The sequence below is a fragment of the Gymnodraco acuticeps genome, unplaced genomic scaffold (assembly GCF_902827175.1).
Source record: "Gymnodraco acuticeps unplaced genomic scaffold, fGymAcu1.1, whole genome shotgun sequence".
Lineage (NCBI taxonomy): Eukaryota > Metazoa > Chordata > Actinopteri > Perciformes > Bathydraconidae > Gymnodraco > Gymnodraco acuticeps.
In genome coordinates this window covers 567,767-639,855 of record NW_022992001.1, presented here as the reverse complement: position 1 = coordinate 639,855, position 72,089 = coordinate 567,767, and the positions used below count along the sequence as shown (strand labels likewise).

The following is a 72,089-nucleotide window of genomic DNA, read 5'->3' as shown; positions in this document are numbered from 1 at the left end:
ACACAACAGCATCAGAGCACGGTGCATATTCTCTAGATGAGTTTACAGTAGTCCGTCATTCTTTTTAAACATCCATGTTGTAGTCCGCTGTATAGAAAACTGTAGTTTCCCCACAGCAGCAGACGCACATTTATGACGTCCGCTGGCGCATCATAAATACGTCGGATAGTGAAAATGCATTCGGATTATAAGGCCCAATCCCAAACCACTCCCTCGACCCTACCCCTCCGTGACGGAGTGAATTCCGTCTGTAGCCACACTCGCAGCTCAACGAGGCTCCCTCCTGTCAGATGGACGGAGTAAATACAGCAGCAAGCTTTGGGATGGCCTCCCCTCTCTCCGGCAGAAACAGGAAATGCCGTAACTGTATGTAACAACGGTTTCAAATCTCTTAGACAAAAAGTTTAGATGAATAACTCAAATAAAACTCCAAACATCCCCTTACGAAAATGAACTATAGTATTACTACTATAAGAGTTGTGTAGTATCCTATAGTAAGTTTGTAGAGTTCTATAGTATTTTTCACCAGCTATCGTATTACTATAGTCTTTTCTGTAGTGCCATTTTACTAGCTATAGTAGCCCTATAATATTTCCATAGTAATACTATGTATCTAGATCTTTGTAGTATTCCTATATTATTTTAAATATTATAACTATAGTATAATATATAGTGTTTCTGTAGTTGTTTTTTGAACACACTATAGACCACTCCTATAGTAATATGATATTGTCATAATGAATGCATATTATTACCATAGTGTTTGTAAAAGTATTACACTCCTAGATTTGTGTCATTTTTTTTTTTAACACACTGCTGTGTCAAAGGCAATTCAACACATTCAGTGTAATTTCTGAACTATTTTACACACATGTGTGTACGTAGAAAAAATAAAAATGCACATAGTCAACACATTAGTTTTGACTAACACGCTAACATTGGGCACTGTCATTTGGCACTGTCCTGCCCAATCACAGGTGAGTTATTTCAAATGTATCATTTTTCAACTGTCCATCAAATGTCCCAACTGCCATTTCACCTCTGGCTGCTGTGGAGGATGGATGTCAGCGGAGGAGAGTCTAACTCTAGGTAAGTTACAGAAACAAAACGTTTTTAACAAAGAGAGCAGATATATTGTCATAATGTGAGCAAGCTAGGGGTCTAAATACATATTTTTAAACTTAAATAAATATGTTTTGCCAATGTTGAACAGCTAACTATTGTTTTAGTTTAGCTGCCTGGATGACAATTATTTTCCTTTAAGCCGTTCTTCTTTTTTATTATATTTATTTTATCTTAACTTAATGTAGCTTACACTCTTTTCTGTGACCATCATTCTTCAATCGGCATTATATTCATAGCATTAGCAGCTATATGTTTAATGCTATCTAGCTACTTTGGCTAGGTTTCATTGTTCGGCCAGATGTGGCGGGAAAGTGCGAGTGAGAAGACCGACAGAGGCTGCGTTGATATACAGTCTCTTACAGTGCAAATACGTAACTTACTCGCACTAAAGTTATTAGTACTACGTGTACACTACAGTTTACCTGTTTCTGACTAAAACATCAGCCACTACTCTATACTTGCAAATATTATATTGTGTAGAAGGGAGATTTCATATCTGCCTCTTGTCGCTAAGGCAACTTGTGTATGTGAGATGCAGCGTCACGCACGGCACGTTAGGCCTTCCCTTCCGATTATTTGATTGGTCGGAAGGGAATACCCAGCCTCCAGGAGAAAACGCCACTGGAGGCTGAGCAGAATATCCCCTGTGCTTCTCTAGAAGTTGTCTTTATGGGTGAAGTTAATTAACTTAAAATTACCATACTGCTTATAATTTATATAAGGTGTGTATTAATGGGTTTAACTAGAAGATGATAGATGATGGCATTTAATTTAATCTGGCATAATATGATTAGTCAACATCAGGATGAATTTGTCTTTTTCTTATAATTACAGGAAGCGGGAATGAGCTGCAGGAATCTGTTAAAGTCCTAGCAAAAAGGAAATTAAAAGAAGAATCTACAGTGTCCAAAGCACAAACCATCTCCTGGAAGTAACAGGTGCATTTGGATTTGTCCTGGATAGGATTTTAAAATACAACACAGACTTCAAAGAGTTTATAGATGTTGATAGAAGTGAGAACATCAGTAACTTTGACAGATTCCAAGTGCACTTTTCTGAAGCACCGGATCTTCAGCCTGTCCTAAGAGAAGTCTGTCAAACTCAGGTATACATGTATCATGCTTGTTAAATTGTGTTTCAAAAAATCACACAGGCCAGAACTTTACTTTGTGCTGTGCTTGCTCTTATTGTTATGTTCAGCCAAGAACCAGTTCTTCTGAATGGCCTAACTGATCTACTTAAGAAGAAAATTCCAGAAGTATTTGATGAACTGCAAACTAATGCCATTCTTACCGAGAAGACCAGCCTCAAAGTTGTCAAAAGTTTGCATCTCTGACTTGGTGGAGAGGCATGGGTTGTAAGTATATGAATGTGAAATGTGTTTATATATAGGGGTTGGGACACTTTTTCCCTTGATTTCATTGCCCAACCATTTCTGTTTTGGGCCTGAAATTGTTCTTGTACATTTTTTACATTTAAGTTATTCGTATTCATATTCTGTGAACAATGTATTTTATTTTGTTAATAAAGTCCCTATCTTTCAAATTGAAACTGCTCTGCTTGCTAACTTGTATTTGTTGATACCATACTTACTATAGGGATGAATACATCATTATTAAAGCTAATTAACTATAGATTCACTATAAGACACCATAGCCAACTCTATAGTATTACTATAGTAATTTTCTGTAGTGTGTTCCAAAAAACCATAGAAATAATATATAAAGCACTATAGTGATACTACATAAAATTCAATAGTATAGCTATAGTAATTTCCTATAGTGGCCGAAAAACCATAGAAATACTACAGGAAACACTATAGTATAACTGTAACTTCACTATAAGATCACCATAGCCAACTCTATAGTATTACTAAAGTAATTCTCTATAGTGTGTCCCAAAACACCATAGAAATACTATAGCAGTTTTTTGTGGTATTTCTATAGTAATTCTCAATAGTAATACTATAGTGTTTTTTCGTAAGGGTCTTTCATTGTGTTTCAAAGCTCTTTTAGTTTTAAACCTGATGTTTATAAGCTTCTTAGTTTTTGCAACGGTCTGTAAATATACACAACTTTATAATAAAATGCACAATTTTACCTTTTTCTAGACTAAACACAGTATGATCCTAAGTTAAAAACATATGAGGTCATCATGAGGTTGTTAACATCGTAGTTTATCAGTGGATGTTTGCTGGAACTTTTTAACAGCTTGTTTCCCGACGGACACACACAGCGTGACTCCGGTCAGGTAGAGACCGGTCTCAAGTCAGCACCGCTGCAGACTCGCTGTTTGAGGGAGCCCACTCCCCCTCCACACCGCTCCACACTCGTTGCTTTGGAACAGCCCTTAATATGGCGGACCCTCCGCGTGAACGCACAAACGAAGGGGTAGGGTGTAGGGGTAGGGTGTAGGGGGCGGTTTGGGCCACCAAACCACCGTAGGCCAAATAACTGGATACAGCGTGGGAGGCGGGGCCTCATTCATTCCTATGAGAGTTGCTCATTGGCGCATGATGATAAAATGGCCCAACTTTTGAGAGAGTGAAACGTCACAGATTACCCGGCATGCCTGAGAAGTACCCGTATGTGCACTCTTAGAGCATGCGCAACTTTAACCAAAATGCTCGTTCACATCAAGTACGTCAATTTGCGTACACGTAACAGCACCGCACATTCATGACAGCATGGTAATGGCTTGTTATTATGATGAATTTGATATTAACGAGGCGGCAGTTAGCAGCTAGCGGCTAGCTAGTAATTATGCTAATGTGACATCAATCGTTATGACATTCTGTCTTTAGACTTCTCTGTTTCAGTGTGTGTACTCTGTATAAATGCTCTGTAGTTGATCTGACTGAAATTGTGATTTTAAATCTCAAAACCGCTACAGTATCTGTCAGGCAGAAACTTGGGACAAGTAATTTGACTGAAACCTTAAAACTGAACTAACTGACTGCTAGGGTTAACTTTGATTTAAACATTTGTAGAATACTAAGAGCTTTATTGAGTAGGTGTAACTGTATTAAGGGTTAAACTCATAACTTTATAACTTAGGGTTTAATGTAATTGTAAAACCATTGGGCCACTGAAAAGACACAATAGCAACTCAGGAGGGAGCCAGTCTCGATTGAGGCCCATCAGCTCTGATCTGCGGGCACTTCCCCCCCAGAAACTGTATTTAAATCTCATCCTAATCACTGACCTGCCAGTGTGCAACTCGATTTTGACAGGATAACAACTGGTGACTTCTAGAATTGTGTGAGTAACATTCTGTCTTTAGACTTCTGTGTTTCAGTGTGTGTACTCTGTATAAATGCTCTGTAGTTGATCTGACTGAAATTGTGATTTTAAATCTCAAAACCGCTACAGCATCTGTCAGGCAGAAACTTGGGACAAGTAATTTGACTGAAACCTTAAAACTGAACTAACTGACTGCTAGGGTTAACTTTGATTTAAACATTTGTAGAATACTAAGAGCTTTATTGAGTAGGTGTAACTGTATTAAGGGTTAAACTCATAACTTTATAACTTAGGGTTTAATGTAATTGTAAAACAATTGGGCCACTGAAAAGACACAATAGCAACTCAGGAGGGAGCCAGTCTAGATTTCCTTTTGAGGGCCACCAGCTGCAGAGAGTTAACTAATTAAAGGGGCGTGGCCCCACATCTGTGAGAACTCAGCAACCTGTGTCCATTTTTAGGTAGCACTTTCCTGGAGCGTCAGACAGACGAAGACTGACAAAGACAATAGAGTCCTGCTGGAGTCACGAGGGTGGCAAAGAGGAGGTAAATCCTACTTTGATTGAACTAAGTATCGCTGGTGTTTTATTTTATTTGGTTGTTTAGCCCCTCATGCTATAATCATGTGTATTTTTTCCATTCCTGTTCATGTGTCTTCTCGCAATTATCACTGGCCCCGTGTATCTCGTAATCGATATAACCGGCCTGCTCTCGTCTATCCCACATGCTCCACTGACATCCAACATCTAGTTTCAGGCGGCCTGTGGAACTGCCAGTCAGCTGTTCCTAAGGCTGACTTCATCTCTGGCTACGCTTCCCTGCAGTCTCTGGATTTCCTTGCTCTCACTGAGACGTGGATTACTCCATCCAACACATCCACCCCAGCAGCTCTCTCCACAGCATATTCCTTCTCCCATACACCCAGACCCACTGGCAGAGGAGGTGGCACTGGTCTCCTGCTCTCTCCCAAATGGAGCTTTTCCCTCTTCAAGCTACCTAACTTCACTCCTTCCACCTTTGAATTCCATGCCGTCACAGTAACCCATCCTATACAATTAACCATTGATGTTCTCTTCATTTCATTTCATTTCAAACCTTTATTTAACCAGATTGGTCCCATTGAGATCATAGATCTCTTTTTCAAGGGAGACCTGCAGCATATAGGTTCCACATGAAACATAAAACAATAAAGGACATTATACATTATATTTACAGGATACATTTACATAGTTATAGACATTTACAAGTGGCCATAGTATCAACGAGCATTTCATTTAGCCTAGCTTTAAAAACATGCAGAGGAATGAGATTGCTCAGTTTCAATTCTTGCTGAAGACTGTTCCAAGCAAATGGAGCTGCGCACATAAAAGCTGTCTTACCTAAGACAGTCCTTGCTCTTGGCATCTAACAATACTACATCTAACAATACTACATCATGCGATCTCAGACAATAGCTGCTTGCAACTCTCTGTGTTATCAGAGAGCAGATATAATATGGGAGTTTACCCAACAAAGCTTTATAAATAAACGTGTACCAATGACTGAGCCTCTTTACAGTAAGTGATGGCAGACCTGCCTTGGCATACAGGGTACAGTGATGAGTAAGTGCTTTACAATTTGTGACAAATCTCAGTGCACTGTGATAGGTGGCATCTAACTTGTTCAGGCAATAGGCAGGTGCATTCATATACAACAAATCACCATAGTCCAGCACAGGTAAAAAGGTCACAGTGACTAGCCTTTTCCTGGCTTCAAAAGAGAAACAGGACTTGTTTCTGAAAAAGAAACCTAGTCTAACCCTCAGCTTTTTAAGCAGGTTATTGACATGAAGTTTAAAAGTAAGACAATCATCAAGCCAGATACCTAGGTATTTATAACTGGTAACCACTTCAAGTACTTGTCCTTGCATAGTAACAATATCCAAAACAGGCTCTGGTGTCTTTTTAGCTTTTGAAAATAGCATTACCTTGGTTTTATCAACATTTAAAAGAAGCTTTAGTTCAGCAAGCTGAGTCTGAATAATGTTAAAAACAGCCTGTAATTTAACACCAGCCTCCTTAATGGAGGGACCTGCACAGTACATAACGGTATCATCCGCATACAAATGTAAAGTAGCTTCATCCACATTTTCACCTAAACTGTTGATATATATGGAGAATAAAAGTGGTCCTAAAACAGAACCTTGAGGAACACCATTAGCAATGTTTAACCACTCAGAAGACAGCCCATCAAAGTGAACACATTGGGACCTTTCAGAGAGGTAGTTCACAAACCAACCCACTGCATGGCTGGATATGCCAATACCGAGTAGCCTCTGCTTTAAGATGTGATGATCGACGGTATCAAACGCTTTGGAAAGGTCAATAAATAGAGCTGCACAACTCTGCTTATTGTCTAAAATACTCGTAATGTCATTCACCACTTTCATTGTGGCAGTGATGGTGCTATGTTGTTTTCTGAAGCCTGACTGATGTTTAGACAGGATATAATTTTTACATAAAAACTCCTTTACCTGTTCACTCACTAGGCGTTCGAGCACCTTCGCCAGAACTGACAATTTAGAGATTGGCCTATAGTTATTTAAATTAGTTGCCTCCCCTCCTTTTAGTAAAGGCAAGACATAAGCTGACTTCCATACTTTTGGAATTGCATTTGTGCTGAGGGAGAGGTTAAAAAGAGTAGTAAGAGGAAGAGCAATACAATCTGCAGCTATCTTTAAAAAGAAAGGTTCTACGTTGTCCGGGCCAGCCGGTTTCTTAGGATCTAGCTTAGATAAGGCTTCATGAACAACATTGATAGTAAAAGGAGTAAAACTGAAAGGGTTTTCCAGACCGGCACATTGTTCAGAGTCACGGATTGGGGTGTTCACAGAAGCAGAGTTAGTCACAGAATCAAATAGAGAACCGCAGGACACAAAATACTCATTAAAGCAATTTAACATAGTGGCCCTGTCCGATATAGTGCCAGATGCTGTGGTAAGGCACGGAGGTAGCATTACGGATCTCACCGGTGGATATCGATTTTATTGCTTTCCAAAATTTCCTAGGATTATTTAGGTTTTCTGTGGTAACTGACAAATAGTACTTCGACTTTGCACTTTTGACATTCTCTACCGTCCACCAGGCGCCTTGGGGGACTTCTTGGAGGAATTAGATAATCTCCTCTCACACATCCCTGAAACTGGCCCTCCCGCTGTACTTCTCGGAGACTTCAACCTCTAGACAGGGAAGATAGACAAACTAACATCTCTGTTAACCGCCTTTGCTTTCTCACTGTCTCCATCCCCACCAACTCATAAAGCTGGCAATGTCCTTGATCTCATATTCTCAAGGAACTGCACTACTTCTAACCTCTCTGTAAACCCGCTCCACACCTCCGATCACTTCTTAATTTCATTCTCTCTACCCCTTTCCAAACATAACAAACTAATCTCTTCTCATCCTGCACCTGTCTGCCGTAACCTTCGTTCCCTCTCCCCCTCTACCTTTGCCTCATCGGTGCTCTCAGCCCTCCCTTCCTCTGACTCGTTCCAACTCCTACCTCCAAACTCTGCTGCAGAAACTCTCCTCTCTACTCTCTCATCCAAAGCCCCTTCCCCCTCCTCCCTTCTGTCAAGCGACTTTGTTAACCACTTTGAAAAAAAGGTTGATGATATTCGTTCTTCTTTTTCTGACTCACCTTTACTCACCACTGGGTCACCAGACCCTCCTTTCACCCACACACTGACCTCCTTTTCCCCTCTCTCTCCAAGTGAGATTCTGACCCTCATTACCTCTGCCCGCCCTACCACCTGTCCTCTGGACCCTATCCCTTCAAACCTCCTTCAGACTATCGCTCCTGATATTCTACCGTTTCTCTCTCATTTAAAGGGATAGTGGAAATGGAACCTCAAATAGTTTCGTTTTAACTTATATACAAGCATAATTACGTACCAAAACAATCACACCTGATTAAAAAAATATAATAATTGCCTTACGCATGTTAGAAGCACTTTATTGTAGCTTCCCCGAAGTTTTTTAGAAACTAAATGTTCGACTCAGCCAAACCGGAAGTGACGAAAACTCAGGAAGACGATACGATAACAAACCATGGCGTCTATGCAGAATGAACGTGGAAGGGCAAATATACCAGACAAAGAAGAAGGATTGTACGAGGTATCCAGTGATGATAGCGAGTCAGAAACATCCTCTCGTCTTTCCTAAGAAAATGTCGTTTTAGGAACTGAATCTGAATCCGGTTCAGTAAGCGACGATGGTGACAATATTGAGCCAGACGATGGACCATTACGTCCTTATTTGTTCGAGCCCGAGCCCGAGGTGATGGTTCACGGCATGGGCAATGGCGAGGATGACCAGGACCAGGCGCCAGATGATGCACCCCTACGCACAAATAATCTTGACTGGTAGGTCCCTAAGCATAGCTCACGCATCTTAAGATCACCTGTAGCCTTTACAAATATTAATCATTGTTAACCAGTTAAGGCCGAAGGTCCCCCCAGTGGATCCCTCCCACAGTTTTTTTTCTCTCACATGTCTCAGGGCTTCTTAACATTTATGAAACTATTAATGTTTCATACCCTTTTAAAGGTAAGAAACTCCGCTAACTGACAATAAGAACAATTGTTAGCTAGAAAAAACACAAGCGTAATAGCAAGCCTTTGAATTAGCATTGAGCGAAACAATGCTAACTAATGCTAACGCTTTTTTACACACAACACACGGTAGAAATGCCCTTATTACTATCTTAACTGCACAAACAAGATATACGATTTAAAGCTGAGACTCCACAGATTCCACACATGTAATGTCATCACTGTAAGACCTCGAATTCCTATAGCTATCAGCCAGAAAAGAGAAAGTAAACAACATCCGGTTCCAAAAATATTACAATAATTACGTCTTACCTTTTTTGATTTGTGATCAAAAGTTGTGTTCAACGGAATAAAAACGCATCTCAAGGTTAATCCAATGTCGTTGTGTCACGTAGAATTTTTTTACTGATAATCAATCATCATATTTATGGCAATATACTCGGCTATTCACATGCAAATGCTATTGAATGTCCGCCATTGTTTGTGCCCGTCTTCCTATGCTCTCGTCATCACCCGAAGATTCCCGAAGTATTTCGTTTCATTGAGAGGGCGCAGTAAAATTGAAAATAAAATGAAACTAGGCGCATGAAATTAAAAAAAATTGTTTATTATGCTTGTTTTTAATAAAAATACATAAGTTAAACCCAAAATTCGCGGATTTCCACTATCCCTTTAATCAACACTTCTCTAACTTCTGGTCACTTTCCAAACAGTATCAAGGAGGCAAGAGTAAACCCTCTCCTAAAGAAACCCACTCTCAACCTGTCTGATGTTATAAACTACAGGCCTGTCTCTCTCCTCCCGTTCCTGTCTAAAACACTTGAACGCGCTGCGCTGTCTTTAAACAACTCTCCTGTTATCTCCATCAGAACAACCTTCTGGATCCGCACCAGTCTGGTTTCAAGGCAGGTCACTCCACAGAAACTGCCCTCCTTGCTGTCACTGAGGAACTGCACACTGCTAAAGCAGCCTCCCTCTCATCTGTCATCATCCTTTTGGACCTGTCTGCTGCATTCGACACGGTGAATCATCAGATACTCCTTCGCACTCTCCAAGAACTTGGAGTTTCAGGCTCTGCACTTTCCCTCATCACCTCATTCCTCAAAGACCGCACCTACAGGGTTACTTGGAGAGGGTCGTAGTCCGACCCTTGTCAATTAACTACAGGGGTCCCTCAGGACTCTGTTCCTGGTCCCCTCCTCTTCTCCTTGTACACAAACTCGCTCGGATCTGTCATTAGCCCGCATGGTTTTTCATACCACTGCTACGCTGACGACACCCAATTGATTCTGTCCTTTCTCCGCTCAGAGACCCAGGTCGTCGCACGCATCTCTGCTTGTCTAGCTGACATCTCTCAGTGGATGTCTGCTCATCACCTCAAGCTCAACCTTGACAAGACTGAACTGCTTTTCCTTCCGAGAAAAGATTGTCCCACTCTTGACCTAACAATCAACATCAGCACCTCTATTGTTTCCCCGACTCAGACTGCAAGGAATCTGGGTGTGATCCTAGATAACAAACTGTCCTTCACTGCAAACATCGCTGCTACAACCCGTTGCTGCAGATACACGCTTTACAACATCAGGAAGATACGTCCCCAGCTGACCCAGAAAGCGACGCAGGTTCTGGTCCAGGCTCTCGTCATCTCACGCCTAGACTACTGCAACTCCCTCCTGGCTGGTCTACCTGCATGTGCCATCCGACCTCTGCAGCTCATCCAGAATGCAGCGGCTCGTCTGGTCTTCAACCTTCCTAAATTCTCCCACACCACGCCGCTCCTCCGCTCCCTCCACGGGCTTCCGGTAACTGCTAGAATCCACTTCAAGACAATGGTACTTGTGTACCATGCTGCGAATGGATCTGGCCCTTCCTACATCCAGGACATGGTTAAACCGTACACCCCAGCACATGCACTCCACTCTGCATCAACCAAACGGCTCGCTGCACCCTCGCTGCGAAGGGGACCCAAGTTCCCATCAGCAAAAACACGTGGGTTTGCTATCCTGGCTCCAAAATGGTGGAATGAGCTCCCCATTGAAATCAGGACAGCAGAAAGCTTACACACCTTCCGGCGCAGACTGAAAACTCATCTCTTTCGACTCCACTTCGAGCGATAGAACTATTAACAAAGCACTTATATACTAATAAAGGACTGGCTTACCTAAAGCCAGTTGAGTAGCACTTGAAATGTTTTTGCTCTATGAAACCTCATGTGCTTATATGATTCTGTTTTCTTCAAGTTTGTATTTTGTTGGTCGAACGCACTTATTGTAAGTCGCTTTGGATAAAAGCGTCAGCTAAATGCAATGTAATGTAATGGATTTGATATTAACGAGGCGGCAGTTAGCAGCTAGCGGCTAGCTAGTAATTATGCTAATGTAACATAAATTGTTATGTACTTATATTACGCTGTAACAGGATCTAGTGATATCCAAGCAACAGAGCTTCATTTAGCATGAAAGAATGATTGCACTGTGTGTATATATATATACTTATAATAATAAGTCATGTTACCTTTATTTAATGCAACATTTACGGTACAAGATTTAATCATACAGCCCATGTAGTATGATAATGAATTACAGCAAACATGTGCAATATATCCATTATTACAGCTCCGTGGGATGGCAGTAAGACGATATGGGTCCGTTCTTATTGTGCATCCATGGGTAAAGATAAACGCAACTCACATTGGTTTCTCAAACAGCATCTCTGTAAACTACGTGTATTCCAACCCAGTCTCATTTCGTGTTCACCGACACGATTTTTAATCTATTGATTCGTGTTCACCAACACGATTTTCCCCTTTTTTTAGTGTTGCATAGCACGATTTTAAAAGCAATGTATTTCTACTGGTAATGACGCTCATGGAAGCATGGCATCCGTTTGTGTCGGCTGCCCTTAAAGGCAATGTGAGCGTCCATTCTCATTGGATAACGGAGAATTGTACACCCGGAAGTAAGTATTCCCCTTACTGTCGATTGATTTTACAGTGATATCTGCACTAGGGCTGCACGGTATTGAAAAAAACTGACATCGCGATTTCCCCCCCCCCCCCTGCGGTATATATTGCATTTTTTTTAACCTGTTAAACCCCAAAGTCCCGGCGGGTACTTTACTTTTTTTTTTCACGACAGTGTCTCAGGGGATCGTAATATTTAAGAACCTATTAATGTGTTATACCAGATTAACGGAAATAATCTCAGCTAACTGACGATACAAACCATTTTTACCAAAACAAAACACAAGTCTCATAAGAAGCATCTAAATGACCCCTAAGCGAAAAATGCTAACGCACTTTGGCCCAGAACTCAAGATAAAAGTAACCCTTATTATTACTTATCGTAGCTGCATTTACAAGATATCCGATTAAAGCTGAGGTTCCACAGATTATTTAGGTATATAGTATCATCACTGAGTGATCTGAACTCGGACAGGGGAAGCAAACACAGACATCACAACACGTACCTTTACGTAGCTTCTAGGGGAGATGTCTCACCGTAGCTGTCAATCTGATCAAAAGACGTGTTCAATGGCATTAAAACGAGAAAGAAAAAGCGCGGCTGAATCGGTTAATCCATAGGTCTTTAACGTCTCTGTATAAAAAAAATGATTTAATTTATAATCCATAATTCAATTTGTATGTTAATATCGCAGAGCAAAGGTTGGCTGCTAATGGTAGCCACCAGAGTGGCTACTGCTTCCGGTCTTGGCTATGCGGCAGTCCAGCGCAGACACACATTACCAAATAAGGAGTAAGAGTGACGCGTAGCCAAAAGCGGAAGCTGCATACACTCTGGTGGCTACCATTAGCAGCTAACTGTTGTGCTCCGATTTTTACATAAAAATGGAATTATGGATTATAAACAATTGCTTCAAAGCCACAGATACATTATCAACCTATGGATCAACCGATTCAGCCGCGTTTTTTCTTTCTCGTTTTAATGCCATTGAATACGTCTTTTGATCAGATTGACAGCTACGGTGAGACGATCTCCCGTAAAAGCTCCGTAAAATGTACGTGTTGTGATGTCTGTTTGCTTCCCCTGTTGCGAGATCGGATCGCTTAGATACTATACTTAAATAATCTGTGGAGTCTCAGCTTTAATCGGATATATTGTATGTGCAGTTTCGATAAGTAATAAGGGTATCTTTATTTTGAATTCTGTGCTAAAGTGCGTTAGCATTTTTCAAAAAAATTAATAAAACCGCACGTCCCTGCGGTGTGAATAACGCGCATGCACATACCGCGGTTATCGCCATGACACGGTATATCGTTCAGCCCTAATCTGCACTACTCATCGACTAAAAAACACCAGATTATCCTTGTTAATTACACAACATTGATTGGTTTAAATTGTGTGCAATGCTTTTGTATTTTTCCCCTTCGATTCGGAGAAACACATATTTTTTCGGAGTAAAGGATAGCAGAAGACACTACACTACCCAGAATCCCCAGCTATCGTTTGGACTACACCATGTGCTCTATTTGACAAACCCCGTGATAGTCCTCAAGCTCTGTGATTGGAGAGTGTGCTCCGAGGGTTACGCCGAGCCTCGAACAGCACTTGAAATGGGATGGAACCACGGCAGACTGTCCAAAACTGGATTTGAACGGATCCACCGCGTCCCCCCCTACCCCACCCCGTCCCCCCCTACCCCACCCCGTCCCCCCCTCCCCGTCCCCAGAACTACACATGCTGGCTGTTCTGTTTCGCAACATGTTCTCTATCTATGGCACGTCTCTACTGGGAGTTGTAGTTTTAAAAGACGTTTTCGTATTTCCCATAATAAGAAATTGCCAGTATTAAACTGTGTACATCCCTGGAGGTTTAGGGGATAGGAAACACTCAAATTTAAAACATATAATTAATAAATGGGTGAAAATTGCTTGTGCCCATAATGGGCAGCATTAATATATATACACACATGCCAGAAGAGCTTTATATAACAGCTGGTCTTATGTTTGTGACCCCTGTTGTTAATTGATAACATTACATTACATTAATTGATAAGCCTGAAACATGCACTTGTCAAGGTTCAGAGGCACATTTTGCAAATATGGCAGTAGCCATCGATCAGCTTAAGATAAGATATACTTTATTGATCCCAAATTGGAACATTTGCGTTACATCAGCATGTGTAACAGTTGTACATATGCAGTGGTGTTTATTTGTAAATCATTTAGTATAATCACACACATTCTGTGTTTTATATGTAACAATACTGTGTTCTTTATTTATTGATTGTTCAATACCTGACAAGGCCGGAGATGAAATATCTACATACATCTTATAAGAGTATAATACATTATGTATAATATCAGTTAAAATAAGTGCTTCAACATAGTTAAAATTGCTGGAGGTATGCACAAATATTGATAGACGTCTTGTAATGCACTATTGAGGAACCTGCGACCCAAGTTTTTCATTCAATGCATAACTACACCATAGTTGTGTAGGCCTATATGATATGTCAATAACCTTAGAAAATCTTGAAATCTTGAAAGGGATGTGCAAAATAGTCATTATATACAGTCTTTAATTAACTATTAGTAGAGAATAACGAGTAATGAATATACTTTATAGGGATCCTATTAATATCTAATAATAAAAATAATGAAATTAAATAACATGCTTTAACCACTAGGTGTCCCTTTATATCAGCTGTGCACCTTTATGGTGTAAATACAGCCTATCTACCAATTGGATCAAATAAAGTCAGCCAAATTAGTGTTGATACTGCAAGGAGACGTATTGTGTGAAAATAAATGTAAGATGTTGTTTAATGGCTGATATATTTATGATCCACGTCACGTTTTCAGTTCCTCATGTTTGTCTAGAAGTCTTCTCATCAGGGCTCTATAAATACAGAACTATGGCAGATATGTAATATTTAATGCAGCCGAACCGTGTATTACAATGCCGTTATGTGATGACTTTCAAAGAGAAAAGCAAGCACACTCGGAATAAAGTATTATTTTATTTTAAAAAAATGTTTTCGGTCTGTTTCCGGTATTTGTTAATGACGATGTAATGTGAGATGTGAGACTTGAATTGCACAGGGGAAAATAACGTAGGCTATCTTTAGATGCAGATTTTGTTAAACTAATATGTTTGCGCTGTGGACCAACACTATACATTGACGGGGAAGGGGGTAGCAATAAAGATAACACCATTAAACAGTTACACAACATAACATAACTAATATCAATAGCAGCGTCCCTAGCAACCACCTTGGTAACAATGAAAACGTTTTTTGGACGCAATTTCCTGAAGTAATCTTCATAATAACTAGCAAACTAAAGATCATGTACATCCACTGCACACATAATCTGAAATAACAACTCATATTTCTCGCATCAAATGACATCAAAACGCATTTTAATGGCCAAACTAACTTTAAAATAGGCATTTTCCACCGAGAATAAAATGAAGTTCGGCCATGTTTTTTTTTCTGCAGGGAGAAATTTGACATCACATGACATAGACGCCAGCCATTGGAATGAATGGTGAAAAAAATGGGGTTTGTCAAACAGAGCACATGGTGTAGTCCAAACGATAGCTGGGGATTCTGGGTAGTGTAGTGTCTTCTGCCATCCTTTACTCCGAAAAAATATTTTTTCTCCGAATCGAAGGGGAAAAATACAAAAGCATTGCACACAATTTAAACCAATCAATGTTGTGTAATTAACAAGGATAATCTGGTGTTTTTTATTCGATGAGTAGTGCAGATATCACTGTAAAATCAATCGACAGTAAGGGGAATACTTACTTCCGGGTGTACAATTCTCCGTTATCCAATGAGAATGGACGCTCACATTGCCTTTAAGGGCAGCCGACACAAACGAATGCCGTGCTTCCATGAGCGTCATTTCCAGTAGAAATACATTGCTTTTAAAATCGTGCTGTGCAACACGAAAAAAAGGGGGAAATCGTGTTGGTGAACACGAATCAATAGATTAAAAATCGTGTTGGTGAACATGAGACATGAGACTGGTTAAATGCCATGAGACTGGGTTGTGTATTCACTCTCTGCCTTTAACGGCTCGTTGTAGCTCCAATAGCTCCAGCCCCCACCATCCCTGTGAGCACAGTGTGCTCTGATTGGTCGGGACACGTAACATGAACGTGCCGGGCGGCGCGGTCCCGTGGGTTAGATGCGCGTTCATAATGCAGAGGGAAATACATCTCAGAATAACGTTATTAGCACATTATTACAACTTGAGGAACGAATGTTTTTAATAAGGGCTATACAAGTGTTCATACTGGGTAGTTTATTTAGTTTAAAAAAAATTATCCAACGATTTACAGACCACTCTTTCCCCATGTAAGTCACTGGGAAAAAGTGTTTCCGGGCCTGGCAACTAAACGGAAGTGTAGTACCGCCGTTTGGCCAGCACGAATATTTTCATCTGAGTCCGGCGCACTTCCTGGGGGCTTGATTCTCTAAAGTACCGCAGTCTCTTCTCCCAGAGCCCTAGAGAGATCTAGGGCTCTGTCTTCTCCTAAATCCTTTTGAATTCTCCTATCCACTATTCCTTAACCCCGTGACGTTTCACTCAGAGGTCAAGGAATAGACGATAGGGTTAGACGTTAGGAGCTGAATTTTGGATTATCCGACCGCAACCAGAGGCTCAATACCGGCATTCGCGGGCTGCCCAACCCCGGCAGGCTCCATCTCAGCAGAGGGATTCTGGGTGGGGTGTGCCGTCCTCCCGGAGCTGACTGACGTTCGGAGGAAGTATCCCGGCGGAGAGAGTGGCTTTCTCCACCCAGGACGCAAGGGCGAATCCCGCCTCCTCCCTCTTCGATGCAAACATTGTGAAACATTCAAATGTCAATAAAAAATATTGCATGTATCCCAGTCTAAGTGTAATTTCTCTCCACAATTCCACATAATGTTAACCGTACAGATTCCCCACTCGCTGCCCCAGTTGTAACTCAAGTAAAGGAAGCAGCTAGTGGGCATGCACATGTGAGAGTGATAAACCGCAGGAAATGCTATCAAAGCGCCATGCGGGTACAGGGGCATTATGGCCGGCGTGTTATTGTTAGGAGGCTCACCGCGCCTAGCGTAAAGACTCCAATTAATGCATTTTACCGTCTGGGTGAGGGATGCATTATGGCGGAGCGCGCGCGCTCTCTTGCGGTGCGTTCAGGGAACTCAGTACAAAATCTGCCCTTTCTGTGTCGACTCTCCATGGGCAAAACTTCCCTTCACGTGGGGTTTTGCGGTGGGACGGGTCACATAGCTGGGGCCCCACAGCTGAGGGCTTGTCCCCTAACACTATTGGGAATGGAAACTCAGCTGTGTGTTAAGTGGATGGACAGGACGCTGAGACGGGGTTATTCACTCCAGTTTTGCAGCATCCCACCTCCATTCAAAGGCATGCGAGAGGTAAATCTGTCATCCCAGGAGGAGATGAGTTTCCTCTCAGCAGAGATTCAGGCTCTGGTGCAGAAACAGGCGGTGTCTGTTTGTGCACCCTCAGCACAGAGAAAAGAGTCTGTAAAAATGTACTTCCTGGTTCTCAAGAAGACAGGGGAATTCAGACCTATTCTAGATCTCCGCAGCCTGAATCGGCACATTGCCTGCAGAAAATTCTGCATGTTAACTATAAAACAGTTAATGGGGCTAGTGCAACCGGGCGACTGGTTCACCACCATCGACCTGAAAGACGCATACTTTCATGTGGAAATTGTTCCGGAGCACAGAAACTGCTTTTTGCCTTCCAGGGGATAGCCTACGAGTACAACAGATTACCGTTCGGCTACTCCCTATCCCCACGCATGTACAGCAAATGTGTGGCCACTGCACTCCATCCACTGCGCGTCCACGGCATGAGAGTTTTATTTTACCTGGACGACCTCATAGTCATGGCCAGGTCCAGGGAACAGGCCATGCTTTGCACAGCACAATTGATCATACACCTGACCAAGTTGGGCTTTGCGATCAATTGGAAAAAGAGCACCCCCATACCTCAGCCAACAGGCGTTGCATTTGGGAGTGGTGCTCGATGCAGGCGCGCTGCGCACCCTGTCAGGGAGCAGACGTGCGTCCCTGCTCCGGGCGGTTTGCAGGCTGCGACAGGGCGCAACAGTGACAGCTTTAACTGTCATGCAGACTCTGGGTCTCATGGCGGCTGCTCACGTTGTGGTCCCGCTTGGGTTACTGCATATGCGCCGCCTGCAGACGTGGTTCTCCAGCCTGCGTTTGGATCCCAAGAGGCACAAACGACGTCTGGTGACCATCCCCCCATCAGTGGAGGGCAATCTCCGGTTCTGGGGGTCCCCGGATCACCTCCGGAGGGCGTTTCCACTGGGACGGATGACCTCCTACATCACAGTGTTCACGGACGCGTCCAGAACAGGATGGGGAGGGACCTGCCTGAAGAGGGCTATAGATGGGCGCTGGTCTCTAACGGAGACACGGCACAGCAACGTCCTAGAGCTAAGGGCAGTAGTGTTGGTCCTCCAGCATTTCATGCCCCTAATTCACTGGAGACATGCACTGGTCAGGAGCGACAACAGCACCACAGTGGCATACATCAACAGGCAGGGCGGAGTCTGCTCCACCGCCTTGTTGGCCACAGCGGTGAGGCTGTGGTTATGGGCTTCAGAGATGGTGTTATCTCTGAGAGCCCTCCACATCCCGGGACTGGAGAACAGGGGGGCCGACCTCATGGCGAGGGGCGGCCCCCTGCCAGGCGAGTGGGAGCTTCACCCGGAGGTGGTGAAGCAGATCTGGGCCCAGTTCGGGAGAGCGGAAGTGGACCTGTTCGCCAGCCGGTGCAACAGCCACTGTGCCCTGTGGTTCTCCATGGCTCTGAGCGACGACCCGCCCTTAGGGGTGGACGTGTTTGCACACGAGCCATGGCCAAGGAAGCTGCTCTAAGCCTTTCCACCGCTGCATCTCATTCTCCCCCTCCTCCGAGAGTTAGGCAAGAACGTCTGGCAGTCATCCTTGTAGCACCGGATTGCGTCGGGGCACCGTGGTACTCAGAGATGACGCAGATGAAGGTGGGCCAGCCCTGGGTGGGCGATGTCTCAAGAGGCAGGTGCAATCGGGGCGTTACCCACTCTGGGCCAACCTCTCCAGGCTTGGCTCCTGAGAGGGACAGGCTGAGACAGGGTTGATTATCTGACAGTGTTATTCAGTCTATCCAGGCAGCTAGAGTGGGATCCATCACAGCCTGTTACAGGCCGAAGTGGCTGGGATTCCAGCGATGGTGTGAGGAGCGGAGAATAGAGCCCTTATCTTGTGAGTTGGGCTCTATTTTATCCTTCTTACAGTTATTGGTGGACAGAGGGCTTGCTCATTCTACAGTAAAAGTGTATGCAGCAGCAATCTCGTCCTGCCATGAGGGATTTGACAGCAGGTCAGCCTTTTCTCAGCCACTGATGTCGCGGTTTTTACAGGGGGTGAGGAGGCTGCGCCAGTAGTGCACGCCTCTGCCCCGCAGTGGGACCTGCCGTTGGTGCTCGAGGCTCTGGTCACAGAACCATTTGAGCCTCTGGAGCTCTCCTCCCTGAAAGCACTGTCGTGGAAGACAGCATTGCTACTTGCCTTAACGTCAGCCAAAAGAGTGTCCGAGTTAACTGCTCTGTCGATGCACCCGAGTTGCTTGTTGGGGTCGGCAACAGGGGGACCGCGTTCCGGATCCGGACGCCGACCTATACGGACCCGGACCTATAATCAATACATTAATAGGGGATTTCAATTTTGACGGGGCGATTTTTTTATTTTATTTTAACCGCTGCCAACAGGGGGCGAAAGAGACGAGTGATCAATACAGGGAGAGAAACACAGAAGAAGAGACGAGAGCGCGGCAGAGAGAAGCGGAGAGGAAAGTGAGTGAAGAGAATAATTAGCGATACAGGGAGAGAAGCGGAGAGGAGAGTGAACAGGCGTGTTATGAGGCAGACAGGGAGAGACAAATAATTACACATGGCGCTCTCCAAGAAGAGGAAAGTGAGAACAGAGCTTTGAACCCTGAGTGGACGGACCCATTCATGTTCATCCTGCCCACTGGGAGCACAGAACTAGTGTGTCTCATTTGTTTAGAGACCGTGGCGCTCATTAAAAGTGCCAAAACGCCACTATGAGACAAAACACAAAGTGTTTGACCGAAACATTCCCTCTCAAGTCAGAACTGAGGTCACGAAAAATAAATATTGTTCCAGGGCAGGCTAACCGAGGCCAATGAGCACCTGCATGTGTGTATGAGAATGGCCCTGACACCATTTCAGCCCAGATTTAAACTCCTGGCAGGACAAGCTCCAGCTCAATTCTCGCACTGAATAAAGAAAAGTGAGTGAGGGACTGCAATATAAGAGGGAAAGAAAGAGAAACTTTAAAACTGTTCAATTGTTATGATGTGTAAAGACTGATATAGTTCTATAATCGTCTGAAACTGTTAAGTCATGATGTGAAACGGTTAACAAAGAAGAAGAGAAAATCAAGCTGCTGCTACACTTTATTTTATTTATCTAAAATTAAGCACTTTTATGATGCACACATTTTCAAAAGCTATTTTATTTATTTTTAAATGCAGCCCGAGAGGAACATTACACATATCCACAGTATTTTACTGTATATCTGTATATTTCAATGTTTACAATAAATATTGTTGTTTATGAATTGTACTTTCTTTATTTGATTGGCAGTCAGTTGTTGATTACATGCAGACGTTGATAAAGCTACAGGCTACTTCAATATATATCACACTAATTCATAAAGCAAGTTAGACATTTTGATGTTCCGGACCTTTGCATGGGGAGATTTTCATTGGACGTCGTTGAATTTCAGTTGAATACCCCTGGCCTAAGGAGCGTTCAGGTCGAGGGCTATTCAGTTGGGGGGTTTTAGTCTTCCATCCCATAGCGGGGCCAGTGAAGCTAAATTGCACCTCCTCTGACCGGTGCGAGTGCTAGCATGTTATGTGGAGCGCACGGCTGCCCTTAGACGCACTGAACAGCTGTTTGTGTGCTTCGGGGGCGCACTCAAAAAAATAATTTCTTGGACTTACTTAATAAAGTTATGTCAACAAATTCCACGAAACTGAGTTGAGTAGGTTAGAATTAAATAACACTAGTAAGAAGAATATAACTAACTTATGTTCAGCCAACACGACCGTGTTAATTAACTTCAACAATACCCGGTCACCCTGGATTTAATTAATAGCTCTGTGTCCAGCTAACTTAACTGAGCAATATGACGTCAACACAGTGCAGTTTCTTTAGACATACTTGATTTTTTTATTAATGCCAACATAAAGATATTATATAATACTAACTTAACTCACCTGTATTCATTTTACTTAAAAGTAAGATCTGCTATACTCAACTGTATTTAGTAAGATCAACTTAACTTTAATTTGTAGTTCCAACTTAACAAACTTAAATCATTTTGGAAACTACTGCATTCCGTGTTACTTAACTGGTATTCATTGCTATAATGGAAGTCATTTTAAGTTCACTTACTAAACCAGACTATGTCAACAAATTCCACGAAGTGTAGTTAAGTAAATTCAAATTAACTGACTTTTGTTCAGTGAAAAAAATACATTTATTTCACATCAAACGTGATATAACCATAGGCAACCAGGTTTACCAAGTTTAAAATCATGGAAACCCTTAAAGACTTCTTTGTATCATGCCTTATCAACAAACACAAAAGGTTGAAGTTGCACAACATTTAGCTAGCAACAACAATTTTCAAAAGAGCACCATCTTTTAACCACATAGCCCAAACTGCAACTAAACATCGCATGTAAATCGTCACAAAAATAGAAAAGTAAACTACAAAATGTGTAAAATGTTTATAAATGTCTCTTGTCATCAACTGTTGCTATGGAGATAATGAAAACCGGAAACCATAGTTTTCTAGATTATTGCTTTGGTTTTATAGCATATTTTCTGTTTGGTGTTGTCTAATTCTTCACATTAAATCCAAAAAAATTCGGCAAGCCAGCTCTGATAGACTCTCAATTCCCTCCACGTTTATCATTAAGCAGGCGACGAAGCACCTGGCCCCCAACGTTAGCAACAAGCTGGAGAGGAAAACTAAACATCCAGCAGCCGAGGAGCGAGATTAACCTTCAACAGTATTGAGACCAAAACAGAGCTAAAAGATGAGTAAATATTGGAAACACACTTGTCAGAACAGACATGCTAATGTTGCTCTTATAGTCAGGTTCATTATAACTTGATTTTAACTTTCGTGGGATTTTTGTGGGGATTTGCTAAACTATACATTTTTGGAAAGGGTATTGTATAAGGATTCAGAAAATCCATGTTTCCATTTGCCCAGATGTCTATATGGCGGCCATATTGGAATTTCCAAAATGGCCGCCGTAAAATGTAGGTTTTGTAATATCTCGGCTTCTAAATAATCTGGAACATTGATTTTAACTTCTAAACCTACATTTTCAGGGTCAAGGAACCCAATGGTGGTAGTTACAAAGGTATCACATTTTACAACATTAACCCTTTGATGCATGAGTCGGTCGAAAATGACCTGTGCTAAGTTTTTTTAAGTATACAAAAAAAATTGAATTGATTATTTTTCATAAAATACTCTATAATAGACCATTATCTTATATCGATAAATATAAAATATCTATAAATTCAATTCAGGCAAAACAATTAATAATCTTATGCAAGGCCCTGTGCGACCACAGTTTTTCGTCTCCTATGGCAACGGCCCTGTTCTTCAGACTTCTGATATTCTTCTGATATTTGTTGTGGACCACAAATAGCCTACTATATGAGAAGTGTCATCCTTCAAGGTTATTTTACACATCATTTGATACATGTATAGTAAGTATTATCTTCATTTTTACCTCAGAAAAGTTCAACAGGTTTTATGTCCAATTTCATTTAAGCTAGCTAACATTACTATTGTGTAATTCATGATGTCATGATGTTATCATCTTGTATCATCGAATTAAAATACAGTAGTTTGCTAATACTAGTTAGCTAACTAAATATGCTAGCTAACAATACTGTATAGTTTGTGTCATGACTGTTGTTGAGAGATGTGTTATCATCCAATTAGCCTACTTTATAGTTAGCTAACACTAGCTAGCTAGCTAACTAACTAAGCTAGCTAACATTAGGACTACTGTATCTACAGTATAATGTGTGTGTGTGTGTGTGTGTGTGTGTGTTGTATCATGTGATGAATATGTGTTATTGTTCCTCAGACTTCTGATGTTCTCCTGATATTTGTTGTGGACCACATCGGCCCTACAATATCAGAGGTGTCATCCCAAGAAGATTATTGTACACAGCTTCTGATACATGTACAGTAAGTATTATCTTATTTTTTACCTCAGAAAATATGTAATTGGCTAGATTTCAGCAACATACTTGCACATGTAAGTATTGCTACTGTAACTAAGCTAGCTAACATGAATTATAGTGTGTCATTCATGACTATTGTTTGAATGAGTAGCGTATTAATCATGTATCAATTTAGCCTGTCAACTAGCTTGACAATATTTTCTGTCTTTGCAGTTTCTAAGCATGAGTGGAGAGTCACAAGGTAGAGAAGCATCATGTCAAGCCGAGGAGTCCGTTAGCTGGAAGCAGTGCATTATCTGCCAGTCTGATGATGACAAGAAAGGAGTCCTGGTGCAACATCCTAAATTAGAGTCCTATGGACTCGTACTGCAGGCAGTTCAAGAGAGGGCCAGTTTGAATGATGGGGACTACGTCCAAGTCCAAAGGCGACTGCAAAACTGCACACTAGAAACATTGTGCACAGAGCAGGCAGTCTGGCATCGCTCCTGTCACTCAAATGCAACTAACAACGACCAAATACAACGTGCAAGAGACCGCAATGCACACGCTCTAACTAGAGGACACTACACTGCCAAAAAGCGTGGACAGAAAAGAGGAAGCACAGAAATTGATGATCCAGACCTCTCAACATTTAGTTTTTCATCGCCATTCACACGATCCTATACAAGTCCACTGAATAAGGAACAGTGCTTCTTTTGTCAAAAGGACGATGGCCAACAACTGTACCAGGTCAGGACTGAGAATGCTGGTAAACATCTTAAAGAGGCTGTGGAAATGTCCCATAATACTGCACTGAAGACCAGGCTGAACACCTGCATCTCACCAGGTGATGCACATGCGATTGATGTCCAATACCACAACGTTTGCTGGAGAAAAAATGTGTTCCATGCTCTTCGAGAACCTAGCACTAGCACTAGCAAAACTGCCAAAGAACCTTTCCTACAAAAGTCAAGTCTGCTTGAGCTGATTAACCTTATTGATGTAGAAACACAAAACCAAGCATACCTTAGCATGGATGACATTGAAACCACATATATCAATATGCTTGGTTCAGAAGTATTGGAAACTCATCTACCTGCATTCAGTAGAAAGTGGCTGAAAGAAAGAATCCTCACTGCTTTGCCACACCTGAAGTCTGTTCGTCAAAAAGACAGAAGGAAGCCAGCAATCCTCTACTCCCCATATGCATGTGAAGAGGACATGGTTAATACTATGACAACAACTGATAAGAAGAAGGAGGAGAACAGCATGAAGACAATCTACAAAGCAGCACAGGTGATAAGGAAAAGCATTGCAACCTTCACCAAGGAGAGAAATGTCTTACAGGTATCTAGTGACATTACCGATGTTCCAGCTGAACTATACACCATGATCCATTGGATAATGGTTGGGCCTGCTGAAAAGTGAAAAGAGGACCAGAGTTGTTGACCGAGTCATACTGACGGTGAGCCAGAATATCATGTATGGGTTCAAATCCAGTGCACAGGTAAAGTACAAGGCAATCAGTGAATCAGCATCATTTAGGTCACCCCATGCACGAGAGAACCCACAGGTTTTGGGACTGGCACTGACTATCCACCATGACACACGCAACAAGAAGCTGATGAATCTGCTCAATGCTCATGGCTACTCTGTTTCACATGGTCGTGCCCTTCTCATGGAAACTGCTCTGGCCAATGCTGTTGTAGAAAACACCAGAGCGCACCAAGGCCTCTATGTACCACCATTCCTGAGGGAGGGGACCTTTGTATTTTTTGCAGCTAATAACACAGACTTTGCCGAGGACACTCGTGATGGGAAAGGAACCACCCACGGGACGATCACTGCAGTGTACCAGAAGATTGATCCTTCTAAAGAACCTGTTGCAGAGCCTCTCATCATAGGTGATGCACAGAGTCTATCAGTCACTCCCTACCATGTAGACATACTTCACTGTGACAAGCCAACACCGCAGCATGCCAAGAGGTCAGAACAGTTTGCCATCAGCAGGGGGATCTCAGAATCCTATCAGCTGACACATCTAGGATGGGTTGTTGCATCTGCATTATCCAGAATGAAAGCAGGAGAAACTTCCAGCAATATTCCAGGCTGGGCAGGATACAACTCACTGTTGTCTGAAAGCCTTCCCTTGACACAGGTTGGAGCCTTGCCACTATTGCCAGAGGTGGCACACGAGTGGTCAACTCTGTTGACTATAATCATGCAAGCAAATCAGCTGAGGAAGTTGGCAGTTGGGGAAGATCACCCCACAGTCATTACCTTTGACATGGCCCTCTATGAGAAGGTGGTGCAGCTCCTAGATGCCAGACCTGACCTGAAACAGATGGTTGTTCCCAGACTGGGTGAGCTGCATGTCGTCATGGCTGCCCTCAGAGCTCTTGGTGCCTCCATGGAGAACTCGGGTATAGATGATGCCTGGATGGAAGCAGATGTGTATGGTCCTGCCACAACAAGGCAAATCCTGAAATGCACACACTACAAGCGAGCTCTCCATGCCCACATCTACTCGTATGTAGCACTCTATGAAATGGCTCTGGAGGAGTTCTTCAAGGACAACCCACAACTGAAATATGTGTGCCTGAAGGCAACAGAGGGAGTAGAAGCTGCCTGCTCGGAGGGTAAAGACATCAAGGCTGAATCTGTGAAGCAAGTCAACAGGACCCTCCTGGAAGCCACTGCTGAAGTCATCACAGCATTCCAAGAATGGGAGGAACAAAAATCCCAGCATGCAATGTTCAAGGCCATGATGAGCTACCTACATCGGGTGGAAACAATCCTGTTCTTCGTAGCAGCAACTCGGAATGCTGACCTTGAACTCCATCTGCAGGCTGGAGAAGCACTGAGCAAGCTGTTTTTTTCCATGGATCGCATCAAGTACAAAAGACTCTGGCCAAGATACATCGCAGACATGCATGACTTGAGGATCAATCACCCTCAGACCTGGGAGGAACTACACGCAGGTAATATATCCGTCACCAAGAGTGTCATTCCCTTTGTGTCTGTTGGGGCAGACCACGCATGCGAACATCTGAACAAGCTGATGAAGATTCGCTCTGGGATTATTGGCATCTCTAACAATGCCAATGCCAGACAGAGATTTTTCATGGTCACACCAGAACTTTCACGTCTGTCGAAAGAGTTCAAGAGTCAATTTGACATGGAAGCTGACAGAAGCACAGAGCACCATGAGCTTGGGCGAAGTGCAGTCAAGAGGGCACATGGTACAATCGACAAGATCAAGGCAGCCATACTCAGTCATGGAAACCCCTTTACCACTGAAGGTGACAAGCTGTACAATGTAATCACACTTGCCTACATACTAGATGAGTATGTACCACAGATCTTGAATGCTGATGTTACTGGCCAGAAGTTGTATGAAGACTACGTGTCAGATCGGATCAATGGAGATGTCAGCCTCTGGGCCCCTGTGAAGAAAGTGAACAATAAGATGTTCCTGTCTGGGAACAAGAAGATTACAGTGAAACTCAGAGACAATACTGTGGATCTGAAGGAGACCAAGGACCTGTTTGCAAGGCTGATGGTACTTGCCAGGTCAAACCGAGACATAAACCAGAAAGAGGCCATAGGAAACTATGAATTTACTCTAACACCAAGGGCACTGTTTGCTTCTAATGGAACAATCCTGCCATGCCATGACAAGTCCAAGTTAATCAGTCTCCTTGAGAAGCTGACAAGAGAAGATGTGCCCCATGAAGACCATCAGCTGCCTCAAACTGGAAGTACTACCCACCAAGATGCAATGGATACAGGATTCATAGACACCACATCTACTGATCAGCCAAGTCGAAAGATAGCACTGGTGGACGGCATGGTGCTTGTGCAGAGGCTGAGCAAAAAACCAGCCACTGTAGTGACAGTCAAGGATCTGAGTGGCTGCTTCAATGACAGACTGATGTCACTAACAAGAGACTATGATGAAATCATCCTTGTGTTCGACACATACAGGACAGATTCTCTGAAGAGTGCAACCAGAGATAAACGAAGACAAGGAAAAGCTATCCAGTACCAAGTCAGAGATGACACCAACATCAAACACATCCCACTGAGCAGGTTCCTCTTTCATGACCAGACGAAGGCCGATCTGACTGATTATCTTGCAGCCAAAATTCTAGAATACAACAGGGGATCCTCCAAGCTGATCATCACGTCAGCTTCTGGGAACACTAGGAGCAACAAAGACCTGCTCTTTGAAGAAAATAACCACGAAGAAGCAGACACGCTGCTGATCCACCAGGCTGTGCTGGCATCACACCGAAACCCAGCTGATGCACAGTTGATGTTCTTCTCACCAGATACAGACATTCTAGTGCTAGTCACAGCAAACTATGATCTATTGCTGAAGAACACATCGATTTCGATGGCCTCTGGTGTTGTGCAGATTGAACCACTGTGGCGAGCTCTAGGTAAATAAAGAGCAAAGGCATTGCCAGCTTTCCATGCATTCACTGGGGCCGACAACACAGGCAGATTCTCCCGCATAGGCAAGGCAACCTGGCTACAGATCTATTTAAAAGCAGACGAAGATATTATCAATGCTCTGCAGATGCTTTTGGATGAAGCAGAAGTGGCGGAAGGAATGCTGTCCACTCTGGCTTCCTTTGTATGTGCAGCCTACTCACCCAAGGGTATCAACATAAAGACAATCCCTGAACTACGATGGCATCTCTTCTGCAAACACAGGGCAGAGAGTGACAAGCTCCCTCCAACACTTGGAGCGCTGAAGCAGCATATTTTGAGGGTCCATGTCCAAACCAGGGTATGGGCACAGGCAGCCATTGCTCTTCAGGATCCGCAGCTGGACCCCCTGCACAATGGGTACTTCAGAGACTCGGATGGCATGAAACCAACAACCACATAGGTCCTCCCAGCCCCAAAGGCCATCATTGAGATGGTCCAATGCAGATGTAAATCTAATTGTTCTTCTGGAAGATGTTCGTGCAGAGCTAATGACTTAGCCTGTACTGATATGTGTCATTGCAGTAGCCAGTGCCAGAACGACGATGATTCCCATGCCGTGATGGATGAAAGTGTTGATGATGATAGTGATGATGATGCATAGATGTGTATACATTTAGATGTCTAATTAAGAAGGTTGCTTATTTTCTGTGGTCACAAAATGTGCATGTCATGATGATACTGAAGTTCACAATTTTAAACTCAGTTTAATCAGTTATTGTCAATTATCTGTTAAGTCCTCAATAAAAGTTATGTTAACATGCAATTTAGTGAGTTCTACCTCATTATTGTTGGCACCATTGGATTCCTTGATCCTGAAAATGTGGGTTTAGCAGTTAAAATCAATGTTCTAGCTTATTTAGAAGTCAAGATATTACAAAACCTACATTTTACCGCGGCCATTTTTGAAATTCCAAAATGGCCGCCATATAAACACCTGGGCAAATGGAAACATGGATTTTCTGAATCCTTATACAATATCCTTTCCAAAAATGTATAGTATTGCAAATCCCCACAAAAATCCCACGAAAGTATATAGTGAACCTGACTATTAGCTGGATACGGTATATTATTGACTTGGTAAATATACAGAATTAGTTTGCTATCACCTTAATAGAAAAAGTTGCACAACATTTAGCAAGCAACAACAATTTTCAAAAGAGCACCATGTTTTAACCACATAGCCCAAACTGCAACTTGTACTTACAAACTGTCCGACATGTAACATTCCTATTCAGTAACATTCAGTTCCATAGATACAATTCCCTCTGAAATATTTGGATAAAACCCCTGCTCCAAGATTTCCAACGTGACGTTTCAAGGCGTTCCACTTGTAGTGTTCAAATAGTTCATTCAAACAGTTTGTTTTTCAGCACTTGAGCCTTTGTTGACAGGTGGCGAACATCCATTTCCATCAGGATTTTTTGAAGAACCTCAAACGTGCATCTCAGTTTTTTTGGATAGCTCAAGTCCAATGCATATGTGCGTCCAAATAAAATTGCCAGTGCGTTCGCAATGTTTTGAAGATCGTTCAGCACTTCCACACCTTCAATTACAATCCCCACATCTGCGAGGGAATCTGTTGGCTCTGCACCTTCCTTCTTTATGGCGAAGATTCCAAAGACCATCTCATCTACACTCTGGACAGTCTCAACATCCTAAAAGGCAGAAAAAATAGACCATTAGCCAGACTTACACACACAAGGGAAAGAAGCAACACTTTTGCTAAGTAACATATATACAGCTCCCAGATAAGCATACCTACAGGCTACATTGGGTGTAGCTTTTCTAGTTGTTGACAGTATCTGCTAGGGCAGGGGTGGCCAACCCACGGCTCTCGAGCCGCATGCGGCTCTTTGCCTAGTTTCATGCGGCTCTTCAGTTCATATCGAATTGTATATGTGTGAGTTTGGGGGAGAGACATTGACTCCTGACTAGTGTTGCACGGTGTACCGATACTTGAAAGGTACCGCGATACCCTGCCTTTAAAAACGTTACGATTCCGCCGTTTCATTAGTATCGGTACTTTAAGAATGACGGGGAAAAGTACTCCGGTGAGAAAGCGCCGTTTTAATAAGAGCCGTGTGTGTTCAGCGCTCTGCTTCCACTCCCTGCACTGCAGCCTTGCCTGCAGTCCCTCCCTCTCAAGCACGCTCTAAGTCCCTCCCCTCTCAAGCACGCTCTAAGTCCCTCCCCTCTCAAGCACGCTCTAAGTGCCTCCCCTCTCTCGTGCACGCGCTAGCTGCCAGAGCATGTGAGAAAACGAGAAGCATGGCTGCAAGTGGGAGTGCAGCTGCAGCTGCGCCTCGGCTTGTTGACAAAAAAGACGCCAGAAGCGAAATTTTGAAGTATTTGAGCTATATCTCTGACAGTGAGGGCAAGCCTACGGACACCACGAGGCCTGTCTGTGAGACATGTATTAATTTTATTTAATACGAATTCTTGTCATTTATTTTATTTATTGTTCTCATTGTTTCAAAGTGTGTGTTATGGTTATGGTTCTGGTGTGAAATAAAGCACAATAATTACATTTAAGACTGTTTCCCTTTTTTTAAGAAAAGTATCAAAAAAGAATCGGAATCGCAATTCTTGACTTGGTATCGAAACCAAAATGTTGGTACCGTGACAACACTAGCTACTCCTGACAGTTAAACATGATATTTAGTAGGTCTGTTAAGTATTGAATGCTGATAATTCTGACGTAATTTGGCCGGTCAAAGTTGTTTGGGCTCGGATAAAATCGCTCCGTTACTTTCGTCCCGTGTTACTTTCGTCCCGGCTCTCCCTACGTGTGTATGTGTGGTGTCAGGTGTCAGTATGAGAGGATGACAGCGCGTCTAATTTTGATGTGACCCAAGAGCCAATCACAATAATACCTGCGATGCAGTGAACCAATCACCTTTGAGGGGGGGAAAACCTATCGTTGATTAAACACTATCCAGTGTTTCCCCTACCATTGTGTTGGAGGAGCGCTGCGCCCCGCCAACGGAGCCCCGCGCCCCCCCCTGAAATTCAAGGTGTTTCAAAAATATATACAATATATATTTTTTAAATATATATATAGCACCAAATTGCAAATAATCTATAACTACTGTCACTTTTCACATTGAACATGTGCTCTTTTATTAAATAAACTAAACGCTTTCATTTTAAGTTGTGAGTTTAGTGTTTTTGACCCTAAGAAACACTGATGCAATAATCAATAACAATAATCCACAGCTCCTCTCTCTGCTCCAGAGGATTTAAAAAAAATATATCCCAATGCCACAAAGATGCATCAGTGACGTGGTTGAAATCTTGTCTCCAGAAAACAAAAAACTGAAACAAGCGGTATCAGTGACTGTGTGTTTGATGTGGCTCTTTGCAGTAACATAGAAAAAATGTGGCTCTTAACCTCTGACTGGTTGGCCACCCCTGTGCTAGGGGCTTGTGGGTATTTAATTAACCATGGATATGAAAATGGTTTTACAAAACTTCAAAATTTGAGAAACTCAACAGTTTCAAGCAACGGTCAACAAACTGCTGTTGATAGTTTGTTTGAAAAGGGAATTTTACTATGCATGCATATGGGTTATTTTCCGATTGCTCTTTCAAACCTGTGGTGCCATTAGTTTGTTTAAAACCAGCTCAAAAAAGTACGAAATAAATCACTTTTTTTGTTTCCAGAGCAGAGGCACAAATACTTACGAGGTACTCTCTAATCAGGCTTTCGGGGTTAGCACAATTAGTGCTTTTATAACGCAGGTTCTCCTTGTTTCGATGGCGTCATTCTGTAACAAAGGACAAGGGAAATTCCGTAAGTGGAGGAATAGTATTTTTACATTGTGCAGCATTTAACACTAGATGCATTAATGCACAAGCTAACTATTTTTTTTACATGCAACTTCATATCATTTTTTACATTTACAGGCAGTGTCTAAGTGCATTTTATTATGAAGGGCTGAATGTGCATTCAACTGGAGTACAAGTTCTAATACTACAAGAAGCACCTGTAATGCAAGTGTTTGGTTATTACTAGGTAGTGAGTTGTACTTTAAAAGTATTTATGTTATAATCCAAGACACTGTATTTATTTAACTGGGAACTAAGCATTATGATAATCTTAGAAATATGTTTCAGTATAATCATGTTTTCACTACCATCGACAGCACAGTAAATCAAATTATTGCAATTCAAAAAAGCCAAACTTCTGCTTTAAAGACTAACTGATGTGAATTTACATTCATGAAACACTATGTATTACTACATTCCACAGAAAAGGTACACAAATATGCAAATCTATTTAGATGAAAATACAATTAATTTATTCATTTTCATTTTGAAAATGACTTGATCAAGTACATTTTAAACTTTGTGTGAACATGACTTAAAATGTCTTCCATCAGCCACATGTCTCCAATATTTTACTGCATGCTTAAGTAATACAACTGCACAATAAATACAATAAAATGAATTTAAACAAAACAAATATTCTAATAACCAGGCATTTGTGAGATAACACACCTTGTCGTATTCTGCCATGATATTCCTTATTTTCTGCCCAGCGGCACCCCCTTTTTTCTGGAAAATCCTTAACAGCTTGGAGGAGTGGTGATCTAGCTGCTGCATGAACTTAGATCTCAGTGGGACAGTGGTGATGCGAGCAAACTCGGCTTCCACCTACAAACATTTAATAAAGACAAACACATAGATCAAATCATAAAATCAACACATTTTCTCGTTGGCTGCAGCACCACAGTAAAAGTTAATGGAATAATTCAGCCATGACATTTTTTTTTTACTTCCTGATGATTTTTTGTCAAAGCATTGTAAGAATGATAAAATAATGAAAATATAGAATAATTATTCTTCTCAAAGCTATCATTTAACATGAAAGTTAGGTTAATTTCTTAGTATGATTCTGTAGTCAGGTTCCAATGACAAACATAATAAGTGTATGTGGCCAGACTTTGGACGCATTTGCCCTAATGTTTTCTGGCAAACTGCATCACATGTACAAGGAACGTTCAAATTGATTTATAATAAACAATATTCACTATTGGTCAAATGTTTTTTTAAATTGAACCCCCTTGTCAAATATAATAATTAAGTTATTAACAAAATATATGACTGACCTCACGCTCAGAAAAGAGAGCCGGCCACCTTCTTTTGAATTCGGCAATGAATGGCTTGTCTTCAATCACCTCATGACGCCTATAGGCAAGTGTCCTCTCCATTTTATCCTTCACCACCTGTTGGTTATTGTTCTTATGTGCCTCGGACAGTAGTGCCAGCCTCTCTTCCTCTTGGCTCTGTTTGGTTTGTCCTGTTGGATAGTCTGGATAGTAGTTTACCTCCGCTCTTTTAGGTTTCTTCACTTGATTGCGAGATGTGCGTTGATCATCCTGTTGACGCTTTAAAGAATTGACAGTCAGCTCTGAACATCCAATGTTGCGCAGCTTAGTGCGGTAGTTTCCCATCTTGAATTTCAAACTGATCTTCCAACCCCCTCTCTGAAGAACCAGCACCTTACCGTGGTAGAGATGTTTGTGTGCCCTGATGAACCTGGGGGCTGTGTTGTCTGGAACCTTGTGTTCCTGGTAGGGTCTCCCATGGCAAATTGGTCTCAGGCAAGGGGCCAGACTAAGATTGGTTCAAAAGACCTCATGAAAGACGATACAAGAAGTGAGGATACCCGGCCCGGAGGAAGCCCGGGGTCCCCTTCTGGAGCCAGGCCCAGAAGGAGGACTCGTCGGCGAGCGTCTGGTGGCCGGGCCTGCCACGGAGCCCGGCCCGGGCCCAGCCCGAAAAGGCAACGTGGGCAACACCTCCGCTTCTCCGTCCCGCGGGCCCACCACCTACGGAAAACAGCAATGGGGTCGGGTGCGCTGCCAGAAGGGTGGCAGTGAAAGCGGAGGGTCTCGACGGACCAGACCCGGGCGACAGAAGCTGGCTTTGGGGACGTGGAATGTCACCTCTCTGGGGGGGAAGGAGCCGGAGCTTGTGCGGGAGGTGGAGCGTTACCAGTTGGATCTGGTTGGGCTCACCTCTACGCACAGCGTCGGCTCTGGAACCTTACTTCTGGATAGGGGTTGGACTCTATTCTTCTCCGGAGTTGCTCAAGGTGTGAGGCGCCGGGCGGGTGTGGGGATACTCACAAGTCCCCGGTTAGGTGCTTCGTTGTTGGAGTTTACCCCAGTGGACGAGAGGGTCGCCTCCCTACGCCTGCGGGTTATGGGGGGGCAAACTCTGACTGTTGTGTGTGCTTATGCACCCAACAGCAGTTCAGAGTATACAGCCTTCTTGGAGACCCTGGAAAGAGTCCTGTATGGGGCTCCTGAAGGGGACTCTTTAATCTTGCTGGGAGACTTCAACGCACATGTGGGCAATGATGGAGACACTTGGAGGGGCGTGATTGGGAGGAACGGCCCCCCTGATCTGAACCGGAGTGGTGGTTTGTTAATGGACTTCTGAACTAGTCATGGATTGGCCATAACAAACACCATGTTCGAACATAAGGATGCTCATAAGTGTACGTGGTACCAGAGCACCCTAGGCAGAAGGTCCATGATCGATTTCGTTATCGTATCATCGGACCTGAGGCCGTAAGTTTTGGACATTCGGGTAAAGAGAGGGGCGGAGTTGTCAACTGATCACCATCTGGTGGTGAGTTGGGTCGAGTGGCGGGGGAAGCCTCTGGATAGACCTGGTAAGCCCAAACGTGTAGTTCGGGTGAACTGGGAACGTCTGGAGGAGGCCCAAGTTCAGGAGGCCTTCAACTCACACCTCCGGCGGAGCTTTTCGGGCATTCCTGTGGAGGTTGGGGACATTGAACCAGAGTGGTCGGTGTTCAAAGCCTCTATTGCCGAAGCCGCGGCGGGGAGCTGTGGTCTCAAGGTCCTAGGTGCCTCAAGGGGCGGTAACCCTCGAACCTCCTGGTGGACACCGGTGGTCAGGGAAGCCGTCCGACTGAAGAAGGAGGCCTTCAGGGATTTGTTATCCCGGGGGACTCCCGAGGCAGTTGCAAGGTACCGACAGGCCCGAAGGGCAGCAGCCTCATCCGTGGCCGAGGCAAAGCAGCGGGTGTAGGAGAAGTTCGGAGAAGACATGGAGAAGGACTTTCGGGCGGCACCAAAGTTGTTCTGGAAAGCTGTCCGACACCTCAGGAGGGGGAAGCAGGGAACCATCCAAGCTGTGTACAGTAAGGATGGGACGTTGTTGACCTCAACTGATGGAGTGTTAGGGCGTTGGAAGGAACACTTTGAGGAACTCCTGAACCCGACAACTCCGCCCTCTATGTTAGAGGCAGAGCTGGAGTATGACGGGGGATCAACACCAATCTCCCGGGGGGAGGTCACTGAGGTCGTCAAACAACTCCACAGTGGCAAAGCCCCGGGGGTGGATGAGATCCGCCCGGAAATGCTGAAGGCTCTGGGTGTTGAGGGACTCTCATGGTTGACACGTCTCATCAACGTTGCGTGGAAGTCGGAAACAGTACCAAATGAGTGGCAGACCGGGGTGGTGGTTCCCCTTTTTAAAAAGGGGGATCAGAGGGTGTGTGCCAATTACAGAGGCATCACACTACTCAGCCTCCCCGGGAAAGTTTACTCTAAGGTACTCGAAAGGAGGGCCAGGCCGATTGTCGAACCTCAGATTGAGGAGGAACAATGCGGATTCCGTCCTGGTCGTGGAACGACGGATCAGCTTTTTACTCTCGCAAGGATCCTGGAGGGGGCCTGGGAGTACGCTTATCCGGTCTACATGTGTTTTGTAGACTTGGAGAAGGCGTATGACCGAGTTCCCAGGGAGTTACTGTGGGAGGTGCTGCAGGAGTATGGGGTGAGGGGGTCTCTACTCAGGGCCATCCAATCTCTGTACTCCCAAAGCGAGAGCTGTGTCCGGGTCCTCGGCAGTAAGTCGGACCCATTTCCAGTGAGGGTTGGCCTCCGCCAGGGCTGCGCTTTGTCACCAATCCTGTTTGTAATATACATGGATTGGATTTCGAGGCGTAGTCATGGGGGAGGGGGTCTGCAGTTCGGTGGACTAAGGATTGCACCACTGCTTTTTGCAGATGATGTGGTTCTAATGGCTTCATCGGTCTGCGACCTTCAGCACTCACTGGATCGGTTCGCAACCGAGTGTGAAGCGGCTGGGATGAGGATCAGCACCTCCAAATCTGAGGCCATGGTTCTCAGCAGGAAACCGATGGACTGTCCACTCCAAGTAGGGAATGAGTCCTTACTCCAAGTGAAGGAGTTCAAGTATCTCGGGGTCTTGTTCTCGAGTGAGGGAACAATGGAGCGTGAGATGGGCCGGAGAATCAGAGCAGCGGGAGCGGTACTGCAGTCGCTTTACCGCACCGTTGTGACGAAAAGGGAGCTGAGCCAGAAGGCAAAGCTCTCTGTCTACCGGGCCATTTTCGTCTATTTCATCATCTATGGTCATGAAGGATGGGTCATGACCGAAAGAACGAGATCGCGGATACAAGCGGCCGAGATGGGTTTTCTCCGCAGGGTGGCTGGTGTCTCCCTTAGGGATAAGGTGAGAAGTTCGGTCATCAGGGAGGGACTCGGAGTTGAGCCGCTCCTCCTTCGCGTCGTAAGGAGCCAGTTGAGGTGGTTCGGGCACCTAGTTAGGATGCCACCTGGGCGCCTCCCTAGGGAGGTGTTCCAAGCACGTCCAGCTGGGAAGAGACCAAGGGGTAGACCTAGGACCAGGTGGAGGGATTATATCTCTTCGCTGGCCTGGGAGCGCCTTGGGATCCCCCAGTCAGAGCTGGTTGATGTCGCCAGGGAAAAGAAAGTTTGGGGCTCTCTGCTGGAACTACTACCCCCACGACCCGACCATGGATAAGCGGGAGAAGATGGATGGATGGATGGATCTTCCAACCATAAAAGCCAGTAACAGAGCCTTGCTCCCTTAAACATGGGTGCTTTTTCACAAGTGCTTCAGCTACCGAATCAAATTCAGCACTTGAGGGATATGCTTTATATTTCACAATCTGTGATGCCAAAGTTTCAAGAATATCTGACTTCATTCTTAGATTAGGACTGAAGAGGGTACCATTACTTTGAAAGTCACTATTGGCACGCTGGAGTTGGATCTCAACATCATAGACAAACTCCGGCACAGGAAAGGCGTTTGGCCATGGCGCACTTCTGAGGGATGATGTTGACGAAGAATCAGAAGATGAGGGAAGATCAGTGTCCACAGATGAGATTGAATTGATCTCATCCTGGCTGGATGTCCGTGCAGAGAAGCCAGGACTGCTTGTAGATAAGGCACTTGGGGGGTAAATTACTTTGATTTTCCCCTTGTTTTGAATGTCTGAGGTGGAGGTAAGGTTTATAAACTCATCAAAATCAAGGTCCTTGTATTGCAGTCTAAAGTCTCCAAACACCTCACATTGTCTCTTAATCTCACTTTGAAGTTCCTCAACAGAGCTTGGTATTCCCAAAGGCAGGGTTACTTTTGCAGTCATTTTCTCCTAGGATGATGCAAAGCACTGCAGAAGTGGCCATACTTGTCAACAGGTTACTCTAAAGAAAAGACAGAAGAAGATATATATTTTTTAAACAGCAGGTAATACAATTCGAGGCAGATCCAGTCATCATCAGTAGAGGTATCATAGGCATTGAAAGCACTGGGTTAGTGTGATGGAAGTATTCTTTAAACTTTAGTAACATATTTAATGATGTGTTGTGTAAATATTTATATTTTAATGACTCTTGCACGTGTGTAGTAATAAAGCCAAAGTAAACATTAAGGCAGCATTATCATTTTTGGTAGTTCAATTAAACTGCAGACTGATTTGAATTGTCGGCAGTTTCAAATTTATATTGCAAATGTTACAAAATGCAACTTGACTTGATTAACTAGCATGCATAGATTTAGTTAGGGAACACCAGCATCCGTGTAGTTGTGTTTTATTATTTCTGTAAACCTAACCTCACTTGTTTCTGACTCCAAACCCCAGATGTTTTTAATTGATATTCTGTGTCTTATTTTACCCACATTCCCATGAAGACATTCAGTCAAAGTCAAATAAAAATTAAAGGATAATTACCTGACATGTGTATGTATCTTTTAAGGGTGACCATTCGGAGGGTTCCACACTTGTAGTCACTCAGGGGATAGTTGTCAGTCAGTTCACTTAACTCTGCCAACACAATCTCTCTGGCTGAAGATGACTGGAGCTCAAATGCTCCGTAGTGCTCCCTGTACCATGAAGACAATTTTCTGCATATAAAGATCAATGTGTTTTTCAATATACACATTTGAAGTATTTCTGCAAATTCAGGCAGTCCACCTACTGATCCATGCACAAGAAGCATTCCAATTCTATATTCAATGCCATTGCTAGAGACAATGTGTCCTAGCGTGACTGTTGTGAGGTTAGTGTATTTCTGACTTAGTTGAAGTGCTATGTCTTCTTTCATGATATCTAATGGAATTCTTGAGACGTTTGACACGTCAAAGGCTGACCTCTCATTACTCCTTGTGTGCATGTGATAGCCAATCATCAGCTGGTGCTTATTTGCCAGAGACAGTGTAATGTTCTTGAAACACTTTGTGTGTCTTACAACCTGTTTGAAATAACTGTGCTTGGCCTCAAAACGCATAGTCCAAAACATCACAATGGGGCCGAACAGCTTAATCATTTCTGGGTAATGCTCCAAAAAGTGATGTTTTGGCAAGAGTCGCTGATCTGGAAATACTTCTTGGTATCTCTGTCTGTGCTCTGAGATTTTAAACTCTAAACATGCCACAGACTCCTCACAGTGGATAGGTGCAACAACAAGCTCTACAATATGTTTCAAATCTAGAATCACTTTCCAAGCTGGTTCGTCTTCAGGGATCAACTGCCCAATCATAAACGGCAATAACCTCAATAAACACCAATTTCCGTGCGCGTTACCACCAATTATTTTGTTTCGGACAAAATTAACTGGGACCAAATGAGGTCGGTTTTTTTTGTCCCCCCACTTGTATGGAAAGTTTGTGATGCTCTTGTTGAGGTTTTCAAGCGGAAAAAACTTTTTGGAAATAAGCACACCAAGGCACAGTGCAAGCTCTACTGGGACTATGCCCTCAAAAAGATCATGGACAACATCAGGAGGATACCCTGATGTGACACTGAAATGGGCAAGTCTTTCTGTGAAAATACACGCTTTTTTTACACCAAAAAAGCTACCTCCTTTTGCCTGTGCAGTATTAATATGGACTTGATGAAGCTCCTTGTTTCTTGGGGTAAATGCACGCGATTTCACTTCTTTAACCTGAGTTTCAGCTCGCTGAGCTGTACAAAACCTACAGGCATATGGGCCCGAGAAACTTTCCACAAATCCAGCTATTCCATGTGCTGCAAGGTTGTCTGACACTACACACTGAAGTGTCCCTTTCACAAATGTACCCAGTTGTGAGACAAAAACACCCTGCCGCTCCAATGTAACAAAGTCTTGGAGTAATGGTTCAAATACTTTGCAATAGCCAAAGGTCTTCACGTCATCACTTCTACATAAAAGAGCCAGGTATATTGAGGTCAAAGAGGAATGGCTGCCAGGAGGCAAATTTCCCAAAATCCAATAGACAGCACAGAGTTTGTATGTTTTACGTGAAGTACCGAGTGGGTTGCAGACTTCAAAGTCATCTACGTATAGACAGATGGAGATTCTCAGTTCCCCCCCTGACAGAAAATCATTGTTCTTGAAGTACTGGCCATCTTCAAAAGATTTATAGTGAAGGTGGTCACTCACTACCTGTTGCTCTCTTCTCTTTTCAACAACCTTGCTAAGCACATCATTTTGATTAAGTAGCTGATATAAAATCTTTAGCAAAGGGACATACTGAAAACTTCTTTTAGTCTTTGCATCAAGTATGTACTGAACTGGATCAACAATATTGAAATGATCCTTGTAGTATTGCTTTCTCTTAAAAGCAGTGGCTAAAGGTCCTTCCTTTTGTAAAGCTTTTGACAGAGGGTTGGACGTACAACGTGTACAGCCTAACTCATTAATGAGCAATTGGTCAACTTGCAAGTTATGGTTACTGAAGAAATCAGCTAGAATGTTGTTGGATACTGGCACCAGAGAAGAACTAATCAAATAGTGCAACTCGTTTAGCAGCTCATCAATGGCAGAGCCTGGTACATGGAAACAGTTTTCAAGTTTTAATAAAATAAATGCCAGTTTCTGTTCTATAACTTTATGCAAGTTCTCTGACGTTTGGACCAATGCACCAACCTCAAGTTCATCATCGTGAAGTATCTCATCACTCTCTGTCAAGCATGTATCTCCCAATGTACAACTCAATGAATCTGCCCTTCCATTTTCCACAATTCCAGCTTTGAAATTGTTCAGTGTATGTGTATTGTGCTTTCTGTTCTTGTGTGATTGATATGTTCCGTAAATATTTGTTGAAAAGGAACAAGTTTCAAACACAAAACAGATGGTTTTGTGTCTTTTGAGATGGTTGAAGATGGTTGAAGATGGTTGTAGAAAGGTCCCATTGCATGGTCCTTTCTACTGATCATAATACCATTGTTGAGGGATATTACAATAGAAAAATACTGTGCAATTTTCCAAACTCAGATTGGTTTCTCATACATTATCTCTGTATAGTATGAGTTTTCACTCCCTGTGCTAAACGGCTCGATGGAGTTCCTGCCCCCACCCTCCTGTGCGTCCAGTGTGCTCCGATTGGTCAGCTCTGCCACTCTGTTCTGATTAGTCAACCACCAGAGAGGCTCTGCCCCTGTTGACATCTGCCGTAAAGTGGTTTAGCGGGTACTTAGCAACATAGCAATACTAGATTTGAGAATCGATAGATAGATAGATAGCTTACATATAGCATACAATGGCGTATGGAGCATACAATTTCGAACCTCCGTTCGATCCTAGAATAGACCAAATCGCGAGTCTTGCCTCGCCGTTCACTAGAGCAGACCAAACAGTGTCATTGTGGTACGTTTTTATCTAGTATATGTCTTACATTTCAGATGTCATCAGATGTACCTACAACTGTTGTTATTTAGGTGCCGTTGTGGAAACTGCGCTTTGATGCCAAGTGACGGAGAAAACGTGTGCTGCAATAGCATAAGAAAGGTAGCCTAGCTTAGTTACATTATGTCGGCAGCTAGCTGAAAACACCAACAGTAGCACACATATACCAAGATATACAGCATACATGTTTTTCAAGTCAATAGACTATTATATCACGCATGCTGCAAGTTCCAGAACCCATTAACTGCATGGTTGACCACCCAGGACTAGAGCCTAACTGCTTGAACCCATACACCCTGCAGAATCTCCACAATATTTATAAATACAGTTTCGGACCTTTGACAAATACAACGGAAGAAGAGTAAGTTATTGTTACCTGTAATAAACTACTACCGTTTGATGAAAAATCAAATCATGGTTTGCTATATATGAATGATATGTTATAGGAGCAAATAATTCAGGAAACAAAGGCTACTAAGTATTTCCATCAAACTTTTTTGTGTGAATGTATATTTGAATGTAATGTACATCATCCATTCCTCTCCCGATAGGCGTTTTCGATATCTTGCGTATCGCAGCTTTGTAAGCTGGTGCTGGGGATATTTAGGGCGAGGCATCAGAGTGGTGATTCCGTCGTGTGTTGTGCTCCGCCAGGAGTTTCCAGATCTGGCTGGACAATATGTAGGATTTCGACCTCCTTTGGGGGGACACGGGAGAAACGGCTGACAATCATTTCCTCCTTGGGGGGCCTGTCAAATTGAGTTGACAGGTCCTCCGGGACGTGGATTCGTTTCAGCTCGTCCACAAAGGGTGTAGGGTCCAGAAAGACTTTGTGAAACACAAGCTTCGTCAGCTCATCCACATAGACTGAAAAAGAAAGCATTGTATAAATAATGTTATTGTTATTCACCTTTTGTATTTAATGTAATACTTTTATTGTTCATTGTATCTTTAATCATTTGAAATGTAAGTTCTGTTAATAATAATAAAAACAAATATTTCACAACTTACTGTATGTAGGGTCGTTCTTAACAGACTTGACCGTACACTCTCCCCTCTTTGATTTTGGATAAGCCAATTTGAAGACAAGTTTTCCTGCAGCAGTTGTCGCTTGGTCACGCCCAGCATTCTCGTTGTGATGCATTGCTGCTAGACACAACCTATAGAATAGCAAAATAAAATGAGACTTTGTGTTATGACAGAATAAAACCCTCATGCCACTAAACAGTGACTGTGTTATAAGATGCTACAGAATAAAGTATACAGTGTATTACCTGCACAACATTCCAATGAAGGGGAAAACCACCTATTTTGGGGTAAAACGCAGAATTAAGTTGTGGAAGGACTCTAGGGATGAGGTCTGGTAGTGATGGCTTAGCTTTAGCACATCTTTGAGAACTCTCTTGTTGGTGAGTATCGTTTCAACTCTGGCGAGTGTTATTGAGCCTTGAGTAAAATGACAAAGACATTAGGTAAATCACCAGCACATTAGAACATTACAACAATAATTTGCCATAACAACAATGTTATATTTACATTCTATATTGTTGATCTTATGAAGGAAGTGAAATATTGAACTTACCACCTTTTAGGTAAGGTTTATTTGCATCGCTTGCGGCTCCTACAGGATGTGTGCACTTGGGGAACAGGGGGTCATCATGCACGTGAACGTTTTGTAGGTGGTTGACCAGTGACGTCCACCTTGCCACCTTCTCCGGCCCCGAGGTTGTGCTCGTCGCACTCCAGTAGACATGGTTTTTTATGCTGCACAGCCACCTCTTCAACTTCGTGTCACAGTCCTTGTTCTGTGTAAGTTTCAGAAGTTTCTTGGACAAACCTGATAAAAAAAAAGCACATGCACAAGTTAATATTCAAGCCATAGTGTGGAAATGACGTGCTGTGATGGACAACATTCAAGGGTGTGGTGGAAATTCCACACTTCATATATCATCAACCATAACATACATATGATAATTGCCTGTCAGTGCGACACCCTTCTGTCTGAAAACATTTCATAGCCAGGAAACCTCCATACATATTCATATCACTGTAAATTCCCATTCTAAAGAGTACTCACATTATCCTAGGATTAGTGAGTGAAATGTAATTTACAATGAGAAAAGGTGCTGTGATCAAGTGGTCTGGCAGGCCAAATTGTAGGAGATATAATGAATGTATTCAGACATTATGTCATGTCTGCTGCTGATTAGAAGCTCAGGATAAATTGCATAGTAAAACAAAGGAATATCTTAACAAAGGACAGTGCCTCTGATTTGGTATTCTTCCATTACAACATATAGGGATAAATACCTTTTTCAAAGTGCCACACATCATAGAATTGTTCGATGTTGCGTTCCCTCAGGTACTTCTGGATCTGCGGATGACGGTCAGTCACAATGTACTCAACCGCCAAATCCTTTGACTCCAGATGATCTAGGCATCTTTTGAGTCCCTCCTTTTCCATGTGGTAACTACCACCTACTTCATTGCTCTGTTGGGGAATAACAAATAGGGCATAAATACACAGAAGCATGCATCAACAGCCAGCAAGCCTAAAATGATAGCACCCAGAAAGAGAATCACACCTGAACAAGCTGGAAGTCTAGAATGGTGTTGCTTCCCAGGTTCATGAGTGTGTAGCTCCCGAACTTAGCCGAGTGTCCTGAAGAAAATATAATACAGGAGGTTTCAAGGCTTTTCAAACGAACTTCAATGGATAAGTAGATGAATTGTAATATACACCAGTAACTCTGGCACTAGACTGTCTTGTCTGTTTCTGCTTACCTGGAGAGTCTGCTCTCATATCTCCTGCAACTGCGACCTTTCCCCCCTGTTGTTGTAGATTATCGAAATTCTGCTGCTGATCAGTGTTCCACTTGTGGATAATAGCAGGCTCCAGGTAACTCTTAGCATGCCTCCTGAAGGTCCCATACCCGATGATCTCCAGCTGCATGGCTCTGCATATCTATGAATAAATAGAAAAAAAGGAAACGTTTTTGAAAAAGTCCACTGCTGTCATTTTTCATATGCTATAGATGTTAGAGATGGTAAAATACCTTTCGTAGTTGGAAGAAGGAACCCCCAGTGAAGTATGTAGCAGCGGATAATTGTAAATTGCCAACCGGGGTACTTCCGATGACGGGCTGGCTCTCCCATTTTCTGAAGTAACTGCAGTTTGAACAACGCTGTGTGAACGCCACATAGGTCCCCACTTTTCTTGTTTGGACATCACAGTCTGTCTTACACACCGGACATTTTTCAAACAGCTGTCTGAGGCAGCTTTAAAAAACAATGTACTTTACGTCATGGTGCGTGGATCGGGTCTGAAGTCTAATGTAACAAAAAAAAATTAACAATAAGTTTTAGATTTCAACTCTGAAAAACAGTAATAGTAATGTGTACCAAATGTACCAAACTTACGATACGTCGCATTCTTCTACAGTATCATCAGGGTGGTAACTCAAACCCAGAGTCTCCTCAAATTCTGTCAACGTCTCTGCTTGTTCCTCCTCCAACTCTAGTCGAGGTCTCTTGCTAGGTCCCAATCCTGGGCCCTTTATTGGTGTAGAGGACAAGGGGATTTCTGTGTAGGTGGAAGTTTTAGTGCCAACACTTTTGAAAGACACCGTGCCCTGGATGCCTGTTAATAAAAAGGGAAAAGTGCATAAATACTATGTACATTAGATAAGACACTAATACATTGTAAAAGGCCAACAACTTGTGTACATCTGACAGATTAATTCATGAAAAATGTACAAACTACAAACAGCACTGTATTTCTTGTAGTCAACATAACAGTATTTCTGTGATATACAATAATATCAAATAAGGTTTTATTTATAGAGCACATTTAAAAACGATTTTTGGTCGAGCCCAAGTGCTGTACATGTAATAAAAGCACAATTAAGGTAATGTATCTGTGATTTGTCAGTGTTATAGTCTACCTTTGCTTCTCACGTATGCCGATTTCAGTGTTCCCCGGGCCAACTGTGTAGCAACAGAAATGGCGGACACTTTACATTCCACTGTCTGTGTTCCCACAGACCGTGTCTCAACCCTCTGAGTTCCCACACAAACAGTCTGTGGACGGTCTGTTTGACATCCGACTGTACCGGAGCAGTTGGTATTGTGTTCCTGCTGTGATGTACTCTAAGAAAGATACACATAGTATTCATACAATTAATTGTGTATCCGAGGAAAACAGTCAATTTCATAAAAGCAACACTTTTACAATTACAATGTTCTACAGATAGTCTGCTACGTTTGGTCATTCATTGTAGCTGGCATGAAAACAATGTTTTTCATAACATCTCTAGGTTAGAGCTTCTAGCTTAGCTTATTAATGGTAGCTCGGTAGAATACACGAAGGGCAACTGTAATTACTGACCGTACGGTTAAATCACCCGGAGTATACTGTCTGAGTATTTCGTGTGTGTTTGCAGACATTCTCCTGCTATGAGATACATGTAAGGCCATGTGCTAACATCGGTGTTGAGGTCTGGGAATGCTAGGTAGCCCTCGTGTTTACCTCGGTAGCATAGCATTAACATAGCATAGCATTTACACAGTCGTGGTAGATACATTGTTTGTTTTAAACAGAATAAATACACAAACCACAATGAATACTTACAGGTTGTGTACCCGAATCTCCCGCTGGTCCAAACAAAGTAGGAACAGCATCGTCCTCCAATATCAGCTTAGCAAGTCCGAAGCTAAACATTGTTACGTTTTTAAAGCTTTGGTCCGTGAAATGCCGCGCACACACAACAGTACCGGCTGGTAAATCAGCTGGAACAGTGTTAAAAAGGAATGTCAACCACTGACTTCGTCGTGGTTCTGCCTTCGGTACTGCAAACATTGTGGATTTCTCCACACAATACAGGCAACAGACCCTCCGCGACATGACTGGATAGAGCTTTGAAAAGAAGCAGGTTTTACGACACTTAATATGGTCGGCTGGCAGAGGAAGTGACGTCACGCGGTGCAGCTACGTCACGCGGTGCAGCTACGTCACGCGGGGCAGGAAGTAAACAATGGAAACTGAGAAATCTCCAACAAGGCTTTTGGGGGAGGTATTTTCTGTGTTAGAGTTTACTCGCTACAGGGTGTACTTTGAGGGTTTTGACTTTGCAGACTGTTTACATGCATAAAAACCTTCATAACACACAAGGAGACGGGCAATAACCGGAAAAGCATGACATGGGACCTTTAACATGAACGAAAAACTCTCTCAATGAGACAATGCCACTACAAGAACAATGATGGCAGGTAAATGTTGTTACATTTACAGATTTTTGTGATGTTTGATCAAAATGTGATCTGGATAGATGACTTCGAAGGGCATTCCAAGTTTTAAATGTGCATGGGCATTTAGAATATGTGCATGGATAAGGGTGTCTGCGGCCAAAGTGGCCATGTTTTAACCTGTAGTGCTTCAATAGCTGAAATCTTGAGGTTTCCTCTGCAGCACAGTCTTTACACTTCCACATGTAACTGAAAATAAAACAAACAAAAATATTAAACAAAAAATGACAATCTGAATATAGATATACGAGTTACCAACTTTACTGTAACCACTTTAGTGTTAATCTAAGATAAACCTTGATCCTTTTTTTAAAATGTTAAACACCCATGCATTAAATAGTAAGATGACCATTGTACTTACTGCTAATGAGGAGCCATATTATGTAGAACATCCACCATTCAAGCTTTGGAATGTTTCTTCATAAGGAGACCTCCTGTAATTAAAAATGTATCAGACATGGTTAAATAATTTTTTTAACTAGAAAGTAGAACAAGCACTCTTTTGGTGTATATGAAATATGAACATGGATTATAATTCAATACATGCGAACATCTGGGTTTGGTACAGGTCTGGCTACTTTCACTCAAATATTTACTTAATGGTAAAACAGCATATAGTTTTTAAAAATGTGTTGCCACCAGCACATGAATTGTCAGTCAGTCTTTGCAATATATTGTCATTCACAGGAGCTAGGGTGACCAGATGTACCGCTTTGCGAGGGACTGCACAGCATTTTCACGACTTTAGGTGCGTCCCGCATATTTCATTTTGATTGGCTAAAACGCTTTTCTAAAATTCAGAGATCGGCCGGCTCGGTTCGCTGATGGCCGGCACCGCCCTTTATTATTATGTTTTAAACAGCATCATGTAAGTTGCGCTGACAGGCGACAGAGGTCCACATTGTCCCCCCCTCCCATAATGTCATCTATTACTGTCTGTCATCAGACCTCTAGGGGGCGTGCTCCCCCGGGAAGATTTTTAATTAAATATTGAAGTTAAAAGCATCAATCTGGTGCACTTTGAGAGCAAAATGAAGAGATCTATGGATACATCTTTCAACACCCATATAAAACAGAACTGTAGGCAGATTTTTCTTTTTGGATATTTTACAAATCACTCCCCTTTTAAACTCTAATCTTGTTATTTTTAACAACTTCTTTGTTACTGTCATATAGTATTTTATACCTGTTTTTCATTTAGTCTCTAATGTCTCATTAATAACTATAATGATCATATCAAGGTGTGCCTTAACCTCACTGAGCTGAGGTTATTTGAGCCTCTCAGGGGAGAGCTCTCTTCCACCTGGTTGTAGAAAAGCTCTTTAAATTCGTTAGCATAGCTAGCTAACGAGATGCTAATAACAACAGATCGCCACTGTGCTTACAACTAAAGACACAGCCACGCAAACACTGCGGTATGTGTACGGCTCCTTATGGGTACTGCAATATTTGAAGAGCTGGAGCGGCGTTCCGGTGCTCTCCGTCAGAACTCCTTTCAGACATATACCACGTGAAGACACGTTACGCACGTGTTGTGTTTAAGGAACCTGTCATTGGCCAGGAAAAACTGGAACTCGCTGGTTTAATTATTTTGCGGTCTAGATTTCTTCTTCTTTTTTGAAGTGAGAAGTTGTCGTCCGTCAGTCCGACTCAGTCCGTCAGTCCGACTGACGGACGACAACTTCTCACTCCAAACCCCCCCCCCAAACGAAAACTCTTCGGTTCTCCACGAATTACACAAGTCACCCAAATCAGCGTTAAAAAAGCGGGAGGCGCCGAAAAGCGACTAATTTGCATCACATCATTTGCTCCCTCTCTCACTCGCCCAACCACTAGCTGGTTTGCCGTTAGCAAGCTAGCCCTCACACTGTAACATTAGTGGTGCCTAAAATAACTGCTATCACACAGTCTGTTCTTTATCTGCAAGCTTCTGTCTTCCCCCGCCACAGGCAGCTCAGTTGGTTAATAGCCGGTCCTGCTCACTGACAGTCAAACACATACCCCTAAACCCGACCAACAGCCATCTTCGCGCCACTTTCACAATATTAAATTAAAATGTCACAACACACAAGTCTGAACCACTTGGGTATTCACTTCAGTCAAAACGTACTTATTTCAGTCAGTCATTTCTAATTCAATTTAAAATGGTTTGGTTGCTACTGTGATGTATTCCTGCTGGCTAGCATTAAGTTAGTTAGCAGCTTTACAGCTAGCCATCCTTAGCTGCCATATGCTAAAATATTGCAGATATTTCTGCGAGTTACAACACTCTCAATTTCACATTCTAACCGTATGTTTATAAACCAATTTAAAATGTTGCATAGGAAAAACATACTCACTCATTCATTTGGATGTCGCTGAGGTCTCTGCAATAGACCTATCGCTAAGCCACGCCCCCTTTGAAAACTCGGACAAACAAAGCCGACCGTGAATGACTGTTGACAATGGCCGCGGGGGGAGTTCAAGTTAAAAATAACATTAAAATAGAAGAAAGAGCTAATAAAAGCAACAGCAGATGAAAGTTAACAGTTAAAAGCAAGAGTAAAAAGGTAGCCATGTATTTCTTTATATCAAATATCTAATCTTGTTGCCTGTCGTGTGTAGTGGTGACTGTTGTGTAACCATTGAAATTATAATATGATGTTGAATGTTAGCAGTGGTGGTCACTACATTAAATCTATAACTATAACTGTCCTTGTTGGTCATCATTTTCACTGTTATGCACCTGGCTGACTGTAACGTTACCTTTTTTTGGGTGAGGGTCTGTGTCTTTTCGGAGCAGCACACACGAGAGCCCGGATGGGATCTGGATATTCCAGAGTTGGCTTCCCATCTCTGAAGTGCTTTGAGGTGAAAAGACAGTTAGCAAAAGTTAGCTAAAAACACCAGCTAACTAGCGAGGACGAAAAGTCAGATAGCAAACGTTGATGTTGATAACACTAGCTAGTTAGCTGGCTAACAAGTTGGCAGCTAACGTTAGCTAGCTGGGCTGGATATACGCTAGCTAGTTGGCAGTCAAAGTCAATCGTTAGCAAACTAATAGTTTGGTCTACGTTTCTAATATATGCCGTCAAATATGATGTCTTTATGAATTGACCTTACCTTTGAGCAAACATAAGTGTCCTTGGTAATTAGGCTTGTTTGAGACACATTGCGGCTCGCCTCGAAAGTAGACGAGAGTAGCCGATCGCAGCCGGGGGAGGGTCAAAAAGCTCGTCTTAAGTCGGACAGCTCGGAGTCGGAGTCGGCTTGACTGGCTGGGTTTGCAATGGTGGAAATTGCGTTGGCGTTTTCCGTTGCAGATGAAGTGGATGCAATAGAAATCCCACAATTATTATATCACTACAAATGAATGACTCAAGTGTCAGTTCATTTTGAAACAAATCAGTACAAGGGGGGTTGAATACATGTAAAAGACAGAACCACTTATTACTTTTCAAAACTACTTCCGTCAGTGGTCTTGACAAGTTTGCATTTATAAAGAATGCACAAATGTGTATATTCGTTAATGTCAGATATGTACTAAGTAAATGCATTTGTTCCTGCTCAAGATTAGATTCAACTTTATTGTTATTGCACATATTACAGGTACTGAGACAACGAAATGCAGTTTAGCTTCTAACCAGGTGCAACAAGCAGTAAAGTGAAAAGTAATGTACACAACCTACAGAATAAAAATGAATTGAATGATGAATAAACAGTGAGGGGTATGAATACACTAGATATCAGCCTGTGAGCAGCATGAACAGTGTGTATGAATATGCTAAGATATATAAAGTATGAAAACGGTAAGCAGTATAGTATAAAATATATAGATATTAATTTCATGATGATAAACATTGTGGAACAATGATGAAAAATGGGAATGGATGTGGCGACGTAAAACTGACACAAAACAACAACAAACTTTTGCCAGCCAATTGGAGAGTTTCATCAGCAGCACGTGGTAAAAACCACCAATGAGCGCTCAGCTCGAGATACCAGCGAGACGTTTCCCATCAAGCATTTCGCTTCTGCAGCCCGTGGAGAGCAACTGCGCCAACTCGCCTCGCCTCGCTCTCAAGGCTGCGGGCGTCTTTGTCCCGCGAAATTTCAAAGTCTCATGTGGGCGGGCCTCTAGAGCAAGTCGGACAAAATGACTAACCATCATGCAACGCACTAGCAAGACGTTGATCGCAACTGCGCAGGTCTGCGCAGGTCTTGCTTGTCTCAAACAAGCCTATTGTCTTCACATTCAGTTGTGTATGTGGTCGACGACACAGCATAATCCACCGCTTTCATTTGTCGAGTTTTGTTTTGGGCTTCGGAAAAGGTACGAAATATACTCCTCCATCCAGTCTTTCAGGGTACCTGGTGTCCGAATTACAGGTACCCCACGCACAGCGTTTCACCATCAGATATTAGCTAGATAATAAACATAGACACTGAACTCTTCACAGTGGTTTCGATCACAGACGTCTGGTTTTGGTTTGATGCGCCCCACAAACGGCTTTTCTGGTGATGTCCGAGTTTTCTGCCAGGAGGGATTTTTGCTGTGATATGATTGGACAAATTCTATTTGGGGCGTGGTTTAGCGATAGGTCCATTGCTTCTTCAGCTTCTCCTGTCCTTCCTCACAGCAAAAAAGCCCGCGTCACAATCATATCCCTGATGCGAGCCTCTGCGCATGCGCAGAGGCATGCGATTTACACAGCTGTGTTGCGTTGGATTATCAAGCTGCATATGTGGCTTCAACAGGTATCCATTTTAAGAAGACCCTACTTAAATCAACTAGGTTTAAACAGCTAACTCAGATATATCAATTAAATTGGGTAAAGATGCATTCATTAGATTCAACAACTCACAGAGTTCACTTTTTTGAGTGCGGGGTGACCGAGAAAGATCTGTCTAAGAAACGCCTGGCAGGCTGGCTCTGCGAAGGCATTACACATGCCTACGGACAGGTGGGGAGAGCCTGCCCCGCGGGGGTCCGTGCACACTCCACACGGGCTGTGTCAACTCACGGTGTGAGTGTGGAGGATATATGCACGGCGGCGTCTTGGTCAACGCCAGGCCCCTTCATAAAGTTGTATCTCTTGGACACGTCTGGCTCTTTCTCCTCGTCTGTGCTTGCTGGAGGGCTCGCCTCACCTGCCTGGGGGCAGGAGGGGAGAGCCCTCCACACTATAGTCTGCACACACTCTGCACAGGGTCAGTGTCTGAGTGTGGGGGACATGGGGGCACTTGCGCTCTCCCCGTGCTCCATAGGGACGCGGGAGAGGTGGTAAACCTACACAGGGCTGGGGACTTTCTCTGTCTGCTTATAGGCGGACAGGGGGGAGCCCTCAGCACTGTTTCCGAGCACACTTTTCTCGAGGAAAGCGCGTCAGGTCGCAGCCCAGACTTCTCCACGGTTACAACCGAGGGAGAGGTGAGTGAGGCGCAGCGGCTGCTAAAGCTGGTCAGGGGCAGTGAGGTGGAACGATGTGCGTGAGAGATATAACGAGGGGTTACGTATGGTAACCTTTGTTATATAAGCACAGGCGGAGCCCTCTACTCGGGGCACTGTCTCTCCTATCCCGCTCGCTGAAGAGACACCCAAGGTCGCCTTACAGTGCATTTAAAAGTTAAAACAGCTAAAACTAAAACGGAACACAATTTAATCGAACGGACAAGGCAATACAGCAGCATAAAAGCATAAAACAGGCAAGACAAGAGTGTGGAGTGATGGAGTGAGAGGAGGATCCGTGATAGCAGGTTGAATGTGTTTTAGAGTGAGTAGGCCAGTTTAAATAGGTGGGTTTTGAGGTGGGATTTGATTGTCGTGATGGAGTCAGACTGTTTGATGTGTGGAGGCAGAGAGTTCCAGAGCCTGGGTGCGGTGCAGCTAAAAGCCCTGGCTCCCATGGTGCTAAGGCGGGAGGTGGGGACAGTCAGGATTCCGGCTGAGGATGAGCGCAGGGAGCGGGAGGGGGTGTATTCCTGGAGGAGGTTTGAGAGATAGGTGGGAGTGAGGTTGTTGAGGGCTTTGTATGTAAGCAGAAGGTTTTTGTAGTCAATCCGGTGCTGAACAGGGAGCCAGTGAAGTTGGGTGAGGATGGGGGTGATGTGGTCAGACGATTTGGTACAGGTAATGATCCGGGCAGCCGAGTTTTGAATGATTTGGAGTCTGTTGAGTAGTTTTGTGGGTAGGCCAGAGAGGATAGCATTACAGTGGTCAATCCGGGATGTGACAAATGCACAGGATTTCGGTGCTGGATTTTGAAAGCGATGGGCGGAGTCTGGAAATGTTGTGGATTTGGAACAAGGCAGTCCGGGTGATGTTTTTTATGTGTGGTGCAAACGAAAGGGTGCTGTCCAGGATGACGCCAAGGCTTTTGACTTGGCTGGTGAAGGATACAGGGAAGCCGTCGATCATGATGCTTGGGGGTGGGGTAGTTACGATTTTGGAGAGGGTGTTTTTTGAGCCGATTAGCAGGGCCTCAGTTTTACTACCATTTAGCTTCAGGAAGTTCCTGCTCATCCAGCTCCTGATATCCTGGAGGCAGGTGGTGAGGGAGGTGGGCGGGAGGGCGGTGTTGGGTTTGGTTGAGATATAGACTTGCGTGTCGTCAGCATAGCAGTGAAAGTGGATGCCATGGTGACGGAGGATTGTGCCTAGTGGGAGGAGGTAAATGATGAATAGGAGTGGACCCAATACTGACCCCTGGGGGACACCCAGTGAAACAGGAGAACACCCTGACCTGTGGTTCCCCAGCTGGACAAACTGTTGTCTGTTGGTAAGGTAGGAGGAGAACCAGGAGAGTGCAACACCAGTGATCCCAATGTCAGCCAAGCGTTCCAGGAGTAGTGGGTGGGAGATTGTGTCGAAGGCAGCGGTGAGGTCGAGGAGGATGAGGATGGTGAGCAGTCCAGAGTCAGCTGCACGGAGGAGGTCGTTGGTGATTTTAACCAGAGCTGTTTCGGTACTGTGCATTGAGCGGAAACCAGATTGGAAGGGTTCATGGAGGTTGTTTGAGTCGAGGTGGGACTGGAGTTGAGCGGCAACCACCCTTTCAAGGGTTTTTTTAAATGAAGGGAAGGTTGGAGATGGGCCTGTAGTGGTTAAGGTCAGCTGGGTCAGTATTGGGTTTTTTGAGGGTGGGTGTGATTGCAGCCATTTTGAGGGTGGGGGGTACAGTTCCAGAAATGAGGGAGGAGTTAATTATTTTTGTGATCATGGGGGAAATGGACGGCAGACAGGCTTTGATGAGGGTAGTGGGGAGTGGATCAAGCTGGCAGGTGGTGCATTTGGCTTTGCAGATGAGCTTGGAGATGGTGGCTTCTGATGCTGGAGTGAAGTTGGAGAGGGTGCTGGTGGGTGGTTGGACCGTGGTGGCCATCCAGAGTGGGTCCGTTGAGGGGGCGCCTGATGAGGCCAGCTGTAGGTGGATGTTGCTTACTTTGGAGCTGAAAAATTGCAGAAAGTCAGTGCAGCGTTCAGGGGAGATATTAGGAGGGAGGGTTCTGGGGCGCTGAAGTAGGTGGCTAACTGTTGAGAAAAGGGCTCTCGTGTTACCGGTGCCAGTGCTGATGAGGTTGGAGTAGTAGGTGGATTTGGCAGTGGAGAGGGCGTTCTTGTAGCGATGTAGGTGATCAGCAAAGATTTAGGTGTGTACTGATAGTCCGGTCTTTTCACACAGCCGTTCAAGTCGACGACCAGTTGTTTTGAGCCGTCGAAGGTCGGAGGTTAACCAAGGAGCGGTGTGGGCAAAGGAGACTGTGCGGGTTTTGACAGGGGCCAGGGCGTCAAGCGAGGAGGACAGACAGTCATTGTAGTGACTCACCAAGTCAGCAGGGGAAGAGGATGCAAGAGGGATGGAGTAGGAGTTGATCAGGGTGGTGAGATCTGTGGGGTCGATGTGTTTGATATCTCTGAAGGAGATGATCCGTTCTTCTTTAGCTTTTGATCGGGGGGCGTGAACCTCAAAGAGCACAACTTTGTGGTCAGAGATAGGAAACTCGGCATCGGTGACATTACAAGGAGTAATGCAGTGAAGCAGATCAAGTCCAGTATGTGACCTTTATTATGGGTAGGAAAGCTAACATGTTGTGTGATACTAAGACAGTCGAGGAGTGAGATGAAGTCATTGGCAAAAACACTGGATGGGTCGTCAATGTGGATGTTAAAGTCTCCAGTGAGGATAACAGTGGGGGACATTGCACAAACAGATGTTAATAATGAGGAAATTCAGTGAGAAAAACAGCAGAGGGTTTCGGTGGTTTGTAGATGGTGACAATAATGATGGGTTTGGGGCCTGAGAGTTTAACAGCTAGACATTCAAAGGAAGAGTGATGGGGGACAGTGACAGCAGTGACTTTGATGTCCTTACGGTAGAGGAAGGCGAGATCACCCCCTCTCCCGGTGTTGCGGGGTTTACACATATAGGCAAAGCCCGGTGGAACGGCTTCATTTAACTGGGAGAAGTCATTAGGCTGTTGCCAAGTCTCTGTGAGGCATACAAAGTCGAGCTTTCTGTCCACAATGAGCTCAGAAACCAGCAGGGTGAGAGATCTTACATTGAAAATAGCTAATTTCAAGTAATCAAATGGCGTATAGGTGGCTGCTTTGGGCAGTGGGGATAACACAGTGTGATTGACAGTGCAGGTGACAGTGCGAGGGGGGCGGGGCTTAGTGGACCAGAAGGAGCGAATGTTTGTGTTATTGTTGTGTTGTGTGTCCAGCGAGTTTCGACCAGATCCACGATGGACATATCTTGGTCGTTTGAGGAGAATGTCACGGTGGGCAAGCAGAACTGTGGGGGTCTTGAAGTTTGATCTGAGTAGTTCCGTTGCAGAGTATTTCAGCGGCAGGGAGGCGCTCGTGGCGGTGTAGAGTAGAGCAATCCATATGAAGAGTTTGACAGTATGCATGATGTGAAAAGGTGGGGAAATAGTATACTCAGCGGTTTGATGATCCGGTTTATGATCAGGAGGCTACAACTCCCGCTTGGTAGAGGAAGAGCAGCGAATCGGCTGCATCCAGTGGTCACAACTAACGCCAGCTAGCTTGACGGCTAGCTTGACAGCTGTGGTGGCGGTGGTCCAATTTGGCTGACAAGCTGCTGGAATCCAATGGGTCCGGTAGAATCCACACAGAAATGCAGTCAACAGAAGATACAGGGTTGAACGTTTGAAGATAAGATCCAACACAGAAAACTAAAATTTAAACTTGATTGAGAAGCGGCGAACAAGCAGCGCCAGCGTCCTCTCCCTGTTATACGGTGAGATGCGCGCGCATTCAGGTAGGCCCGTCCCGGGGCCGGCTACGTCTATAGAAGTCTCAGTAGGTGAATGCTTGCATGATAAGGAAGTACCCATAGAGTCCAGTAGAGGGCTCCACCTGTGCTTATATAACAAGGGTTACCATACGTAACCCCTCGTTTTGGCATTTTTCTGGACAGAATTATCTCAAGATCACAAAACACTTTATCACAAAAAGAATGATGTTTTTCCTTCTTATTACTTATACTTTTTTTTTTACCAGAGATCATGGCAAAGATGAAGATGTTGTTTGACAGCCCTAGCAACAGATTTGAGCAGAACATGTCAGATCAGTGAGTACCCAATATTGATCAGACTGTACTTCACTCAAGGTGCAAAATAAATTGCATTGTGTCCTTTTCATTCAAGGAGAATGCCTTTTTTCTACCTATTGCGTGTACCCCTGGCAGAGTTGGGTGTAACGCGTTACACCCATTCTATTCTAACGCGTTACAAAGTAACGCATTACAGTAACGTAACTACTTTTTTCGGGTAAAACGTAGTGTAACGCGTTACTACGAAACATTTGGTAACGTAACGTAGTTTCTTCTTCAATTCTCCGCAACGTTACTTTTACGAGTGACAGTGACACTGCCTACTCAGCTGCGTGCTTACGCATTAGGCACGAGCTCTCATTCCACACTGTACGTGCTACGTGACGTGCTCGTGGTGGCATGAAGACTGAAGAGCAGTGATGGCAACGGCAAGTGAGAAGCAGGCGCAGCCAACGCTAACATTCGAGGGATGGAGGTATTCCCATTACTTCGAACTTGTTGACAATAAGGGGAAAAATGTGAGTGTAAGGTGCACGTTGTGCCCTGGCCAGAAACTTTTGTCCACTGCCGTTAATTCAACTGCCAACCTCATCAAGCATTTGAGAGGAAAACATGCTAGCATGAAGCTAGTAGCTCAAGATCCCCGGAGAAATGAAGATATTTCGAGTCCAAGCCCAAAGCAGCTAAAACTTCAGTTTCTCCTATCTAAACAAGAGTTGGACAAACTTGTAGCTTCGTTCATCGTCGAAGAAATGTTGCCCATCAATACTGTTGAATCTCCCACTTTCAGAAAGATACTTAGCAAGATACCGATAACAGGAGACAGGCGCCCATGGTCAGATCGTAAAACGTTCACTGGCTATCTGGATGAATGCTATCTGAAAATGGAGAGTGAATTAAAGAAAACGTTCGAGAGTTTGCCGTATCTGTCAACCACTGCGGATATATGGAGTAGTCATAACAGAAGCTTTTTGGGAATCACTGTGCACTGGATCAATCCATGCAACTTTAAACGTGAGAAAGCTGCCATCGCATGCAAAAGAATAAAGGGCAGGCATACATATGATGTTATAGGCTTTGAAATGGAACAGATTCACTCAGCATTTGGCCTTTCACATAGGATCACCGCCACCGTTACAGACAACGGGTCTAATTTTGTTAAAGCTTTCAAGATGTATGCACCGCCTGAGCCTAACGAGGAGGAGGATAATGACGAGCAAGGTGTCGTTTTCACAGATGTGGAAGAGTTGCTTGGGGCCACAGAAGGACAGTTTTCTCTTCCCCCGCATTTCAGGTGTGCTTCGCATACACTCAATTTGATCTCGTGCAATGACATCGACAAATGGCTGTCCTCCAACAGTGACTCAAAATGTGTGTACAGGAGTGCAACGGCAAAGTGCGCTGCTCTTTGGACAAAGGCGAGCCGCTCTACCTTGGCCTCTGAGATTGTCGATGAAATCTGTGGAAAAAAAAATGATTGTGCCTACATCAACAAGGTGGAATTCCTTCCACGATGGCCTGTCCCGCATCAGTGACATCCCGGCCCAAGATTTGAATACGCTTTGTACTAGACTGGACATCAGAGCCCCGACAGAGCGCGAACATCTATTCCTAAAGGAATACTGCAGTGTTTTGAAACCCCTGACGGTAGCACTGGATATATTGCAAGGGGAAGACAACTGCTACTATGGGACTCTTCTACCAACCCTGGAGACCCTGATGTCCAGGACACTGGCACTCCAAAATGGACTGTCGAGGATGACAGCAAACCTACCGGGTGTAATTGTACAGGTAAGCCGATTCTTAAAGTTAGTAGCCTAGGCATATACATCATATATAGCCTACGATGTCTATGATATAAATGTATATGCCTATCCATTAACGGACATTTCTTAATAAATATTCTTAAGATAAATGCATTATGCCTCCCCTGATGGAGCTCTAGTGAGTCGTGTGTCTGAAAACTAGGCTTATTTGTTCTATATAATTTTGTCCTAGGCTATCAGGACGCGATTCGCACCAGTGTTGGAGAGCAGTGAAGCTTTATTGGCTGCCTTGACGTTGCCGAAATTTAAAGTTCGATGGATTGTGGGAGCGGAGCGGAGAGAAGCGGCGCGTGCGCTGCTCATCGCGGAGTGTCGCACTCTACCCCGTGATGAAGAGCCGGCTAACAATAAAAACCGAGAAGCCGCCGCACACAGCAGCGCCAATGAGAATGACTTTTTTTCTTTTGATGAGGAAGAGGAAGACGCAATGTCCATTAGCGCAGACTCGGAGGTATTTGAGTACATGAGATCAGGCTCAGAGTTAGAAGTCCTCAACCGTTTCCCCCGAGTGAAAGCTGTGTGTATGAAATACAACACTGCCACACCATCCAGTGCACCGGTGGAGAGGCTGTTCAGCCTGGGAGGTATTGTGCTTTCCCCCAGAAGAAACAGACTCTCAGATAAACGTTTTGAAAGACTGCTCCTGATGAGGTATAATCGCACATTTTGTACTGATGTGGAATAGGTTGCCTGCCACCCATGCTATAGACATAGCTCAAGCCTATGCCTAATGTCCTCTTTTTTTTATCTGCCATCATACTGTGAAGAAGGGTGAGCATATGCAGTGAACATAGCCTTTTAATTCTGAGGCCAGTCCTGCTTTAAGTTGTTCTTGATTTTATTTTGGCTAAAATGTCTTTGCTTCCAAGCTGTATTATGCCATTTTATTTTATTTACACAAGCCATCGATATCAAGACATTTTGAAGTTATTCTTTTTCTGTTGGATTTACATGAGGCATGTTTTATTTTGAGACACATGAGCCATTTTGAGGTTATCATGTTGTTCCTAAGGAGCCTATTGATATGATTTGCACTAGCTTTGCACCTATTTTGGGGCTAGCCTGTTTAATGATTATGATTTTATATTGATATTTGATATTGATAGCCCAATGTTTTGTTAAGTGCTCTGTGGCATTTTTTTATAATAAAGAGCACAAAAGAAATATCTGTTATGTCCTCCATATATGTAGAACTTTATGTAAGCCTACACATTTAGGAACAGAGATGGAGTTCTGCCCAAAGTCGAGCAACATAAAAGTAACGTAAAAGTAACGAGTAACGTAAAAAGTTACTTTCCTTGCAGGGTAACTAAGTAAAGTAAGGGATTACTTTTTTAAAGAAGTAACGAGTAACGAGCAAACACTACTTTTTAAAAGTAACTTCCCCAACACTGATCCCTGGTAATGTAGGCGGGTTGTACTTACATGTTTGACACTAGCAGTAATAGTATTGCCCTGGTTAGGTCATTCCAGCACCTTGTATTTCTTTCGTCCACCTCTAACTGCGATGACTACTTGGACTATTTTATATTATTACCTCGAAAAATCTTCCTTTTCTCATGATAATGGGTTTTTCATCTTCAGATAACAAAAATAAATACTATTAAAAAAAAGCTACATAAACTATACAAAAAATGTATTTTAGGCCAATCTCTCAACTGCCCTTCTCAACAAGATATACTATCAAGATATAGAAAATGTAAGCATGCTAACACACTTAAAACCAGTAGTGGCAGGCTCATAGGGACACTAGGGCGCCGCCCCACCTCTTCCCACATTCTAGATTGTGATTAAAACATATTTACATTTTTTTTTTTAATAAACGAGGTACATATTATATATAGTTGGTGTCAGTTAAATGTATAATCTACGATAAAATATTGATACAAATTGTTTTACGATGTCTAAAGTTACTGATAAGTCGGGGCGAATAAATCTTTGGCCATTGACTCTCGTTATAAGTGGTGCATGCGCAGTCCGCACCTCTTCAATGCAACAGATAGGAGCAGCTCGGTGCCCGCCAAACTGCGCCCAAAGCAGCTGTTTGCACCGCCAACAACTAGGGGGCAGCATGAGCGCCAGAGTGAGTGATTGACGTTTGAACGAGAGAGAGTTAGGCGGAGACGGAGTGTAAACAAAACTAGATAGCGAATATGGAGAAGGAAAATTATGTTTAATCACTTAAAGAAACACCCTTTGAGAGTAGGACACTGGAGGGAAAGCTGAAAGTAAAGGACAGAGGAAGGCAGTATGCGTGCTCTTTCAAAGAGCGTTTAGCAAGAAGGCAAACTACCTGTAGCAACACCACGCCATATTTTGCTTCCCCTCCCTCCTTTTTCAAATGTTAGGATCAGACCAGTCTATGGACCAGACCCAGCATGGATCCAGACCAGGGGCGGATTTAGGATTGTAGGAAATCCTGGGCTTAGCCCAGGAGTTGTTGAGCGGGGGGACCGAACATTTAGGGGGGTCCTCACCTCCTCTAGGGGGCATGCTCCCCCGGGAAGATTTTTTTTTTAAATATTGAAGTTAAAAGCATCAACCTGGTGCATTTTGAGAGCAAAATTAAATCTACCTTAATAATACCTTAAAGCGGACAAAAGGCACTGGAGAACACTTATTCATTAACACCCTTTAATGAAGCAAACTAATGCCTTAACACGCTCAAATACAGTCAGCAGCTGGTTGAAGTCACTTCAGATCACTGATCCAGGGAACATGCCTCACATCCACTGAAAGAAGAAAATATAAAACAAAAGGGGTATTAAGATTGACCATATAATTAATATGTAAAACAATAAAATAAAATGCATCTTATTCTCTTACAATGTGATCCTGACTGGCACCTCTGCTGTCTTGTACTGCTCTGTTCTTCACTCCCTTCTTCTAATTCTGCTTTCTGCACAAGTTTTATGACTCATTTCCAATTCTCTCCTCCATTATTTTCCTCACTTTGTTCTCTCTTCCTCAGTCCTTATACAGACTTTCTCTTCTTCATTAAATGTTAACTATTTAACATCAACATTATATCCATTCCACTCCTTTTCTCCTTTCTTCTTCAGTATCCATTCCTTCCCTGGCCTATATGCACCCTTTGTTCAATTTCTTCTTTGCACTCCTTTCCAACTGCTATCCCCCCCACCCCTCTTTCCCACCCCCATCTTTTTTTCTACTTTTCTTGTTGTGGTGGCAAAGTAAGGCTGTGCCGACGTGGCTTTATTGAGCAAATCTGTCAATAATGTTGTCAGGGGTTATGGCATCCAGGAAGTCCTTTTCAATAGACATGATGGCCAGGTCATTGAGCCTCTCTTGGCCCATAGTGCTCCTTAACCATGTGTGCAGACGGCGTAAGGCGCTGAAGGAGCGTTCACAGCTGCAGCTGCTTACCGGAATTATCAGGGCAACTTGGAGGACAGCCTTCAGAGTGGGAAACATGTCACTGTAAAGAATCTGGAACTTTCTCTTTCTCCAGCCTTCTCTTGAAGAAATGTTTAGCCACCAGGAGTTCTTCTGACTTCAGTTGGATTTTATAGTGGCTAGCAAGGCTTTTGAGAGCATCTTCGGAGAGAAAGGTTGCTGTGGTTGGGTTGCAGGCTTGAATGCCTGACATAAGCTCTTCTCCCACATCGGAAAACCGATGGGTGAGCTCCTGTATCATCCTGTCCAGGCACGGATAATAAAGCTGACCTCTGAAATCACCTGGGGTGGTCGGATTGGAGGTTGCCCCACAGGCTGACTCCACCACAAAACCATCCAATCTTTTTTGTTTCTGCCTGGGGCCAACAGGGAGCTGGATGTGATGTTCCTCACATATGGTCATGGTGCTCTTGAAAACATCTTCAGCCCCAGGCTCTGTGCGGAGATCTGTCAAGGTTTCAAGGATTGCCGTCTTGTACTGCGCTGCTCTGCCCAAGTCCAAACGTTCCCCCTGCAGGTACCGGTGAAGCCCTTCAGTTATGCCGAGGAGTTTGGCAAACATCACCAGCATGTAGATCGTCTTCGGCTTGCAGAGATTTGACCGGATCCCTTGGGCTGTCTTCATGGTCCCGAGACATGCTAGAATGGCAGGAAGGTTGTTCACGACAGCTTTTACAGACCTCACCTGGCTTGCCCATCGTGTTGTGGAGAGCTGCACACGTTCAGATGGCTTTAATCCAAGTTGGTTCTGGATTTCTATGGACTTGTTATGATTGACCAGGGATTTGCTGAAAAATGTGTACATACTCTCAAGAAGGTCGAAGAATGCGACAGCTTCAGGTATGGCTTTGCATGTGTGGCACAGGACAAGGTTGAGCTCGTGTACATAACAGTGTACAAACACTGCTTCAGGGTGTCGCTCTCTGAAGCGGGCCTGGACACCCCCCACTGCTCCACTCATCACTGATGCTCCGTCATATGTTTGTGCAACACACATGAGGTCCCCAAGGTTGTGAGACTGCAGCACCGCCTCTATTCCATCTGCAATGGACTTTGCATCAAATGTATCTAACTTGTGTAGCCCAAGAAAAGCCTCTCTTGGGGTACCTTCCATTGTGACATAGCGAACACAGACTGCCAGCTGCTCTGAGTGGTGATCCCTGGCTTCATCTGCCATCACTGAGTACATTTTGGAAGATCTCATTTGTTTTGTGACATTTTCACTAATTTCTTGTGCAATGCAGGTAATCATTTCATTTTGGGACGAATGGGAGAAGTAGGTGGCATTTTTAGGCGGTGTATATTTTTGGAGAAATGGATCAAATAGTTTGAGGAGTTTCATGCATTCTAGGAAGTTGCCTGGATTCCGGCTATCCTCCTGCTCATCATGCCCACGGCATGGGATGCCTTGCTTCCCTAGAAACGTGGTTACACCCACAATGCGCTGAAGGTATCGGCGCCTCTCTGATATTTCTTCTGCGCTTGCAGTATGCAGCTGCTCAACCACATCCCCATGAGTTCCTGTGCATTTAAAGCTCTGCCAACATGTCATGCTTGACTTGTGGAGGTCAGTGTTTTCATGCTCACGGAAGGAATCCAAAGCCCTTTTCCAGTTTGAAAATCCGGAGCTACTGAGGAGAGCATCTTTATCTGTGCGAATATTCTGCCTTCCAAACTGCTGACACGAAAAGCAAAATGCAGCGTTTCTGGCTATAGAGTACTCCAGCCATTTAAATTGCTCGAACCAGCTCTTATTAACGGCTCTCTGCTGAGTACCAAATTGGCTGAAGGGGTACTGGGGGAGGCACACCTGCTTAGGGCCACTTTCTTTTGTCCCTAAATGTCTAGTAGACAATCCACCTGCTGTCCCTTGCTGCTCTTCCCTACATGTAGCTGACTCATCTGTGTGACAAAAACAAAGTCCTCACAGTCAAATCAACTGAAATTGGCTAACCATCCCCTCACCAACCACAACTAAGTCAAGTCAATTCTATAGCTAAAAGTTATAACACACACACACACACACACACACACACACACACACACACACACACACACACACACACACACACACACACACACACACACACACACACACACACACACACACACACACACACACACACACACACACACACACACACACACACACACACACACACACACACACACACACACACACACACACACACACACACACACACACACAATCATGTATTTGTATAGAACTACATAATTGATGGGCTGAGGCTATTTATGTTATGTATATCAGGGCAGACTGTGCTCACCACTTATATTGTATTTACAGTCCTGCTAAGTGTTATGTGATGATATGTTAAATGTATTGTTGGCCTGTGTACAGTACAGTTACTCCATGTTTACTAGCTATAACATTAACGTTACATCACTCTTTTTCACTTGTTACTAAGTCAGCCAGAGTGCAGATATCACCATTAGCCTGTTATTCACTTTCACGTTAGAAAACCAGCAAAGTAACATTTCAAATAAGATTCACAAACCCGAAACATCATCTATTTCTTCACTGCTGGTGACATTGTTGTCAGCTGTTGCTGCTGCTGCTGCTGCTGCAGCTTGTGGTGCCTGCTTCGATGAGAAGAACTTTCTAATATCCATTGATTGATTGATTGATTGAAAAGTTTATTAACAGCTTGTATATTGGGTACAGTACAGTACAGCTCAAAACATACAATTGTTAAGGGGATGCAGACCAGAGAAAGACTTTCGTCTTGTTTACATCAGGGTCCCCCATTTCCAATTCATCATGTCATTTAAGACATATAAGACATATTTGACATACAGATGGCTTATTTACAATTTACATACAGGTGGTTTTTTACATACAGATTGCTTGTTTACAATTTTCATTTTAGATTTCGTTCTAATACATCCTAACCGGACATTTAAGACATACCAAGTCTACAGATATACAGTTAGTAACAGAGTCTAAAATGCGAGTATATACATAGATGGGGGGGGGGGGAGCTGTCCATTGAACGACAGGTTGAGATTTGTACCATTACCGGGGCCAGTTTTGCAATGCTCTCCCCCGAAGGTGCTCTTTAAGAGAGGTTTTGAAGGTAAGTATAGTTTTACTTTCCTTTACAGTTGTGGGAAGAGCGTTCCACCTTGATGTGGCATAATTGCGAAACGTGCCAAATCTGGGTTTCACATGATTTGTGGAGCTCCCTCTGGTGTTATGATCATGGTATTCCTTGACCTTTGGGAAGAATGTTGACATGTACATGGGTACCATAGAGGTGTAGTGGATCTTGTAGACCAGGCCCATTGCAAGTAGCTGTACTCTGTCGGCTACTCTAAGCCATCCTAGGTTGTCAAAGTGGGCAGAGGTGAGGTGGGTTCTAGATGAAAGGTCAAGCAGTAGTCTGACCAGTTTATTTTGCGATGTTTGAAGTTTTATTTTTAGCGCCTTGGAGGTGCTATGGTACCATGACGTGCAAGCATAGTCATAGTACCCTTGAATGAGTGCTCCTGCCAGAGTTTTCAGGGTGTTTTTGTTTACCAGAGAGGAGATCCGGTATAGGAATCTAGTTCTTTGATTGACTTTTTTTATTACATTGGATGCCATTTTGTCACAGGAGAGGTTTGCCTCAAGAATAGATCCTAGGTATGTAATTTCCTTCTTACTTGTGACAATAATGTCGCCCACTGCAACTGAGAAGTCGTCGGATTTGCTGAGATTATGTTTCGAACCGAAGAGAATGGACTCTGTTTTACCCAGGTGTAATGAAAATGTATTATCGGCGAGCCAGGTGCAGATTCTGCCGAGCTCGGAGCTGAGGGTTTTTTCAACCTGCAACCTGTTCCTGTCAGAGACCAGCAGGGCTGAGTCGTCCGCGAACAGGAACAAGTTGCAGTCACATGCTGATGACATGTCATTTACATAAATTAGGAACAGTAACGGACCTAATATGCTTCCTTGTGGAACACCACAGCTCACTGGGAGGGGGGGGGACAGAGTACCGTTTACCTCCACCATCTGTTCTCTCCCCTCCAGGTAGGATTGCATCCAGCTCGCCGATAGTTTATCAAAACCAATTGCTTTTAGCTTGTCAATCAGAATGGGGTGATTGACAGTGTCGAAAGCCTTTTGTAGGTCCAGCATCACCATGCCGCAGTACTTGCCCTCGTCCACCTCTTGTTTGATGTGGTCGCTCAAATAAAGAAGGCATGTGTCAGTGGAGTGGGATGTTCTAAAGCCAGATTGAAATTCATAGATTAGTTTCTTTTCCGCGAGGTATTTTTCGACCTGTTCATATACTATTTTTTCCATGACTTTCGAGATGGAGGTAAGTATAGAAACAGGGCGGTAGTTGCCTGGGTCCAATTTGCTGCCCTTTTTGTGCAGGTGGGTTACTCTTGCAATTTTGAAGTCTTTGGGTACTTTTCCCTGTTTTATGGAGAGGTTAATTATGTGAGCTATGACTGGTGAGATGGCGGTTGCTGAGTCTCTGAGGAATTTGGAGGGGATATTGTCGTGGCCAGTGGCCTTGTTAGGTTGGAGGGCGCTCAGTTTAATGAGTACCTCTGCTGTTGTTACCCTTGCTAGACTGAAATCATCTTTGCGTACCCCTAGGTTTTTGTAGTAGGTCATGATGTGATCTACTCCAAAAAGCCCTGAGTGGGAGGGTAATTTATTTACAAGAGTTGTGGCTATGTTTGTGAGTACTTGGCCACATCCAGTTTGTCTGTGATGAGCCTGTTATCTGTCTTTATGTTTAAGTTAGAAAATCTCGTTTTGAGTTTATTACTGCAGCCAAGCTGGTTATTGAGTAATTTCCAAAGTTCACAGGGTTTATTTTTGTTTTCCTCAGTTTTGACATTGATGAAATTCTTTTTGGCAGTTTTGATCATGGAGCTTAAGTCATTTCTTAGTCTGTTTCTTTCAATTTTGAGTTCAGTCACGTGGGCCTGGAGTTCACTGCTCGTGCTTTTGGAAAGCATTGACTGACTTTTATGAAACTCAGAGCATTTTTTGTCTCTGGTTTTCATGGCGGTCAGTATGCCGGAGTGCATCCACGGCTCAGCGCGATTTTTTACCCTGGTTGTTCTTAGGGGGGCCAAATCATTGAGTATTGCAGAGAATTTGTTTTTTAAACCAAGCCATGTTTCTTCAACTTGTGTACCACTGAGCTCATCTGACCAGTCCAGGCTCTCCAGTTCTAGGTTAAAGGCCTTGCTAGAGTAGTTTTTGAGGTCTCTAGATATGACTGTTTTGTGACAGCCGGCCCTTTGTTTTAGCTTTTTGCGGGTACAGAATATCATATAATGATCACTTAACCCGCATGCTATAACCCCTTTACTGGAGATCCTGGACTTGTCAGAGGTCAGAATGAGATCAATGGTAGTTTGTGTTGTTTCACATACCCGGGTGGGTTGGGTGATTAGCTGGCTGAAGCCGTGCAGATCACAAATCCTACTGAAGGACTTGAAGACGGACGTGTCTTTACGTTGCATATCCGTGTTCCAGTCTCCAATAATAATTGTCTCTACATCCCCCACATCAGCCAAACACCCATCTAATGTATCATAAAAGTCACTCTGTTCCGGTGGTCTATAGATTGTCCCGACTATTACAGATTTAGCATTGTCAAAAATAATTTCAACCCACACAGATTCAATATTTTCATGATGCAGGTCAGTACGGTTTTTGAAATTGGTGTCTTTATGTATGTACATGCAGACACCACCTCCATTCACGTTCCTGTCCCTTCTCACTACAAGATAATCTTCAATTTCAATCTCTGAATCTGTAATGGAATTGTCCAATTTGGTCTCAGAAAAGCATAATATGCTTGCCTTACCGTTCATGAATAGCTGCCTGAGTTCAGCGAGTTTGTGTCTCAGGCTGTTAGTGTTCAGATGAAAAATATGTAGTCAATTTTTGTTGCTTAAATGCACAATGTCGTCAGCTTTCAGATATTTGTCTTTGTCCGTTACAGCAACCGGCTTGTCGTGGTGGGGTGGTGGTGGTGGTGGTGGTGGTGGTGGTGGTGGGGGGAGGGAGGCTCCGTTGTAGCTTTAGCCGTTGATATGCTAGCAGGGTGGCTAACAACATGGTGGATATTTGTTCCCTCGGATCTCGGTTCTCTTCCTCTCGTCACTGCCTCATGCGTGTCTGTCTGCCGAGGCGTCCCCAGGGGAATCTCGAAGTCTCCGTTTATTCCTTGGTCTCCGCTGTCTCCACGGTCTCTGTTGTCGTCGCGTAGTTGTTGTTGCAGCGGAAGAGATGCTAGTTCTGATGCTAATTGGGATGCTAGCTCCTCGAGCCTGCAGGACTGGCTTCTTGTCTGCACCGGGCCCGGATTCAGATGGATGTCTCCCGCTAACAATAAGACCAAGACGATCATACTTCTTCGGTCTAGTTTGCCTGACGGGGGTAAGTACTTTCGCGTCGGGTTTGCAGTTAATAATGCATGAATGCTTGCACTTCCAAAAGCGAGGTGTTTCCTTTCCCAGCCGTTGAGAAGGTAAAAGTCATTGTGGTTCATTTTATCCCCGCTTTCATTACTCTCCTTCTCTAAGTGATGTTGCCTCATTGATGAGTTGAGGTAGGAGTCAATAATCCATATTGTCAGGAGGATGAAATATGTAAAAAATCGTGAGGAATAACCGCCAAAGCGGGAGCTCTCGAAAATGCGACCACTCATAGTGAAACCGGATGTGAGGTGATCCATCATGGCTATTTTGGTAGAGCCCCCCCTGGAGAAAAATGCTCCAGCCGCCACTGCTTAAAACTAATGCTTAAAGGTGGGGTATGTAATTTATTTCAGAAACAGTTTTTGTTATATTCCATGGAATGCTCTTAACATCCCGATAGCAATGAATATATTAAATGCTTTAACAATAAATACATAAAAAAATGTCATCTGTGGAAGCCGTAGTACTGTAAAAAGCACAACCAATCATTTTAGCCGGCCCGGCTAAAATAACTGGATGGCCTACCTGCCTGTCAGCCTTCCATCTGTGCACAAACTTATCTTGTGCCCTCATTGGTCATTCTAGCGCACTCGAGCTGGTTTCTCCATAATTACATACTCCACCTTTAATAACATGTCTATCACTACCGGACCTTATATGATTGGTTGATCAAACTGTCAATCCAGAAAAGACAAACAAATCAACGTAACACTGTAATATTACAGATTAACAACGCATATACGATTCTCATTTATTCATTTTATTTACATGTTATACCTTTTTATTTATATCATAAATCGATTTTTTTGTTTGTTTTATCTGAGTGTTTCAGGGTATTCTCTGAATACCTTGAAGGCCCTGACGGTTCACCACTGGTATGTTAGCATGCTAAGGTTAGCATTTAGCTGAAATAACTGCTACGCCTTAGTAAACCACTTGCAGAGCATGCTTACCCACTAAAACATAATGCCTTACATTACTGGACAGCATGTTAAAATTGTCATTATGAGTATGCAACCCAGTCATGGCATTTCATGTTATAGTCACAACATTTAATCTATTGATTCGTGTTCACCAACACGATTTTCCCCTTTTTTTCGTGTCACACAGAACGATTTTAAAAGCAATGTATTTCTATTAGTAATATGTTTGTGCCTGCACCACGTATTTTTGTCCGGTTGGGTCTTGGAAGACCGGAAGCTGTGTGGTTCATAAAAATATTGTCTTACTCAATATCAAGCCACGATTATTGTTTTTGTTTTAAATCGTATAATGTCTGACTTTTTTTGCTGTCCGCGAGGAAAATAAATGGGGCTCAGAGCCTCAGAATACTGAAATCTGTATTTTGTTTTATCTTTTTCTCCTTCTAATTTGTTGTTCTTTTATAAATAACACACTGTTATTTACTCAACCATAACACACAATTATCCTTGTTTTTATTTATTTGTTTAATTCTATAATCTTTGGCTTTTTTTGCCATTCCTCTGGAACTGAATTTCAAAATAAAGTCACCGGAAACAGACGTAGGCCTATAAGGGACATTTCGAGCATCATTGCAATACACACCCACTGAACTGATTACCTAAGATCCTCAGCTATGGTTGAAGCTCTATGATTGGATGTTTTAGCCGCAATGTACGTTGGGATATGGTGTTTATGTGATATGAAATCCGAAAAACATTTACAAAACAGAAAATAATACTTCATTCCGAGTGTACTTGCTTTTCTCTTTGAAAGTCATCACATAACGGCATTGTAATACACGGTTCGGCTGCATTACATATTACACATCTGCCGTAGTTCTTTATTTATAGAGCCCTGATTAGAAGACTTCTAGACAAACTGGAAGAACTGCCACCGAAACTGAATGTGACGTGGATCCAGTGGCGGCTGATGGAAAATATTTTTGGTGGGGCTGTTGATATAGTGAGTAAACAATTTTTTTTGGGAGAAATGCCCCCTTAAATTAGGACTTCTTGTGATGTAATGGCGCGTTTCCAGTGCAGCGCGGAGCTCGCTTTAATGCTGCGTTCAGACCGGACGCGATGCGAATATTCGCTTCGCTCTAAACGCTCCTATTGCATCGCTCTAGTCGCTCGAGTTTCACCGCGGCTGCCAGCTGTGTTTACTCTCATCATTCAAACAAGACGCGCTGGCTCGGGAGCTACAACTACAACAAAATGAACATATTTTACCATGATTAAATTGTAATACACGTTTCTAAATGATGCCGACGTAACAACATACTGATACCGGTTAGTAAAAACCATGAATTAATGCTTTGACAAGTCTGCAGACAGACGGCAGGCGAAAAACCTTTTAGAATGCTTGTTTTCTGAATGGAGCTTGGCTAAGCTAACGTTATATATGCTCCGACCGTCCACACTCACAACAACGGCCTATACAGACATAAATAAACCAGCGACTGTATTCTCCATGACACAGACAGTCTGTGGTTTGTACTTGTTTAACTTTTGTCTAGTTTCTGAACAGATCGTATCTGTCCCCGCCCGGCTGTTTGAAGATCAAGCATGGGAAACAAAAGATAGCATTTACCTGTTTGCATCGTTTGCATCCAGCTAGCCTCGTTGACACGTTTTGGCTTTTTCACGAGCTTGCTGTGATATATACAAATCGGGTTGGTCCGGTCCAAGGTCTTTAAGTATCAATTTATCTCCCAAACTTCTCCTTTCGAAAGGATTGGAGAGTAGCTCTTGCACGGAATTGGGTGCGGACCGAGGTCCGGCGACTCCACCTGCACACCATTCTAAATACTGCGTCACCTTGGTCACTCACGAGTCTAAAAAACAACTCACGTCACGTAAGCAACGTGGGCGCCAACGTGAGCGCCCTCGTGACCAAAATATTTGACGGCGCTGATTGGCTGAAATTATGTTTCGGCGGCACAGTTTACTATTGAGACTTTTGCAACGTGCTGGTTGCTGCTGTTTGGCTCAGGGGCTCCGCCCGGTAATGATAAACTAATGCCATGGGCAAGGCCAGGCAGGAAACATGTGACTTATCAGTAACTTTAGACATCGTAACACAATTTTAAACAAGATTTTATTGTAGATTATACATTTTACTGATACCAATTGTATGATATTTACCTTGTTCATTAAAAATAAAAATATAAAATATATATTTTTTTTAAATATATTTTTTTAAATTTAATATATTTTTTTACATTTTTTTTTTAATGTGGGAAGAGGTGGGGCGGCGCCCCTAGTGCCCCTATGGACCGGCCGCCACTGCGTGGATCATATATCAGCAATTAAACAACATCTTCAATTTCTCTTCACACAATACGTCTCCTTGCATTATCAATACTAATTCGGCTGACTTTTATATTTGATCCAATTGGTAGATTATTATTTACACCATTACGGTGCACAGCTGATAGACAGGGACTTGTAGTTTTTAAAGATATTACTGATTTTCTTTGAATATTAGAATGTAAATACTGAGTTGAGAGAATAGCCAGGCGTTTTGGGTAATGGGAGACACATCTATGGATTCAGAATTTCAATAGCTTACCATTAAATGACGGATATACCTTTCTGTCTATGATGTTTTACAAATCAGATATTAATGTGTAGAAGTAAAACATGTAACCTGTAAAATTATGTGAAAACATGAATAAAACTACACATCTTCAGATTTTATACATACATAAGTGTCCTACACTAATAATACAAAGTTATTATGGCATTGTATGCTGTGTGTAGCTGTAGACTGTTGCAGGTGTAGGTTCAAATATCAACAAAAAAAAAAGTGTGGATACTGGATAACAAAATACATCCGTCATGAACTAAGCTGGAAACGTATACTGGAAAGTATAATTTATTGTGTAACTTAACACTGTAAACTTGACAGTTTTTGAACCCGCACTGCCTAGTGGTTAAAGCACATTATTGCATTTTTTTGTTGAATATGTTATATGTGATGAAAAAAATATTAAGAGTACATACAAAATAGGGGAAAAGTAGAAGATCAATGATATAAATATAGAATATAAAAAATCAAGAAGATACTGTAATTGATCTCTACAATAAAATAGTTTAGTGCCGGATGTACAAAGATATTATTAGGAGGATGTGCAAAACAGAAAAACGAATGAACCTTTATTCAAACATTAAAGAATACTTTAGGTTATGGTCTTCTTTTAAATAAGAAAAAAGCTTTGGGGGTATCTACAGATAAATATTAAGCCTGACAAAGTACTTAACCTGTTGAACCCCATCCCTGTTTTTCATGTCTCAGGCTCAAAAATGACATTCCAGAACAAATGACCATAACTACACTTCTAAAAGGGGAACATTTATAATCTTTTTTTCTCAAAGTAATGATAAACCTGTGAGTTGGATGTAGAAAAGTCAGAATCAATATAGATGTTTTTTTATTTTAAAGAAAATTCAGATTGAACATAGTAGAAAACTGTAAATTATAGTGTCCGTCCAAAAATTATTTTGTACTTATAGTGAAAACTACCCTTGGATGATGGTATGGTAGACTAAAAGCTTTAGGAATCCAAAGTACAACATATAATAAGTACCCTGTATCAATATTGATGCAAAACAAGTGACATTTGACCTTTTTAGAGAGGTTTAGCAAAAATAACTCCACCTCTGGGGTGATTTTTGGTGGAAATGGGCGTTGTTGCCGTTTCTCTGGAACCCATTGGTCGATTTCGGTGATTGACATCTCTTTTTAACAGTTAGAGCCAATAGGACATCTGAAAACGGAAAAGTAGGTTTATTGCTTGTTGATTATCAGAAATAATTTCAAAGTCACACAGACACA

At 43.2% G+C, this 72,089-nt stretch overlaps 2 protein-coding genes and 1 long non-coding RNA gene across 3 annotated transcripts; 1 reads left to right on the top strand and 2 right to left on the bottom strand.

The window, feature by feature from the left end:
* Window positions 1–23,181: 23,181 nt before the first annotated feature.
* LOC117536421 lies at window positions 23,182–24,674 on the top strand. Its single transcript, XM_034201265.1, has 2 exons — window positions 23,182–23,271; window positions 23,481–24,674. Exon 2 carries the CDS (start codon window positions 23,490–23,492, stop codon window positions 24,672–24,674), a length of 1,185 nt encoding a protein of 394 aa, XP_034057156.1. The 5' UTR covers window positions 23,182–23,271; window positions 23,481–23,489.
* Window positions 24,675–41,523: 16,849 nt separating this feature from the next.
* LOC117536423 lies at window positions 41,524–42,029 on the bottom strand. The gene is made up of 3 exons (XR_004567561.1): window positions 41,998–42,029; window positions 41,735–41,883; window positions 41,524–41,590 (listed from the first exon to the last, which is right to left on the bottom strand). It is a non-coding gene; the product is annotated as an uncharacterized LOC117536423 (long non-coding RNA).
* LOC117536420 lies at window positions 42,030–43,999 on the bottom strand. The gene is made up of 6 exons (XM_034201264.1): window positions 43,780–43,999; window positions 43,508–43,688; window positions 43,309–43,385; window positions 43,034–43,214; window positions 42,306–42,560; window positions 42,030–42,169 (listed from the first exon to the last, which is right to left on the bottom strand). The coding sequence occupies exons 2-6, from the start codon at window positions 43,674–43,676 to the stop codon at window positions 42,030–42,032; spliced, it is 822 nt and encodes a 273-aa protein (XP_034057155.1). The 5' UTR covers window positions 43,677–43,688; window positions 43,780–43,999.
* Window positions 44,000–72,089: the final 28,090 nt, after the last annotated feature.

What these genes read in the sequence shown, in the direction of transcription:
- LOC117536421 (XM_034201265.1), top strand. Translation starts at nt 23,490, where the DNA reads ATGAGTGGAGAGTCACAAGGTAGAGAAGCATCATGTCAAGCCGAGGAG.
- LOC117536420 (XM_034201264.1), bottom strand. Translation starts at nt 43,676, where the DNA reads ATGCAGCTGGAGATCATCGGGTATGGGACCTTCAGGAGGCATGCTAAG. An exon ending in TGTGTGGCACTTTGAAAAAG is followed by an intron (nt 42,561 to 43,033) that starts GTATTTATCCCT and finishes TTTTTTTATCAG; the next exon opens with GTTTGTCCAAGAAACTTCTG. An exon ending in TAAACCTTACCTAAAAGGTG is followed by an intron (nt 42,170 to 42,305) that starts GTAAGTTCAATA and finishes ATTTTACTCAAG; the next exon opens with GCTCAATAACACTCGCCAGA.